Source organism: Lathamus discolor, chromosome 1 (genome assembly GCF_037157495.1).
Source record: "Lathamus discolor isolate bLatDis1 chromosome 1, bLatDis1.hap1, whole genome shotgun sequence".
Classification (NCBI taxonomy): Eukaryota; Metazoa; Chordata; class Aves; order Psittaciformes; family Psittacidae; genus Lathamus; species Lathamus discolor.
The window spans coordinates 114,317,590-114,389,678 of NC_088884.1; the positions used below are offsets into that span (position 1 = coordinate 114,317,590).

Consider the following 72,089-nt stretch of genomic DNA (forward strand, 5'->3'; position numbering starts at 1 on the left):
TCTACACCCCCCACTCCCCTTTTGGTTTCTTGCTTCTTTATAGCAAGTTACCAGTCACAACACAGGCAAGAGTTTATGTTGTTTCTTAAATCTCTGTGGAACAAAGATCTCAGTCCAGATATCAAATAAGTATAGTGAATATAGAGGTAATTTTGACCGCTTTTTCTATAGAAATTTGATTTTCAGTTCTTTGCTTTCTTCACTGCTAATTCAAAAATAGATAATTAAGAAACATGGCAGTTCACAATTGCGCAGCAGTAAGCTGAGTAGCTCTTGGCATTGCAATTAGAATACTTTTAGTGGAAGAAGTCCCAAGAACAAACTGAAATAAAAGAAAAATCTCATTTTAACTAAAACCAAATAAACAAATAAAGCCATATTTCTAATTTGAGGACTGACATTAGTTTGCTTATTTAGGGGCTTTATCTCTAGTTCGGAAAAAGGCCAATATAGTTTATTAAATTTGATGCTGTCATAAAGCTATAAAAAGGTTCTCATAACATTCAATGAAAATGACTACAGAAATAATTTATTTGCTCCTCCAAAGCATTTCCCAAGTACCAGTTTAAAAACACACAGCAAATATTACACTACAAACTTCACACCAATACTGTTACCACACTGCATATCACTAGCTCTTGCAACTGCTAGGAAAAGTGCCTGAGGCAGAGAGATGTGACAACTTGGGGAACAGGATTCATCAGTACTTCGAAAGACTAAGCAGTATTGCATCTTCATTTTAAGAAGTGCAGAAAACCTGTTAATAAGTGGATACGACTTATTTGGTCTTAGATGTCAAGAACAGTGTTCAGAGTAAATAATCCTTCAGATCTTAATTGTGAGAGCACAAGGGGAGACTTGCACGCTGATGCATTAATACATCTCATTCCACTTCATTCACAACATAACACTTTATCCCGGAAATTCAATCCTGTTCTGCTTCCAGCTGCAGGTACAACCACTGAAAAGAATGGGATCATTCATCCACATCAGAAACAGAGCAGAACTTGCTTCACAATAATTAAAGGAATTCTTTTATTCCAGCCTATCACCACATGCTTCACTTGCAGCATACGGACAATTTAATGGTACCAGCTCTTCCCACATTCACCGGCAGAAATCCACTCATCTCAGGGGGACTGCAACTTGAAGGACTGACCTCTATTATCTGAAATGTCAAACTGTCATACATTTGCCTGCTTGATTCCCTCCCTCCATAGCTGCGGCAGCTCCTAACCCAGTCTAGTTCTCAGGCACTTCCAATGATTTCTACAAAACACAGTCCTGTACACAGATCACTGGGAGATGGGGATGAATATGTGGAAATGTGAACAATCTGTAGGGGCCAGAATAAGACTCATTTCCAGATTAAGAAGTTGAAAATTACATTTCATATTTTGCCTCTTAGCTGGTAAGAAATAACTGACCAAAATTTTTTCTGGTCTATTATTGGCAATAAGACAATGAATTTCAGTCAAAATACAAAGTATATCTTTCTCTCTCTCATACTCAGGTGTGGGCACACACACGTGCATGCTATTGTCTGAGAAGAAGAGGCAGAGGCTGCAGAACAGCCTGGGAGCTCTGTTTCATGGCAACAGCCAAGCACAGCAGGCTATTTTTTTTTTTACAAGTACCACATGCCCAGTTATCCTCTGTTAAGTGACTTTAACCGCTAATGAAATTTTATGTTACTGACTATGGAAATGACATCATAACTTGCAAAAAATGCTATGTCAGTTCAAATCTTTCAAAATAAAAGTGTTTTGACAAACGCTCACAAAAATGAGGAAGCCGATACACGGCAAGTAAATGTTTACTAAAGTAAATCCAGGAACACATTTGCATTACCACAAGAAACCAACCTAGCTTACTTCAGTAAATGACCTGAGTATGTCACAAACTTATCAGTATGAACAAGGTTAATACCTTCATTTTGTATACCCACGTCTTTACAGCCTCAGAGGACTTTTTTGCCAAATACCCATTCTTTCATCAGAAATGGCAAATGTCGGTCCCTTCTCCTAAGACTGAGAAGATCCACTGTGCCTGAAAAGCTGCAATGATATAATACTTTATATTTCAGTAACAGCAACAAGTCCCAGGAAATGAGTATGCAGCATGCAATATGTATGCAGAAAAAAAATACAGTCAGTGCTTGGAAGATACAGAATAAAATACCCCAGGGGGGCAGCCCCAAAGTAACACATTACACATAGGCTACACAAGCCCAGAAGACAAGAGCTCACCTTTCAAGAAGGAATAAATTTTAGCCCAAATGAGTGGCTCTCATAAAATAGGATTTCTGCCACTCTACTGGCCTGAGGGTGGTCTTGTTAACTCTGAGAAAGGGGATACTTTTGGTAAGGAAATACTTTCTGCAGGTAGGACTGCAGTTGTCTGAGAGCAGCAAACCACAGTGCATTACAGAGCTTGCAGAATAGATACATCAGAGATTTGTATAAGTCAGGCTTGCTTCGATTGATCAGGATATTGCTGAGACTGGACAGATAAAAGCTGCAGAACTCTGAATCTAGGTTGAAATTATATCTCTAAGGACAAAATTATACTGAAACAGGCATTCTGCATATAAGCTTTATGTTAAATTCCACAAACTGTACTGTCAAGATGATGATTCAGAGTCAGATATGTTTTCAGGAAAACTTCAGGAAGGTTATATTTCATGTAGATTCTCTCGAGATGTAATCCATGAGGTGTTAAGAAGAAAGGCATTTTACATTACCTACAGGCTTTGCTCCTTTCCAATTAAAGAAGAAGAGATCAGCTGATGAAGTAAAACTCCAGCAAAAGCCCCAGTGGGACAGCATTACATAGAACCAGATTCAAAGAGAAAGCTTGGAAAGAAAGGGAATGGTATTTGTGATTTTATATACAGCTTCTCTCCCAGTCCTAGAATGAATATTATGCAAGTTTCCCATGAACTGGATGGTGGTAGCTTCTGCAGTTTTGCTTTTGACTTGGTAGTGTTAACTTCCTAATTCCTAATCATGTAGTACATCATTCTCATTAATCATAAGAGATATCCTAGGTAATTAGTTTGCTTAGTTTTGGAGTAATATCAAACTTTTACCTTTAGTCATTATCCCTTCTTTTCCACATAAATATCTTTCATTGCCTGTTTTAATTTCCTCCACAAGTTAGTCCTAGAGCAGGTCCTATTAGATCTGCGCCCTTCCAAGCCACAAAGCCGCACGCTTTTTGTAAGATCTCTGCTTTCATGTAACATTTCTACAGGTTGTCATGAGCCTCTTTATTTGCAACAGACTTTCCTGACTTTAGGAAGTGTCAGGCCTTTTCAAAGTCACACTAAGCTCAGTTGATTTGTCTTTGTAACCTACATCATTTATGTCTCCAAAACTGTTAGAATTTACTTCCCTCATGCCTTCATCTCCTTCCTGCTGCTAGTGATTTTGACCCAGATGGGTGGTATTGCTAACAATCTTTTCCTATCTTAATGTACACTGTGATCTCTACCTTTATTTTTCTCTTTCCTTAGTAAATTGTATCCCCCAGTACCTGTACTGTGACTCAATGTTTCTGCAAACACTTGATACTCAATTTCACATCTGCCACCAGCAATCTGTTTCTTCCACCTTCTTGTCCATGCCTCTTGCACCACTACAAAAAACATTTCAGCTGTTTCTGAAACCCAGTGTCCTGGGTTCAGCAGGAGCAGTCATTTTTCTCCTTCTTAGTAGCTGGTGCAGTGCTGTGGTTTTGACTTTCAGCCTGGGAACAGCGCTGGTAACACCGATGATTTTAGTTGTTGCTCAGTAATGTTTACTCTGACCAAGGACTTTCTGAGTCTCATGCTCTGCCAGGGAGGAGGGGAAGCTGGGAGGAAGCAGAGACAGGGCACCTGACCCAAACTAGTCAAAGAGGTATTCCATACCACAGCCCAGTATATAAACTGGGAGCAGTTACACGGAAGGGCTAGATAACTGCTCAGTCGGCGGGTGGTGAGCGGTTATATTCTCTTCTCTTGTTATTTCCCTTATAATTATTATTATTGGTGGTAGCAGTAGTGGTTTGTTTTATACCTTAGTTGCTGGATTGTTCTTATCTCACCCTGTGGGAGTTACATTCTTTTGATACTCCTCCCCATCCCTCTGGGAGCTGGGGGGGGTGGTGGGGAGGAAGGGCAGGGGAGTGAGAGAGAGACTGCGGAGCTGACTGAGTTTAAATCATGACACCCAGCAAGGAAACTTCTCTTCAAAATTACTTCACTGTGTCTGTCTCATCGTGACTCACAAAAACTACAATTTTTTCCCTGCTGTTCAACCTTCTACTCTCCAGTACACTTTTGCCCTTTGTTATATCCATATTTTGCCACCTCCATATATTTAAGAAACATTTTTATCACCTACACTCATCTCCAGCCCAGAAGGCTACTAGCCCAGCTACTTCAGAGGAACTCTTGTTCCATGAATGCTTCCTTATGATCACACATCCTCAGACTTTCCTCACAGCATTTATCCTTGAAACATCTGTTCATCTTTATTGTCTTGCTATGCCTTTGCTCTCCTTCTCTGGGGACTGGAAGACTTCCTTTGAATGCTACCCAGATGAAAATACCATTGCCAGCTGACAGGAAGAAAATGGTTTCCATGTTGTGGATTTTACACCATTTTAAAATGAAACCATGCTTATACTGAAGAATATAGGCTTTCTACAGCCAAACCTTTATTCCTCCAGTAGCTACTGGGCCAGATAAATGGGGCCACTTCATTCTCTTTCCCAGCTGCTTTTGTGCAGTCCTACTAGAGAGCAAAGTGGAAAAACAAAAATGAGATAGATGCTGGCAGCAACACTACTGGTGGTGAGAAGGGCAGATATAGAACAAGATGCACATTTTCTATAGTTATTTACAGGCAGCATGCATTTGGTATTGAAAATACATACACTTTACAGCTACTGAGACCTTGTTGGGAGGCATAGTGATGTTCTATAGCAGATCTTTTAAATGGGAATATGCTATAAGTTAATAAATATCCTCAGATAAATCCCATCCAAAGTCAAGTTAGTGGAATTCTCTAATTTAAACACAGCTGAAATTTCACATACATTATTTAAGTGTACTACCTTTACAACCATAAAGAAGGAAACCACCATTAGAGTCAGAGAAGCTGCCTGGAATAGTTTCCTGTTAGACTCAACAGTCCTGGCTGAAGTGCCTAAGCATAAGGACTTTTATCTCACTGCTTTTAAACCACCTTCACACAGGAAACTCTCCCAGCATTCTGCCCTTATAACTTACCCGATGAAGGATAACCTCAGCCTACAGCAACAAAGGCTACTGAAGGCAGCCAAAAATGTGAGAGCAGTTCTGTGCACACCGCACCCAGTCATGAGAACCCACCCCAAACCTGAAGGCTGCATGATGATATTAGCAAGGCTCAGCAGCCTAGCTAGCCCTAACTCAGCACACTGGCTGCAGGGCTTTTGCTCACCTTGGAGACTAGGAGGAGTACAGACAAGTGTACCGTGCAGGTACCCCTGCCTTACTTAATTTGCGTATTTTATGTCTTTATTCAGAAAAGGCACAATAAAGACCATGCAGATGATCATAGCTATTCATCCACCTCCATCTGAAATAAGTCAAAGCAGTCTAAAACATTTTAATCAGGATGACTATTAAGATAGAAGTATGCAGATTTGTAAATGATAGTTGGAGAAGGTCTTTTGCTTGTTCATAATGCTACAAGTGGAGGTCATTCAAATAAATTCAAAGCAACTTTTTCTCATACAGTCCATAATTAAACTGTTGACTCCACTGTCACAAAATATTTTGATAGCCAAAAAGCCATGAGAAAAAATCAAGATGGCAAATTAATTAGTAGTTATGAAACATAGATTAGTGGCTTTTAAACATGTTCTTCCAAATGTAACCTCTACTTCAGGAGCTCAGTAAATCTTCCTTTGTTAAAATACCCAACAAGGGAAGCTCCATTACCTCCTTGCGTTATTAGATTGTTTCTCTAAGCATTTAATTCTGACATTTTCAGATACAAGATGGTGGCCTAAACCAGTGTGGCAGCTCTTAAACTCTATGTTTTCATATCCTCTTTTTCATGCTTTGATATGGAAATTATACCAGTTTAGACTTCTTTGCACACTGCTATTTTGCATGTAAGTATGACACAAAAGTGTAACAGAATAAAGGCCTGCACTTGTAAGAGGGTCACATTAACACTGTTTTGCACACTACCTTTAAAGCTAACAGTATTTAAAGAGAATTCCATTTTATTTCTTAAAAAGCAGATTCCTATATAAGAACTGCTGGTGGAAAATACAGTCACAAACAAATACAAAGAAATCCCAGCATCTTGCTCTGAACTTCATTTGTGGTAATGTGTGATGCAACTGACAAAAAGCATCTTCTCTCCCACTTACTGGGAAGACGATGTTTTCTTTTATCCTATCATTTCTGTAACTGCTTGAAAGGGTGAGGCAGGCCCTATGCATCTGTTCGTGCTTACAGCATCTGAATTCCTTCCCCCGAAAGGAAGGCAGAAAAAAGGAAGCTGGTCAAACAGCAGTGCTCCAAGTCACTTGCTTGGCGTTGAAGCTGCGTATGGTTTTTAAGCCACATGTTAAGTATCACTAAAAAAACTACTGTATGTTTGTTTCTAGTGACTTTGGTGCAATCTGACATTGGCACAGTCTGACATTGGCTACGCTTCACTCCTGCAGAACTGGGAAGTAATTAATGACACCCATAAATGTAAACAGAGATCTTCTAAATACCTCAAAAAATAATTAGAGAATCTCATCAATAAAGCTTGTCTTCATCTTTCTTTACATGCTAGAGCCAATGAGTTGGCATGGTCAGGGTGGGATATTTTTTTATGAGTTTTACAGTGACAATATCAAGTACTGTAGATTTCACTATGAAAATACGTATTTTGTGAGGAAAACAAATAATCAACCAAAAAACAAACAAACAAAAAAGAACACACACACACAAAAACCAACAAAAAACACAAACCAAAACAACCCACATAAAAACCCACCACAAATAAACTAACCAACATTTCAGGCATGCAAAGAATGCAAAAAACACCCGTCTCCAAACCTCAAATGCTTGAAGTGGTATTATATTAATCTTTTTAATGGATTTTACAAGGACATAAATTAACATTTCTGTTTCTTAATAGATGGTTTTTCTCACCTACTGAAAGTGGCAGTGCCATACAGATGATCGGTTTTCTATTTAGCGGAGCCATTTGTCTCTAAAAATGGGGTGCACAAAAACACAGCCTGATAATTTTCTTATTTGAACCCCTCTCCATTTTACTTTTCAATAAACAGTAGCCATTTAGCATTAAGTCTACATGGTGCTTAACAGCCAACTACTGAATACCAAATAATTCAGGTGCAAGAGCCACATCTGTGACACAGCTGAAGTGCAGCTCTATCACAGCCCTACGGAAAGCTGAGCAACTTGACAACAGCGAGCCATCATTAAGAAGCCGGACGGGGCTTAATAGCAAAGAGCTGTTCTCTGACTCTAATAAATGAACTGCAGTTTTATATGCTGCATAGCCACATTTGTTTCAGTGCTAGAAGATGCAAACAGCGTTTACACCTATAGCACTATGTCAGCTTCACCACGTAAATAAGTGAGACCCTGAAGAGTTGCTCACTTTTATAAGTTCTTGAAGAGCATGTAGCAAGAAAATATGAGCTACCCCAGCCTGGAAAAAAATAAAGACTTTGCTTTAGCTAGTATTTCAAAAGGCAAAGCATTTTCTTTGTATTTACTTCTATCCCCACAGCTATAATGAATTATTCAAGCAATCTCGATACAGTACAGGATTTTTGCCTTTATTTTATTTATTTGTCTATTTTATCACAGGCTACTTACAAGGGCAAGCATGCTGAGTCAATGCAGGTGTAAATCACCACACTTTTATGTTAATCAGTGGAACTAGGCAGGCTCACACCCATCACTTCTGACCCAATATATTTACTGCAGAAGAGGTTTTGATTGCGGTATTAATAATGGACTTGTTTATTGCTAGTTCTCAAACAATAAGGTTGGCAAGGTGTGTCTCGGTTTTTTTGCTTGTTCCCCCCGCCCCTCCAGTTTTCTTTAATAGCAATAGAAAACCAGGAAATGTTTAGTGCACCTAACTAATCCCTGGTTTCACGCATAGGCGCATTCCTTCAGGAAGGACTCTCCAGGTACGCCTAGCACGTTGAAATGTTCTGCAGTGTAGAAATCTGTGAGCTAGTTCTGAATGACCTGATACAGCCACTTGGCAGAGAACTTCACTACACAGAAGTGTCAGCTTGGTTTCTAAAAGCAGCAGAGTTACATCAGTGCTGCCTTCTGTCAGGACTAACTGGGTCAGCAAAGCACCCCACAAAGATGTCCAGGTGGTTTATAGTTCTAAAGGTCGTTGTTTCAGAGCTAGGTCATACCTCTGCACAGTTCTTACTCTCCCACTTTAAGGTCTAGACCTTCAGCTGATGACTCTGTTCCTAGTCAAGATATCCACGTTTGTTAAGTCTCACAAGTGAACTCCATTTGCTGCAGTCTGTATTTGACTTCAGAGCATTTCTAAACACTAATTTTCACTGGATAATATGAAGCTTCAGCAAGTTCAATGCTGTGAAATTCCATGATAGAAATGTCATCATTTTTGAAACAACCTTCACCAGAGAAAATAAAAATAAAAATGTAAGACCACACTGACTTGGCAAACCTGCACTGCACTGGAAGCAAAGCAAAGGAAAGGCTAACAAGACCCTGTAAGTGGCTTGTTTCCAAGATCGAAGGTAATCTGTGAATGACAGTGCTGGCTCCTATCAATACCTTCTTGGCATTAGGAGGTAAAATATGTGGACAGGAGACAGGGCATAAGTCCAAAGAGTCACTGTGTTCCAGGTAATGCTAGCTGGCATGAAAACCCTTTTAAAACACAACTGGCTATTATTGTTTATAGCAGCACTAATAGAGAAGCCACAGACATACAAATCAGAGCTGACAGTCTGGACCCTTACATTGTTTTGTATTGTTTATAGAAATATATTAAGCACTCTTTGTACAAGTCACACATTTATACAAATTAAAATGTAAAATGCAATAATACTCTGTTCTGTTAAAGCCCTTACTTGAATGAATGACTGAAGGATCTGAGCCTAGATCAGTGTAATATAAAATATATAGACCTCCAGGTATTGGTACTGAATGAGATCAAGTTGTGTGACATTAGTTTATTGTATTGCCATAGCTACCCTTCACATCCTTCGTGTAACACACGCAGGGGGTCAATAGCCTGGCTTTGGTCATTGCACATGAAATGAATTGTAACTATCTCACTGATATTTCCAGGTCTGTTGAGACATCTTTCCTTATGTTATGAGTTTGCAGGGGTGGGAACCATGCTGTCATTATTATTGTCTGAGGTCACAGAATCACAGAATCCCAAGGGTTGGAAGGGACCTAAAAAGATCATCTAGTCCAACCCCCCTGCAAGAGCAGGGTAACCTACAGTACATCACACAGGAACTTGTCCAGGCGGGCCTTGAATATCTCCAGTGTAGGAGACTCCACAACCCCCCTGGGCAGCCTGTTCCAGTGCTCTGTCACTCTTACAGTAAAGAAGTTCTTCCTGATGTTAATGTGGAACTTCCTATGTTCCAGTTTACACCCATTGCCCCTTGTCCTATCACTGGATATCACTGAAAAAAGCCTAGCTCCAACATCCTGACACCTACCCTTCACATATTTGTAAACATTGATGAGGTCACCCCTCAGTCTCCTCTTTTGCAAGCTAAAGAGACCCAGCTCCCTCAGCCTCTCCTCATAAGGGAGATGTTCCACTCCCTTAATCATCTTTGTGGCTCTGCGCTGGACTCCTTCAAGCAATTCCCTGTCCTTCTTGAACAGAGGGGCCCAGAACTGGACGCAATATTCCAGATGCGGCCTCACCAAGGCTGAGTAGAGGGGGAGGAGAACCTCTCTTGACCTACTAACCACTCCCTTTCTAATGCACCCTAAGATGCCATTTGCCTTCTTGGCCACAAGAGCACATTGCTGGCTCATGGTCATCCTCCTATCCACCAGGACCCCCAGGTCCCTTTCCCCTTCACTACTTTCCAGCAGGTCAACCCCCAACCTGTACTGGTACATGGGGTTGTTCTTCCCCAGATGCAAGACTCTACACTTGCCCTTGTTAAATTTCATCAAGTTTCTCCCCGCCCAACTCTCCAGCCTGTCCAGGTCTCGCTGAATGGCAGCACAGTCCTCTGGTGTGTCAGCCACTCCTCCCAGTTTTGTGTCATCAGCAAACTTGCTGAGGGTGCACTCAGTTCCCTCATCCAGGTCATTGATGAAAATATTAAACAGCACCGGTCCCAGCACCGACCCCTGAGGAACTCCACTAGTCACAGACCTCCAGCTAGATTCTGCGCCATTGACCACAACTCTCTGCCTTCTTCCTTTCAACCAGTTCTCGATCCACCTCACTACTTGATCGTCAAGCCCACACTTCCTCAGCTTATCTATGAGGATGCTGTGGGAGACAGTATCAAATGCCTTACTGAAATCAAGAAAAACCACATCTACTGCTCTACCATCATCCCTCCACCTAGTCACTTCCTCATAGAAGGCTATAAGGTTGGTCATACATGACTTCCCCCTCATAAAACCATGTTGGCTGTTCTTAATGACCCCCTCATCCTTGATATGCCTAGTGATGGAGTCAAGAATAAGTTGTTCCATCATCTTTCCAGGGATGGAGGTAAGGCTGACCGGTCTATAATTACCCGGGTCCTCCTTCTTGCCCTTCTTATAGATTGGTGTGACCTTTGCCATCCGCCAATCCTCAGGCACCTCGCCCATTTCCCACGACTTACCAAAGAAGATGACCAGTGCTTTCTGCCTATGTCCTGCAGTATTTATCTTAAAACAAATCATGAACATGAATTCCAGTGTCCTTTAAGGTATGAATTTGTAAGGTATCTGCCTGTCTATGCACACTTCTCCAATAATAATGTGAAACCCAAAATGATTAATGCAGGACTGCTAACAGATCCAGGTTTGTTGGCCAGTAATATCAGCAACTTACTGTAACTTCACGGGAGGTTTTAGCTTTGAGATGAAGAAGCAGGCAGTCAGAAATGGAACTCTGCATATATCAGGCTAATAATTCTGAACTAGCCTGGCTTAGGTGGGATCCAGGACAATGCAACTCATTTGAAAAAACCCTGCAGATTTCAATTTAACATGTTTTAAGGAAAGTTCAGGATAGCTTCCTAGTTAGTGTATTAGTGAAGTGTCTTTAACTGTAACAAGCAAAAACTGTAACAAGCAAGAGAAAAAAAGTAAGTGAAAGGGCAGGAAAACCAGGGTGCCTATTAACTCCACGATCTCTGTTTGATGATATTTTGTAAAATGTGGAACAAAGCTTAATTTCCAGTTATTTGGGACTCTAAGATCAAGAGAAGCTTTTGGCACCTGAAGAGCAGGTTCAGGTCATGTTCGGTGTAAGATGTAAAGACAGAAAAGCAACCAATGACTTTCCAAATATTAGGAAGCTAAATGTAGTAGCAGGGTTTATGCAACTGATATTAAGCCTATATTATGTAGGCTCCAAGTTCATACGTAGATATGCAGGCATCTACAAATTTCATGATGATTTGACCGAGTACTGTGTACTGCCGAATACTTCAAACTAACATTCAGATGAATTCAAGTTCAGCTATTCTGCAGCTCTTAGAGCATTAGATTAAAACAAGATTTAAAGCAAGATCCCAGGGGCTACAAGAGCCTTGTAATTGCTGCCACTAAGACTAATACAGTCATAGCTTATTAATGTAGACAGTAACACATAATGAAACGTCATTAATTCTCACATGTAATATTGGTTTCTAATTTGAGGGATTGTGTCCAATTATCTGTAGTTTAATTATTCAGATTTATAACTTGGCAACTCAGAACAAGGAAGTGCTGAATTCTTCTCCGTTAACTGAGAATTCAAAAAAATAAAATACATGTTCCTTGTAAGGGCAGCCTGTATATTTCACAAGTCTTTTTGCTGTTCTGGATTTACGATTCAGTTCTCCCGAATCATAAATTCGGGTATGATTTGGTAACTTTCACTGCATGTTTTATTCCAGATCTTGTTTCTTTATAATAATGCTTTTATCCATAAAAAGGCATTTTATTTCAGTGCCACTCCAAGGGGCTACTGTTTCAGTACTCAGAGGCACATTCCAGAAAAATCTGTCAGGCTTTCTACCAGTTATGAAGATCACCAAGTTTGTGTTTAGTATCTCAGATCACGCCTTTCTATTCGAGTAACTAATGATGTATCAACACAATAACATAAGACAGAGCACACCACCACCCCACACAGCTAACGTCAGTAGTGAACACTACTCCTGCTTTATTTTTTTTAAGCTTTTGAACCAGAAACTGATGTGACTTTTTTTGCTATATTAAAGAATGGTTTCAGAGAGAAAAGATGCCTGTTTCCCCAATACAATATATAACTGATTTGGAAAGAAGATGACAGATAATACATGTTTCCAGTCCCTAGATATTGTACTTATACCCCCACAGCAGCCTTCCAATATCTGAAGAGGGCCTACAAGGACGCTGGAGAAGGACTCTTCATCAGGGTCTGTAGTGATAGGACAAGGGGTAATGGGTACAAACTTAAACAAGGGAAGTTTAGGTTAGGTATAAGGAAGAAGTTCTTTACTGTGAGGGTGGTGAGGCACTGGAATGGGTTGCCCAAGGATGTGGTAAATGCTCCATCCCTGGCGGTGCTCAAGGCCAGGCTGAACAGAGCCTTGGGTGACACGGTTTAGTGTGAGGCGTCAATGCCCATGGTAGGGGGGTTGGAACTTGATGATCTCGAGATCCTTTCCAACCCTAATTATTCTATGATAATGTCAGCCAAGAAGCTAGTACTTGTTATTGCCAAGGGTAATTTTTTAAATAAGCCCATTAGCATTTCATGTATTTTTCTCCCTACCTGAGTCTGCGGACACTCTGAAGCTCCTCACTGAAATGGCTTCAGAAGTGGGCCCTAAAAAAAAGAAAAAACAAGAGAAAAAAAAAAAATTCTAAGTCATTCTCCACAGAAAGCACTGCTGATCTCAGCTGCAAGGCTTCCTCAGCCTGCTCAGCAGGGAAGCATGAAGATGTCAGGTAAACATAATCATGCTATTTGTGGAAAGTGTAAGATGAGAAAGAGGGAGGGTAATGAAGCATAGACAGAGCAATTCAGTTTCCCAGCCTATTTAGGTAGATTGTCTTTCTCTAATTGTTTTTCTCCCTGGAGGTACAAACACAGCAAATTTCGATACCATAAAGTTAAGCTTTATTATTGCAGCTTTCAGTTCTTTCACAAAGAAATATGTACTGTATTATAGCAGCACCGAGAAGCAATGCTATAGTTAAGGATGTGTCAGCAGTTGTGCTACAGACCTCTATTTTTCCATGAGATGTAAAAACTAGTTTTAGGCTAAAATCAGGCTTCTAAGGTAAGGGTCCAGATTCACGTGAGCTAATGGAAAAACAAAAGTTCCTAAGCATGTTCTTTGGTAATTCTGGACAATAACAGTCCTTCCAAAAAAAAGAAAAAAAATCTCTTCCTCCTCCTCTCCCCCCAAAATACCCTGATATCATCTATATTACAAAAGGTTGGATAGATACAAGTTGAATGTATCATTTTGCAAGGGTTTAAGTATAGCCCCCGGTGACTTTAGTCATTATCTTCAGTATGAAATGAATTTCATCCCAGTATAGCAAAAGATCTAATTTTTAATAGGCTTTGTCCAGCAGAAACTAATCCAACAAAGCACATATTTACCTCATTAACACTTAAACAGGTGAACAGTTCATTTGAAACCATCAGGACAAGATTGTTCATCACCTTGCAGGACAGAGTTCGCAAAAACACTAACGCAGGCATATTTTCAAATTCAAGACGACACTGAAAAACGTAGTATTTCTGTATTCCCTTGCTCTATTTCACAGTGAAAATTAGCAACTTTAATAACTAGAGTTTTTAAAATTTCCTTAGGCAGGCAACAAATAATAGAAGAAAGTTTATTCCAAAAAGTAAGGTCAGTGAGCACGTATTTAAATTCAGATACTGGGTATGCACTGACATCCAAAGTTAGAGCCACACAAATGCAAGACACCAGTAAAGCAACTAACTTCTAAGTAGCAGAGAACAAAGTGAGCCCCCAAGTTAGATGTAACAGCTGATAGGAAAGCAAATTAATGATGTAGTAGTAAGACCTAACTCTTAAATCATCTACTTATGACTAGATCTTAGAGTGCTTTCAAAGCAATTTGATAGCATTACCCAGATTTCACACAGAGAGAAAGCAAAGCTATACAGATTAAGAGATTTATCCAAAGTCATCCACCAAGCCAATGACAAGAGTTAGGAGCAATAGCCCAGCAGACTGGCACCAGTTCAGGCACTGCTCATATGGTGCTTTTTCCTGCAGCAGATGACCAGTACAGTTCAGCATGCCTCCTGCCCCCTGCAGACTTGGCTGTTTGAGCCACTGATTGTGCAGTGCAGCCTGAACAGGCTACCACTAGAAATTAACTAAGTCCTGGGTCCTCAGACGCATCTTGTCAACCATCTGATCACTTGCTCCTACCAACATTAAGTGTCAAAGTGACACGCACTAGCTACCTAGTACTTACCACAAAGTGCAGAAGCCTGCACTGGGGTGGTTACAACAGTGTTGCACAGCAACTTTCCCTCCTAAGTTGTTCTAAGTTGTGCGCTCCTCTCACTAATGCAAGTGCCCCCAGGCTGGCACCACCCCAACTGAGCTGTTGTTCGCTGGGCACCTGGGTTAGAGCCAGGGCTTTCACACCTGCCTGCTGACATGGGGTGGAAGAGGAGGGAAGCGGAGCTGGGAGCGTGCAGTAGAAGCAAAATGGGTGTTTGATGGTCAGGTTCCTAGGGTGACACATGTGAGAACCAAGTAAAAGATTAAAGCATTGCACTAGGTGCTGCAAAATGAAACCTCAAAGGCAAAAGCTTCTGGAGACATTAGTATGGGCTGAGATAATGTGCAGAAGGCAGAGAGGTTGGAGGATGTGTGATAGCACGGAATGTCACAGTGTCTGGAGACAGGTACAAGGAAATAGCAGTAGGGAGCCCCTAGGGTCAGATCAAAATGCTAATAGATGCCATTATTTAGAGGACTGTGCTACAGGATGTAGAGTACTACAAAACCTGGGCTCTTGAGTGTGCATCAGAGATAATCCCCTGAGTGAGCTGACCCTAGATCTCATGAAAAGAGAGTAACAAGACTGTTTCATTAGCTGCAGGTCTTTAATGGCCTAACTATGCATTTAGATTGCATAATGCTAGATCAGAGAGTAATTTTTACTCTCTCTCCAAAGCCATTTGCTTAGGATGGAGAAGTACTATTTGTTTTCTGAAAACACTCCAGCAAAAAGGTTTGAGAAACACAGAAAAAGGCTACAGTAGATGTACACTGGAAAGAGAGTAGGTCAAAAGAAATCATTTCACTGTCTGAGGGTTCCTATCACAAAGACTACACTGTTTCCCAGTCCTGAGGTCCCCACTACAGCAAAGTGCCAAAGACTAAGTAGTTAATGAAGGGTGCCTGGCATTCTACTCCGCTGGAAGAGAATACCGTGCATTACTTACACATACTTCCAACCAACATTTTGCCACTGCTGCATTGGTCTAGCAAATGCACCATGTGACATCTTAATACAACAACCGCTTTCAGCTCTTATAAGTGTGAAGCACCTGGAAGCATAAGCATAACCCATAAACAGATAAGAAAAGTGTGTGTGTGGGGGGAAATAAATTTGTTATTTTTTTTGCCACTAATTTTTCTTAGTGATTATCTAGTGACCAATGAAGCACACCAAGTATTTTTCAGTAGCGTAATTATGTTCAAGGGTATTGGCAGACTGCTAATAATGCAGTCAAGATTTCCACTGTTTCTGATGTTTTATTTTAGCTTCTGCCTTTCACATTCCCTTTTGCTTACAGCATCTTATCCACAGCCACGAAAAAAAAAGGCATTCAGAACTGCATTCACATTGTCAAAGAGAAAAGAAACCTTCTTGGTCAACTACTTCTGTGGGTATTCTGTGGCTAAAAATATGCAGGCTGCTATGCTGCAAATAATATCATCCAAAAAGAAAATTGTTTGATTTATGGTTTGCTTTCAACAACAAACGTTGGACCCCTGCAACAGTGATGGGTATATTTCAGTTGCTTAGGTATTAGATATGCATGTATATGTAAATACATGTATACACATCCTATTACATATCTGAGAGGAAAAAAACCCCAAGTTAAAAATCTCCAGTTCCCCATCCCCTCCCAGCTATCCAGGTAAAACAATAAGCAGTTCAGCAGGTGACATTATGTGTATGGGGTGAAACACAAATTTCTGCCAAGAAACAATATGTGGTAACTTTTTACTTACAGGGCACAGAGGGAATACTCAGTTTACACAGCTAATTGTCAATACTTGTCTGAGTATTTTGATTGCTTTACTTCATTCTATACTACATGCAACACAGTGTGCACCAGTGCTGTTGTGTGGTTCACATAACATCTTTTCTAACACTATGAAATACAACCTTTTCCCTTGTATTTGTACTATTTCGTGCACTTCTACAGAGGCAGCAGCAGTTTAGTGCAAAGTATTTTGTATGACACTAGAGCACCCCTGTAGTTACTGTAAACTAACACCATTCTTTCATGGCAACAAAAGCACACCTGTGTATATACTAGCTGAAGACCACACATCATCTATGCCTTCCTTAATAACATGGTAAGAATTACTTCACAGATAACAGAAATCACTGGAGAATTTAATAGGAAATAACCTTACCAGGTTGCAATTTTTTAGAATATAATTGAGTGTTCAGAGCACTCAATTAGAACATTAAAATGTTATCTCAGTTTTTTATTAATTCGATAAATTTTGGGAAAAAATACCACCTCCAAACCAATCTATTTTAAAAAGATGAGATGCCATACTCAATGAAACATATTTCCAGTGACGTCATGGGATGCATACACTAAAAAATTAATGAGCATGTCATGAGTTAACAGGGAGTAATTTGACACTATGATATGGGTTTACACTGCCATGCATTTAAAGAAAGAATATACGCTTGTTTTCTAACCCAGTTAACAGGACATAGACTTAAAAAAAAACATTAAAGTGTCACTCTGCTCTGACTCCACTGAATCCTGAACTCATGTTAATATAATGGCAAGCAAGCAATGAATAGTTTATGGAAATAACATGCCAGCACACAGAAGAAAGATTCTGTTCTCTACCTGGTAGACAGTGCTTATTGTAATCAGGAAGAATAATTGCAAGAGGACACCTTCTCTCTTAAGTGTACAGTCATTTGCAAATCCTAAAACGCAACTCGTGTCAAGCTGCACAGTGCCCATCTTGTGTATGCTTTTGGCAGCAAGGCATTTAGACTCATGATTAAGAATGTACAGTTCACTACAAGAAATCAGTCATTTGAATCCAGCAGTGATAAGTATTGATTTTCAACCAATGTGATTTCTTTCTGTATTAAAAAAAAAAAAAAAAAAGAGAGAGAGAGTGAGAGAGAGAAAAGAAAGAAAAAGTAAAAAAGCAGCCAAAAAGCAGCCTCTATTGGGCTTTTTCCTTCATTATATCCACAGGAACTGAAAGAATAATTACAAAAAGGAGGTGCTAAAGCTTACAAAGTTCAGGTTTTGGCTTCCTTAATTTTCTGCGCCTTTTTTCTATTTGTGATTTTTTGGAAAAGCTTATTTTGGCCATTGAAAATCCATTGGTGTGGTACTTTTCACATGCAGAAAAGAACTACAGTGCAGTAAAATAACTACAACTGGATCTGTCCTTTATAGAATCATAAAATACTTAGGGTTGGAAAGGACCCCAAGATCATCCAGTTCAAATCCCCTTGCCATGGGGGGGGGATGCCTCACACACTACACCATGTCACCCAAGGCTCTGTCCTACTTGGCCTTGAACACTGCCAGGGATGTGTAAAGAACATTAGTATAAATTAAAAGGTGTGATTAGATTTTTACTTCGTTAACAGTGACTTAAAACTGGTAGTGATTAATCACACTAGCATAGATAATAAAGGAGTGCTTGATACCAAATTAGTTACCTGGCTATTGTAGCATATTTTTTGTTACTATGTTTGCTAGCTAGCATCCATTTTCAGTTACTATTGACATATACTTCCCCTCATTCTGGTTAGAGGCTTTAGATACGCATGTCTTCTAAATTTCAGTAATTGTTTCACTTAAAATTACAGTACCATTTGTGCTGAAAAGTAACTCCTATATAATACTGGCAACAAGTTTCGTAAACAAAATTACAAGTACAAGCAGGTGGAAAGTCTGCAGGGATCCTATTTTTTGTGGAGCTGTTTTCAAACTATTCCTGCTATTAAATTATTGAAGGTGAGAGCTTGCATTTGCAGAGATTTTATCTGCCACTGGCTTTGTTTCTCTAATAAGACAACAGAAAGTTCCAGTCTTCTATACTTGCTGTTATTAGAAACCAAATTTATTATGATGATGCACAAAAGCCAGAGGCAAGCTGGTTCCATTTCTGAACCTAGGGATGTCAGGAAGGGTCACAAAAGCCTCAATGGTGCCTGTCTTTAATAATTCAGGATTTTTCATCCCAAGCCCATATATTAAAAAAAATGCTGATTCATCTTATTTTCATGATTTAAAAAACAAAGCAAAACAAAACAGCACAAACTCTTCACCTTAATCTAACAGATGAAAATACTGTAATATTCCCTACCTACTTAAAATTCACTGAACATCCTGGAAGAAGAGTACAGTTTCATATAGAATGCAATATAGAATACTGGAGACATATTAATGCAAACATTACAAAGTTGAAACACATAAAATATTTAGGAAACTCAGAAACAAGAAGGAATAATGCCAGCTAATCTGACCCCTTATGCAGTATTAGTTACTGTTTAGTGCTACTGTTACTGCTGAGCTGCTTACACATTTAGCGCTCCAGGAAATTACTGAAATTGATGAAAAATAAAGAACTGATGTATTAAATGCTTTTAAAAATACATCATTGATTGATACAACCGTAATGCTATAAAAGCTATATGCCAGGATCTGAATACCAGTATAGAAAGGCTGAGATGTAATCTAAGACTTGTACTTCGTTTCAGAAATGAACAATAAACATTTTAAAAATTAATGTAGTGAAACTGGTTTTATAGTAATTTATCCTGCAGAGCAGTTCATATTACCATGAACTCAGTAGGTAGTGTATAAAGAAAGAAAAAGCCTTTTCTTCCCCCCTTAAGACTGGTTCAGAAATGGCACATCCTGTCTGCACTATGACTCAGTATATCACCGGCATGACCACATTTTAACTCATATTTTATTCCTACAACTTGAAATTGCTGTTTGGCTTCTCTTACCACACAATGGTGTCTGGTTGATGCCCATTATGAAAACTCAATCTGCAGACTGCCAATTTATTACAAAACTATCAATATTGACAGCAAACAGTGTCCAAAGCAATAATACACATTTAGTTACTGAAATTTCTGGTTTTCCTTAAATAACAGTCTGTATTCATATATGATATAGCATGAAATAGAAATAGATGTTGTCACCACAGTTTAGGCCATTGAAAGTACTTGCAGAAATTGTAAAAAACATAAATCAGGCTGGCACAGCTTAGAACTTGTGTACAGAAGAGAAACATTTCCAGAAGAGAGAAAGTTGCTACAAATATATATATAGCCCTGGACAGTGGCATTTAGTTTTTTTATTGACTCAGTAGGATTTAAGATTTCAAACTGAGTCATGATGTTACAGAACAGAGTGGGTATTGTGAAAGGCATGAGACACTTCAGCATCCATCTCCGGGTACTTTAGTTGGGCACCTAAAATCATGAGTTCCAATTTCGGAATTTAAAGGCAAGCTGTATAAATTCACAAGACCTTTCCTAGAAGCAGGCTACCTTTACTGGTGCCAATGTAGATTAAATCCTGTTTTATAATTAACTAGTTTATTTTCACATCCTTATTCTGTATGTGAGCAGCAGTAGCTTTTGAAACATTTTAAATAGTGACAAGCAGAGTAAGTGATACTACTTGACAACATTAGGAGTATAACACTGCACATTTCTCAGGTGAGATACTATGCTTCCTTGCAAAGGTCTCATTTTTTCTTATATCTATTTTAAAAGTACAGGTGGTTAGCTCATTACATGGAGATCCTGCAGTTGGATAGAAGCTCCTTAATAAAATTACTTTATTAATATATTTCTATTTGTTTTAACCTTTAATCCCTGGGGTCAATTTACATTTCTTCATTTCCAATAAACCTTTGTAAAAATGGTCACAATGACTTCTAGACAAACCGTGCACATCACCACAGACAGCCTCAGGCACAGGAAAGTTATTCCATCTGAAATTTTATATGAGACTTAGATCATTTTTCCACCACCATTTTAGGACTGCTATACAACTGCCCATCAGATACTGAATGGCAATGAAAACACAACAGCGCAGATGACTACAGCTCTGCTATATGGGGTGTTACACTAAGGTCAGTGCTAAATAAAGCAATATAGTGCTAGCAATGTTTCTTATTTCACGTGTGCTGTATTTCAAAAGGAGAGTGGAAATCTATATTTGAAATACAGATACAGATCAGCAATATACTGCTTTAGTGATTTGTTGGGTTTTTTTTCCCCTATGGTGTGCTGCATATGCTTTGCCAACAGAGGGACTAGTTTAAGGTACCATAACACAACCACATAAAAAAATATTCTGGTTTGTGTGGTTTCAAATTAAAAACATGGAATTCGGTAACTTTAATGCAAGGTTTGGCTTAGGTCCCTCATTAACCAAGGTATCAAAAAAAATAAAAAATCATTTCACCTGTTACACAGGCACAAAAGTTCAGTAATAAACAAGCTCTGTATTTTGGGTGACACCTGAACCTGAATGTCACTGAACCAGGCTCTTAACTGATATGAGTTCCTTTGGACCAAAGAGTGCTTCAAAAATACTGGTAAAAAGTATTTGTGTGGTAAGTGTGCCAAGTTTATTTGTTCTATTAATTTACCAAACAGTATCTTTTCCCCTGAGGATGGCATATTGAGAACAACATTTTTTCTTAAATTGAGGAATTCATGCCAGTTCACTGATTTTCAAGATAGGCTTGTGTATTTCTGCTGTCTCATAGCATCATCTGCATCACAGCAATAAAAGTCCACAGACAGCACTGTGTTGCCCATCTGCAGGCGATCAACTTGGAGAGCTGCACTTGTAAGCTTGCAGTTCTCAATGATCATCATCTGCTAGAAGCAGGGTTTTCTTCTGGTACAGTTTGTTGCACATTCTTCATATAAGGGTAACAACCTGTTCTTCTGAAGTTACTACCATGTCTAGCAAATCTGCATGAGTTTATGACTTTTTCCCCCAACTTACTGTGCCTACATCTGCATGAATACATGTCAGGTTGGTCTCACTTCCCTTTCAGTGTATTTCATTGCTACCAGTCTCTTAAGTATGATGATTCCTGACCATATCTGTATCTCAGTCAACAGCACTCCTACTTGTACTGCTTCAAGTACCATGCTTCCCTTTTGCTTTCTCTAAATGCAAGGTGAATATCCAGTTACTCCTTAAGGGCATTAAAAATTACACAGAAAACTTCCAGAGTCTGAAGAAAGAGCTGAGGGTAAATAATGGCAGACAGTGCAGTCTCATTGATGCAGTCCTTTTTTTTTTCTACTGGTGAACATAGTGAAGATTTTTATGATTTTACTTATTGCATATTTTTAACTGTTAATAGTTGCTGTGAATAATTCTAGCACTGTATTGCAGTATAGCCATCTATCAAGCTATTAACCTTTTGATTTCTGTTCCTTGTATCTTTAAGTTTCAAACTCTCAGAAAAATTCAAAACCACTCTGTGCTGTAGTAAGAAGGAATAGCTCAAAGTCAACCTAACAAAAGTAAAATCCATGAGTTTTCTATTTTCACTGAAACATTAAGAAAGAAGAATTTAATACACTTTGAGTGAAACGGCCATTTAGCTTTCCTGCGCATGATACAAGTTCCTGTTTGTCCATATATTCGCTTTGCTATTTATTTGATTGTTTTGTAAAGCATTTTGGTACTCCATGGGTAGGAAAATATATCATACAAGACTGAAATTAAATTGTCTGTTCTGTTGAAGATGAAACATTCTCCTAAGGGTTTATCCTACTACAGACTTAGAGCTGTATAGAGATAAGCGGGTGTTTTATAATTCAAGCTCAGTAGCTTGACTACTACTGTCAGTTTTATATGTTTAATAATATATCAAATATTTTGATCCACGGGGTGCCATATACATACAGAGAAATGAAACACAGATCTCATTAACTAGTGTTTTGTTCTTTACAGGGTCTTGCTACAAGCAAATACTGAAACTTGCCTGAAAAGTTCACATGTTACTTTGTCGGAAAAATCAGCATCTGCAAATATGTCCACTCTGCATTAAGCTTTGTTTTTGAAAATCATTATATCTATAATCACCTCTATAAATGCTATTGGAGATTCAGAAGTTGAGAATAAATAATGAAATCTCAGCTGCCTACAGAATTGGAAAAAAGCTATTAAATATATGCTTTAGTATCAGTTTCTTTGTTCTTTCCATTAGTGATGACACTACTTCTCGAGTCAGTGGCTCTTGCAAATGACCTTTATGTGGCAGCAGCAGGAAAATAATGTCCTTTGCCTACCTCAACGGACGGTTGTAGAAATACCAATTAGAACTTCAGCAACCTCCTTTGCAATTATTGCCATCTATTAATTTAGAGATGCGGATGGCATATGAAACTTTCTTCAGACTTGCACAGCCATAATTTAATTCCCAGTATTCTTTGTTTCTTCCCTGTATCATGAAAGAGATGTAGAACGCACGTGCAGGGAGAAGGCTCATGGACCTGCTTTTTCTATGCTCTGATGGCAGACTGACAAGTAAGTGAATTAACAATAAGAATTGAACTACATGAATTATGAATTCAAGAGCAGAAAGACCTTACCTCTCCAAATTCAGGTTTACAGGATAATCCATAAGATTCATTCTGCTTAATATGCCCGCAGCATACAGACCAATTAAGAGGCAGGGAGAAAAGACACAAATGGAGAAAGCATTATAAGAAAATTATAATTTAGATCCTTTCCATAGAAAAAAAGCTAATAGCTAAATAGCTAATTTTTTCTTGAAAAATGGTGTATTCCAGCCAGTGTTAGCCAATGCGTCTGTATGTATGTATGTACATTTTTCACGGGTTTAACTTATTGCCAAGAGCCCTTACACCAGTGAAGAGATTAAACTCCTGCAGAACCGCCACATTAAGCTCCCTCCTGGATTTAGTTTTCCCCCCATATTTGCAGCATACAAAACTTTTCACTCCAAACTTTCAACCTTCTCAATGTTTCAAGCACAGTTTGACGCCCAATTCAGCAGTTTGTCAGAAACTTGAATGGATGGCCATACCCTTCTGACATCCTCATGAGAAAGAAAAGGAAATGCCATAATACGTCACTGACATGGCCAAAATAAAAAGTGTCAGAACTGAAGATAAAGATGGATAGTGGCAGGTCAATCATTAATTCAAACAATTAGAAGAGGAAAGATGTAATATTTGTCTCCTACTTACCTTTATCCAAACCCCAGTATTTTGTGAAATGATTCTTAAAAAAGGCAAACCAGAAATGCATAACCATGGTGGGGTTCAGAGGAAGTAAAAGAAAGGCAATCTCCAATGAGAGAAATGAATAAATCTCATGTTTTGTTTTTGCTATCAGGAAGGAGGAGCACAACATGAACTGAGTAACATCTTCAAGTTACAGTGCTACACAACTCTGATGCTGATGGAAAATTAGTTCAGAAATCATGGTTAATGACTGAGCTAAGAAAAAGGGAGGCAATAACTGACACCGGAAATGAGTATAAGACTCCTGGAAAAAAATAAAATAAAATAAAATAAATCCCCAAATCCAACAATGTAAGCAGCAAAGACAATATTCTCCGAAGGCAAGAGTAAAGCGCCACACTTAATGCCTTTTACAAGCACCGAGCCTGCTCACAGAAACCCACAAGTCACAGAGAGGTCTAGTATAAATACATTTTTCTCAACTCAGAGGTGTCAGAAAAAGCATCCTGGGATCACACAGCCAAATGAACAAGGAGAGCAAAGATGGAATGATAACTTGCTTAGCTCTTTCTCCAGAAATATTTTCCTAAGCAGACTCAAATGATTAAGATGCATAATACTGCTGCCAAATTCCAAGCAAATCTGAGGCAGTTGAAAACAGACTTTCTGAAGAGCCCTTGATGGCAGCACCAGCTTTAAGTGAGGCAGACCTGAGCTGGCATTCACTGACCCAGGGGAGCATAAATGTTATCACTTCACTTCCACAATAGTTACTGCAGCAAGAACAAGATTTTTGGTTGATAAGGTTGGTTCGAGTCACCGAGGGCAAATCACAGGTATAAGAGAAGTGACCATAAAATAGCTTATTGAAAAACTATTGAAATGAATAAAGCAACCCCTTTGTCTTCAAAGGCCTGTGGCCAGCGCACCAAGGAAATCTGGACAGTCTTTTGTGAATAAAGTTTCAAAATACACATTGTCCAAGATCAGACACTTATTCTGTGTAGATGGGTTACATCTATCATACAGATTACAGTCTCACAGCAAAACAGAATGAAGCTTTCCAATTATTCAGTGGAGTACCTTGCATAGCCAAGCCCTGACTTCCTTCACCACAGTGAGAAAAAACTCCCGCTTCCAGAAGGCATGATTTTTTTCACACACACCCCATCATGGAAGTTTTGTTTAGCAACATGACTTCAAATTCAAGTGTACTATATTCAATGTATTCAACTGATGGGATAATATATATATCACAACTGAAAATCAAGACAGTCTGAGCCTATCCCTTGTTTAAGCTGATTTGCTGTCAGCCAGCCAGCAAAGCCCTCAAACTCTGCGTGCCCCAGTTTACCTACCTATAAACAGGGTTTTAATAACACTATTCTACTGCACAGTAAGACCTTGCGCATTAGCATGTGTAACATAGAGGGAAATAAATGATAAATCATTACCTAAAGACTAAGCGCTATTATTCTGAATGTGTACAGTGATAATAATTTGCTTTTATAGACTAGTAAAATCATGAGATCATAGGAATAAATTCAGATTAGCATGTGTCAGAGGGGCATGGAAGACCATATGAGGTGACATTCTGATTTAATCTTTTACAATGCATTTTTGCATAGCAAAATTTGTTTTAGAAGTGCTTTATTAAAAAAATGAATGTATTTATTTCCAGATTATGGGAAGTCTTGGTTAAAAAAAAAAAAATACACTTTACCTGAAAAATTGTAATAATTTCAAATATCAATTATTCATATTTTTCAATATAGCTCAGAAAACTCAATAAACCTTTAAGTGCAGAATTAAATACTTGCAACAAGGCTATGAAAAGGGGAATGTTTTCTTTGTTTAAATTATGTAGAGAATTGGTTAATGTATCTGTCTTTAGCTTACTAGCATTTTTTTTTATAAGAATATAAATTCAAAGATCTTTCCTCAATAGTGCAAGGCATGCTTTTCTTCAAAAACTGCATTGTCATGGTGCAACACAGCCACATGATGACAAGTAGGATTCTGGCGTAAATTCTTCCAGGTATAAAAAGGATGATGTGGTTTGGAAAGAAATGAAGTAACCTTATAAGGAGAGAAAGTACCATTCAGTGAGGCAGCATTTTGGCCAGACATTCTTGTGCAAAACAGCTGCAGATCCAGTGCTAAGCCCACATACTGGATTAAAGAAATTACTGTGATTTCAGCAAAGGACCACAGCCCTGTGAAAAAGGCTGCAATAATGGTCTAAGACTCAAAGAAAGTGACGTTGAAGATGCCTTGTCTCTCAGTTAAGAAGGGGAAGATCAAGAAGATGCCCTTCTCCTACTCCTTTGGGAGGTGGATGTGGATCAGTAACTAGCCCACTACAGCAATACCAAAGCACATATTGCTAGCTAGGGGACTAAAAAGTCGTGTTTAATTCTGAGTGTTCATCTGTCGCAGCAATAAAGCACTGCTCCAGTGTATGTATATGCATATTTATATCCTCACTTACACACCTGTAAGGCTGTCCACACTTGCAATTACATTCAGGGCAGGAGTTTAACATTCCTCAGATCTCTGGAGTTAAATTATAAACTGGGTAGTCAGAATGAGATAACTTTGCCCAAAGTAGCTATTGCTGTTCTCTGTTCTTCCCAGTTCCAGACATTTTTGAACATTTTGCTCATGCATCCAAATATTCAGGGGAGGTATTGCAGTAGCAAGCTAGGCTCTTTGGTCATGATGCAGTTGAACTATGAAAAGTTCCAAAGATGAACAAAACAGCCTTTTTCCCTGAAGACTTGTCATTCAATTAAATGTATGCTTCTCATTAGGGTTCTGCTTGATATTTTGATTTTCTTTTCTAGTTAAGCAACAAATCTTTTCTTGGCCATGTTTAATTACCAAGAAACCAAGTTATCTTCTTAAAACACTACTTTTATTGAATAAGGCACTGTATACCTCTTCTGATATTGACATTTTCCCCCATCTAATAGATTTATAAAACTTCCATTCTACAAACAAGATGGAAATGAAGAATGTATTGATGATAGCATATACTCCCACACAAAAATGTTTAACAGCAAATAACTACTAACTTTTTCCACAACAGAGGAAGTAGTATTATTTCAGGTATATCAGACACATATGAACTCCTGTTTTAAACCCCAAGATGCAGAAGCAATATTGTGAAGTTCAGCTCCAATCTATCAAGATGTCTTGCTCTGACCTGAACCTAGAATTTGTGTTGCCACTGTTCTTTCGTGTACATTAGAGTGATTTATTAGGGTAGGGAGAAGAGTTTTAGTTGTAGTCCTTGTTGTGGAGTAAATTTGACTATATCACAAAAAAAAGTTATACCATAACATATAGTAGTGTAATACAGGGCTTTTTTAATTTTTTTTTTTTTTTTGTTAAGAAATAGGATAAGAAGTGTCTATGAGGAAGATGGAATATATGAGCTGAAAGAACCCCAAAACCAATATGTAGTAGAGAACAAATAGAAGTAATACTACATAAAGCAGATGAGAGACAGCAAAAAAGAGACACATAATTCCAAGGCAAATACAAATGCCCCACATAAAAAGGTTATAAAAAAAAATAGGAAAGAAAGAACAAGAAACAAAAGGAGACGGTGAAAATAACCACGTTATTGTGAGACTGGAATAATCAAGAAACAAAAGAAAGCTGGCACCAATTTACAATACAGCAACATCATTTAGTTTTTGCCTTTGAGATACACATTTTTTCATCTATAGGACTATAAGCTGTCAGAAGAAATGTACAGGAATCAAGAATACACTAATTGTATATTGGTTTGATATAAAAATGTTATCAGCAAATGAATGGCTTTTCTAAACAGTAGCTTGTTGACAAGTGTTTAAATTTAAAATAATGCTTGCCAAGTTCTGTGGGAGGGTTTGGGGAAGCTAACAACTTCTAATATTCATTTTGATAATTTTCCAGCAAGATGTGAAATATATCAAACTGCAACTGAAATAGCACTGATCTGAATATACCGAAAGAATGGGTCGTTACCCTGCATAGAAACCAAAAGACAGAAAACTGCCAAACTCTCTTATTTTGTTTCATCCTCTTCCCCAATTCTATTCTACAGAAAGGACAAAATAAAGAAGAACTAAATCAATCATGTGGACATTTGATCACTGATATAAGAAAGCATTTTGTTTTTTCAAGCATCTGATGGGTTCTGTAAGAATACAAGCAAAATAAACCAACAACCCCCCTCCAAGTTAGGAAAAAACCCCTATTTCTCAAGGAGGAGATGACACTGAACTAGCATTTATAGTTGATAAAACTGTGTTCCATCAGAATTGTATCGTAGTTCGTAATAGGCACACAACAGTACCTGCAAAAGGTATTTACAGAACAGAATTACACCATTTAAAATAGGTTGCTGAAAACCACCTTAGACATGTTACTGATACAATCAGTAACGGCTGCAGTGGATCTCTCCTGCCATATACATAGCGAAGGATTGTCTTTGTTTAAAGAACAAGATAATCTATATGTTGCAATAACTAACACATTAAAACAAATCAGATTTTTTTTTCCAGAGAACATTCTTCCCCAGTTAGAAGAAAACAGGAAAAGCGAAGTAAAAATATATCTGCTATTAATCAGTGCTTGCCAAATAAGGCAATTATCAAATACTTTATGACTCTTACCAGAGATTGCTTGAGAAACAAAGATAGAATTTTTTTTGCTGTTGCTTGAAATTCAGCAATTGTACAAGCAATTTAAGTCAAACTACAGAAGTTTTTATAACAGCCAAGTGTAGTGTTTCTTATGTTATGTATCAGTAAAGAAAATAGAAAATTTACGGCAACTATGAATGATGCTTGGACCAGGCAGTTAGTTTACTGGCTTGCAAATAACAGGCTTATAAAATGCAATTCACCTATATATTCTCCATAAAGTAACAGTGACCTAATCGAGTTTTCAGAAAGAGCTTTAAAATTTGTCTCTGAAATAATTAATAGTAGCTAAATTATTTCAGGTATTAAAAATTGTCATGTATAATGGTGTGCTCCAATGCCACTTGCTTTCAACAGACACTCACTATTACTTCATCATAAAGCAGATTAGGTCATTCTAGTATCTAGTTATGAAAGCATTCATTTCTAATCTTCCACCCAGAATGCTACCAAAGATGGCAAAACATACTGTAGCTCAAAAGGCATAGATCTTTGCAGAAATATTTACTGATCCAGTGGTGTAGAAATAATAAACATTAAAAACATGTTTCAATAATTTATAATTTTCCAAGAAATATCTCAAGAGAACCTGATATTCATAATAGAAATTACAGTATCTTGCAAACCTGGAGGGCAAAATCACCACCAAAAGCAGAGTAACAGTAGACATTTAAATCTCAAGTTAGAGATTTAAATAATTTAAATCTCAAAGGTCTATCTCCAGATGGACCATTTCTTGTGTTATGCTATATTTCATCAGACATGAAGGATCAGCTTTCTAACTAAGGTACATTTGTTTTGATCTAAACCTGTCCATGGAACTTTGGACTTCAAAAGAAAGAAGCATTCTTTCATAGGAAAAATATGCCGAAATTTGAGATTTTAAGTGAAATGGGAAAACAGTTGATGCATATTGCTAAGATGAACAGATCATATAATCATAGAATAGTTAAAAGTCACCTAGTCAAGTCTCCCTGCAATAAGCAGGGATGTCTTCAAGTTGGCCAGGTTGCTCAGAACCTTGTCCAATCTGTTTTTTTACAGGGATGGACTAACCTGTTCCATTGTATCACCACCCTCACTGTAAAAAATTTCGTCCTCATATCTAGTACAAATCACCACTCTTCATTTAAAACCATACCCCTTGTCCTGTTGCAATAGGCCCTGCTAAAAAGTTTGTCCTCATCTTTCTTACACCCCCCTTTCAAGTACTGAAGGGCTACAGTAAGGTCTTTCTGGACCCTTCTCTTCTACAGGCTCAACAAGCTCAATTCTCTGAGCTTTTCCATATAGGAAAGATGCTCCAGCACTCTGACCATTTTTGCGGCCCTCCTCTGGACCACTCCAACTGGCCTGTATCTTTTCTGTGCTGAAAACTCCAGAGCTGGAAGCAGTACTTCTGGTGGTGTCTCACCAGAGCAGAGGGGAAGAATCAACTCTATTGACCTGCTGGCCATGATTCTTTGGGTGGCCAGGACATGGCTGGTTTTCTGGGGTGTGAATGCACATTGCCAGCTCATGTCCAGCTTTTCATCCCCCAGTATCCACAAGTCCTTCTCCTCAGGGATACTCTCAATCCCTTCATTTCCCAGTCTGTACTGATAACAGGGGCTGCCCCAACCCAGGTGGAGGACCTTGCACTTGGCTTTGTTGAACCTTGTGAGGCTCACATGAGCCCACTTCTTGAGCCCTTAAGGCATTAAGGTCCCTCTTAATGGCATTCTGTCCCTCAGGCACGTCAAGGCACGCAGCTTGGAATCGTCTACAAACTTGATGGTAATGCACTTGATCTCACTTTCTTATGTCATTGATGAAGTTATTAAACAGTACAGGTCTGATAATGGACCACTGAGTGACACCACTTGCCACTGATCTCCATCTGGACATTGAGCCACTGACCACTAATCTCAAGATGCGACCATGAAACCAATTCCTCATCCACCAAGCAGTCCACCCATCCAATCCATATGTCTTCAATTTACAGAGAAGGATGTTTTGGGGGACCGTGCCAAAGGCATTACAGAAGTCCAGATATACAGTATACAACTTTTAGACAGACATTAACTTTTACCAAATAATTATTAAAACCCATTGTAATAGATATATTCACAGATAATAAAAAACCTCTTATATATTGATGCAAAACCATATTACTGCATGTTTGCTAAACACCAACAGCCCCATATAAAAAAAAAAAGACAAGAAAAATTGTAAAAAAATATTAATATGTAAATCTGCAAGAACTGCACTGAACATTCCCAGAAACAGAAGACATGAAGCAGTATGCACTTCTCTTTTGTTAAACCTTTAAAAGACACATCATTACCTACAGGAAGTTATCTTTCAGAGTTCTCCATTATCATTCTCATTTTTCTGATTTATTAGATTATTTCTCCCAGCTGATTTCATTCATAGCTGTTTTCAGCCTTCTAAAACTAGCTACTCTAAAGCATATATTTACATTTAAAGTGGTGTGGTTAGTCTCTGGGTTTAGCTTCATAATGTTTTCATGCTATTACCTAACTGGCGCTCAGTGTATCCGTAAAGTCACTATGTATGTATAACTATATATACTTGTATAATTGTACTACATGATGTTGATATACCATTCCTACTGCTGCAATACCACTGGAGTCACAGACTGCAAGAATAACTGAAGTTGGAAGGTACCTGCAGAGGTCAACAAGAAACTAGCAGAAAACATGTGCACACAGACACCCCTCAAGAAGGCAGAAAACCCCAAAGAACCGATCATACTGGTGATGCCCATGAATCTGAACTAGCATGAGCCTCCTTAAAACATCCCAAAAGTGCAAATTCTTCATTGTTTAGAAATACAGCAAAGATGAAAGATTTTCAGTAGTAGCCAGCAATGATGAAAGCTTAAGAGTGTTCATTAACAGCCACTTCCAAAAAAGTAAACTTGTATTTCTGGTCCTCAGAGAAGTTCACTAAAAAATTGCAAGGATAAATGTGGATGCCAATGTACACACTCACAGAAAACCAGCAACCAGGAGGGAGAAAATCCTGATCCAAATATGAATACCTACCGAATATTTTGACTGTGAGAGGGAGAGTGCGCCATGAACTCCACAAATGGAGAAATACTGTACTGAAATAGTTCGCATGCATGTAAAACTGTGCCAATTAAAATGAGCACCTCTGTGCACTGTAACAAAAATTAAAAAGAGGGGGCAGATCAATACTTTCAACAAAAAAGAAATCACAAAAATTTAATGATTCAGAAAGAAAATGAAGATTTTCATTTTCTTTTAATCATGTCAGTGCATTAGATGGAAATAATCTCACCAATTCTCTTGTTTGAAAAAGGCTGAAAACTCTCACTGACAACCAAATGTTTCCAGAAGTTGACGGGGGAGGACAAGAGGGAGAAGGAAAGCATGAGCACACCTTCAATCCTCATCTCCTGCTACACAGGGATAGAGATATAAATTTAGGCCATCACAGTGACGCAGTGGGAAACATTAGAGTTTTTAAAAGATGCTAAAGGTCAATCCATTCAAAAAATTTATGGAAAATTTGATAATACTGAACTGGCCCAAGCAATCCCTCACATTGGGGTCAAATTTCAATTATTGAGGGACCTTTATGTCAGGGGAGAATAATTCCCAGCATTGGTAGCATATGCCCTGTCAACATAAATCACAAAAACTGGATACAGATGCATCCATCTGCACTTCTCAGATCTGCAGTTGGAAATCTTTGCATTTACCTTACTCTACTAACACAGCTTAAGGAATGTCCTTGATCCTCATGCCTGACCACATTAGCTTTACTTGCTCTCTGGACATTTGACCAAAGATTGTACTATCCTGTTCTTCAGCAGAATCCCTTATTTCTCTCTCATAGAATCATGAAAGCCTTTCTGCAGGTCTGTAGTGGACTATTTTCCAGACAATACTGATCCTCTCTTACAATAAAATGTTTTATTGCAAGATGTTTTATATTTCTTATGACAAGAAACTTTCTTGTTTTCTCTTCCCATTTGCCTGGGCAGTCTTAATGAATGAATGAATGGGAAAATATGGATACAGAAATGCATGCAGAGGTTTGGGTATAACACTTAAAAAAACATGCAATGAAATCCAGTGTTTAAAAGAATCGTGACAGATAGAGACAGCTTTTTTTTTTTTTTTTTGGTGATTTATGCTTAGCCTTCAATGTGCTTTAGCCGAAAGTATTAGAAACACACCTCAGGAAACACAGTATCAGCTTGCGACAACACCTTGATTATGACACCTTGCTAAAGAGCACAACCTGCACACTGAAGCGATTGTAAAGAGAGACAAATTCATTTTCTGCTTAAAGGAAAGCAGCCTGGAGGTTGCATCATAAGCCGAAAAAAAGCCTACCTAGGCAGAGCAGCCACAAGGCTGCTATGCCACTTTTCTTCGAGTCACTCCTTACACCACAGAGATGAGAAGTCCCATCCCTCCTCTCTTAGAGGATCAGTGGTGAAGTGGAGGTCTCCTGGATGCGGAACTCGCTTCACTCTGTCAGCTTGTGATGGAATGTGAAGCAGCAGCAACAGAGGAGAACGAGAGCTGTAGTCTATGTGACTGACCTTTCGGGTAAGTGTTTAACAAGAGCCATCACATTACTTATGGGAAATACTGGTGGTGTTCTGGTATAAAAATGTACAAAGAGCTTCCACTACAAATATCAATTGGAAAGTCACATCTGTCACATCTGTGTTCAGTTTTACTCCCATTTATAGATAAATTTAATGACTAGCATCAAAGAAAGGAAATATACTCATCACAAATTTTGCAGCAGAGAAAGGCTGCATTGGAGAAAAAAAGCACATTCCCACTAGAATCATAATTGCAATAAAGGAAATATTCAGGACATCACCTATTAAAATCTGAACAACCCTGACGCATGGCAAATGGCAATTGATCACCACCATATGCTGCTTCGCAGCACTGTTTGGAATTTCTGCCTAACATTCATGAAAATTCCAACAATGACGCCCTGCAACGTGATGCTGTAAGATTTCCTATTAAAGTTATTAGCTGAAATAATAGATGCAAAATATCCAAAGAAAATTCGCAGAGGTGCAAAGACCTCTGCAGTGTAACACCAAACAACAGAGGAAGCAGAAACTTACAGGTAGCACACTCAACTGCTGCAGACATTACTTATCATCTTTGCAAAATTACCTTGTAACATTAACTAGTTTGGATGATTTAAATCTAAAAATCCAGTGCCACTGCATACTACAGATTAATTCTGGCAGCATAAACAAAAAGACACTGAGCAGTCTGAATAAGTGAGGCTTGCACACTATGGTGCACGAATAGTTCTTTAAATATGTTAAAATGGAGATGCAGCTAAATTTTCTACCGGCTAAGAACTTCAGACATCATAGTTTGTTGGTGAAAGCTTATCTTTGATGGGATTTTTCTACTTCATTAAATAGTCTTATTTATGTATGGGATTTTCCTACTTAGTTGTCTCTTTTTTTTTGCTTAACAAATTCCTACGAACAAATCCAGCCTTGAAGAACAGTGCTGGAGCTGTCAGTCCTGTTCAGCAGTGAGCAATAAAATCTCCAGGAGAGTAAAGTTCCAGGATAGTTCAAGTCCGTCTGCATTTCCACAGACTGAAGCCTGAAGGCTTCAGAAGTTTCTTCCCTGCATCCCAGTTGATAGTCAAAGGTAGATGCCAGTGGTGGGGATGTCTGAAGCATTACATTTCTTTATCATGATAAGAAATCACACTCTTGATCTTTGTTTGTCCAATTTATTTTCTAGTTGGAAAATTAAAACTTTATATATAACATTGATTAAAAGTTCTAAACTGGCCTTTCAAGGTATGAACTTTGTACTTTACATGGGGATACCGGTTAGCCTTTCATTACTACTATGTGAAAAAGCATGGAATATTCATAAGGAGTACTTTATCTAGGTGAAGAAAAATAAAATTCTATTTCAGCTTGACATGGAGAGAGAATTGCATAGGAACTGTTTTTCCGCTGGAGTGAGCTGCTGTAGGAGTTAGCCATATGCTTTAAATGTGATTGACATGTCTCTGAATTTAATGTGTCACCTGCTGAGTTCAAGATCTGCTGTCTATCTCTCAATGTGTAAAAAATGAATTGCTTCAAAATGATTTATTGCCAGCAAAATAGAATGTGAAAACAACAATAGAAACAGTGCTGTAAAGGCATCTTACATTTAATAGCACTGCTTGATGAGTAAATTATTTCACAAATATAATCAAACATTCTTATTGTGAAGCTCTCAGCCTCAATAAAGCTATTGTACAGTCTAGTATCTGGCCCCCTGATTCATTAAGAGCTAATGCCATTAATAACATGGAGAAATGCAGCATTAACTCCCTGGGTTCCATTACAGCTTGTAACTGCGCGCAGAAAATACAGGGTTATAATTTCACTACCAATCTCTGGAATTAATCTTTTCACTTTTATCTTCTGTGCTTTTCCTCCTTTCCTGTGAATTATCTACAGAAGCACCTTTAATTAAGGACTTCCATTTTCTATTTCTTTCTACAAATGGGTCACTTCCTTGACAAATCTCATCTGTGTACATGCTAGCAAAGGTTTGATATGTAGAACAATTCTCTAAATATCATAGGTTACCCTTCAAAAATGTTTAAAACGCAATAGAATGACATTAATGTTAAATATTTTAAAATATTTTAATCTTAGAAAGATTAAAATTAACATTAAAAATTAGGGGTAAATACTGGAGAGAAAAGCTCCAACTCATCAAGAAGTTCAAGCACAAATATAATTCAGTCAGATAATAGCTTAAATACATAAACAGGTCTAATATGCTTAGAAGCAGGCTTAAAAGAAAATATATGACACTGCATATGGAATCACTCAGCTTCTAAAAGCAGCAGTCCAGTAAACTTCCATAAATTACTTTATATGTCCTTTAAAAACAAAGCATCCATTCCTACCTTCCCTTCCAGGCTGCATCCGTGACATCCACACCAATGTTACTTTCCAGAGCCATACCTAGAGCACAAACAGAAGATATTCAAAACTACTGGCATTGTTTCTCATCAAGCATCTCACAAAAAACACTGTCAGTAATGAAAACAAGTGCTACAGATTATTAGGCGTTCTCAGCTGTCAAGATAAACTGGTTTGGTTACTTTCCTTTTCATCATTAGGTTGTAAATGAGTATAGCCAGCATTGCCACTGGACCCCCACACACCTTTCTTGGCCTGGGGTTTGGTTTTGTTTGTTTGTTTTGAGGGGTTTTTGTTTGACTGTTTTTTTCCTTTTTTCCCTTCTTCCAGTAATTACCAATGATTATTTTTTATTTCCTTCTAGTAATTACCAATGATAGGGGGACACAAGCACTTCCTTCACCTAAGGCTGATTTTGCCTGAAATAGTTTGTTGCTGTTTGGTTTTACAAGAAACTGAAGCAGTGACTATGAATTGACAGCAGTAGCTTGGTAAGTCATGGGAGGTTATCTTAAATATTGACAAGATCCAGCTTCTTGCCAGCATTTAAATTTATCCACTGCCTTCCAACATATATTTTTCCCTGTTTTGTGAACATTACCACGCTATATTACCTACAGAGGAACTCTAACATTTTAATGACTATTAGTCGCAGAAGTAAGACTGGGAAGGGAAGTGGTGAGGGAGAGGTAAGGATCTACTTTCTGCAGTATTGCTCTCTTTTTCCAAGTATTTGCAGAAGACAGGAGGAAGCCACCTGAGAGCTTTTTGTTTTGTTTGTGGTATTCATGAAACTAATAACTCCTGTGGATAAACAGACAGCAGTTATGCCCCCTGTACTAGGGCTTCGATGAAGAATTGGAATCGCTTTGCAATGCACGACACATAGCAACTGTCAAAGTCTACTCTAGAAGACTTCCAATACAGACAAATCTTAGGGAGAAAAAGACAGACCCAGAACAACAGACCAGTGAAGTCACTGGCCAATCGTTCTGCATAATTGCAGACTAACAATGCAGTGCTAGACTGAAAGTTCACAGGTTTTGCTAGACCTTAGGTACTACGCAGAGCAGTCTGCCAGTCACAGAGTACTCGTAACCACAAGAGATACCTTCCTGAGCAGAAGTATGTGCTTAAAGATACAGCTGATTTACAGCCAGGTTTCTACATGACAAAAAAAGGAAGTGCTCAGCATAAACAAGAGGAGGTATTGGAAAACACGTGTCCAATTTGCATTCAGCTCTGAAGTTAACTTTGGGAACAAGCTGTTCCGAGCTATGCTGGTGGGGATTTTCCTTTCACCTTTATACCTTGAAAGAGAAAGGCTTTTCCCAGTCCCTACTTGAGATTGCAGAGGAATCCCTTAGCAGAATGACAACATGACATTTGCATGCTGAATGTATTATCTTAAATGTACAAAGAAGTCCATTGTCATGTTTGATAAAACATGAAACAAACTCATTGGATTTCAGAATATTACTATTTTCTTTTTATTATGAATAGGTCACTATGCTGCACTGAGAATAAAGAGCATGGGTCACTGCAATCTGGATTGGATGTGTGACTTGTCATTGCTCAATCCCTTTTCCCCTTCTACTTTGAGAGCTACAAAGAAGCATGTTTACAATTCAGGAACCAAGTTTTCTGTTTCTTGCACTCAGCTTCAGCTGCTGGCAGCGTACACACGATGCTCAGTATAAAATCCTAAGCTTAATAATCAAAGGTAAGTAAATTTCCACAATCTCTCATCAAAAAGGGACTGTAAAAATTACAGAAGATTTATTTCCAAACACTGACTATAATACACACAGAATTATACCTCTATCAGCAACAGCAACAAAAGTGGCTTTATCTCCAGTGACCACGCAGCATTGCATGTACACAGCAGTAGTGGTTATCCCATGTGTATCACTAGCTCCATTGCTCTAGAGATATGGCAAAATGACAGACAGTAGGATCCATGTCACACTGGTTAGTGGCAATGTCTGCATGCATCATTGCTAAGTGACATAAAGTATACATAGACAGCTATCGATGGAACTATTATACTACAAAAATGGTTTTATAGTGAGCTGTTTCCTCAAATACAGGAATTACTGATTAAATACAAGATTTAAAATCAGGTTTTCAGAGTGAAAAGTATGTAGTTGTTCCCTTTCTAGCTTCTGCTGTATGGGTAAGACTCCACAGCCCATGATTATACTGAAGTTCTCCACACTCACTGTAGCTTTCCCATTTCCCTTCTTTGGTGCTTTACAGCTGGCTCTGAAGTCGAAACCTTTCATTTTGCTCTACTGTTTCTTAACCACTTCAGTAAAAAGGAAATTAAAAACTTTAAATTAGAACAGTATTGCCCTCAGAGGAGACTCTGATGGTCTGCAAAGATCAGGCAATTGCTTACCACTGGGAGGGGACAACATGCTATATCATGGTACAACATGCTTTATCATGGGTATCAAAGACTTAGAGGTCTGAAATATCATGTGTGTTGGCTTTAACTTCCATCACTAACCAGGTTGTATTAATGCAACACCTACAGCTCATGGAAATATTGAAAATACATTGAATGTCACAGAAAATTGTGAGGAATAGATTTTCATGGGGTTTAACAAGTATCGATAAAGTCCCAAATAAATATATTATTATATGTATGTTTAGCAGCTTTAATCTCAGAAGGGACTGTAATGTCTAAGTCCGATGCAATTTCTTCACAACTCCTCTAATACAAAATGATTTTAAACAATAAATTTACTTTATACAGTTACTTAAGCTTTGTTAGATGTAAAAATACAAAGATAGAGAAATAGGTAGATGGGTAGAGATCCATCCACCAATAAATGGTTAAAGAGACAGGTAGATGTACTCCCTACAAAAACGACATTTTCCAGAACTGAACAGTCATTCTGGTATTTCAATCAAATACATGATGAGGTAAAGAAAATCTTGTCTCCTAATATTCAAAAACGAGTACTACAGCTAGAATGATTACAGTTGTGTATTTTCAATGCATACAAGTAAATAAAAGGGGTCACCAGCTTTGCTTTGTGGAAAGGCTGCTACCTTAACTATTGAAGCAGTTTTGAGAAAGGGAAGAGAAAAAGCACATAAAATTACCTCCTGCGTTTCCCTGACAGCGTGCTCATCACCAGCGCCCAACTGACTTTTTTTCCGAGGGAAGCTGTCCCAGTGAGCAGCCAGAGCAGCCCGTCACCCTAAGGAGAAGCGAGCCTGGGCAAAGGGCACTCCACATCCAGCAGGGCACAGGCTGCTTTAGCCACATAATGTGCCACACAATACCTAAGCAAGGCAAACAGCGCAGCCCTGGGGATGGTGGCCAGGTCCAACTGAGAGCCCAGTTTATAAGGCAGTATCACAGGGATAAAGCAAATCTACAGTCAAGACAGAAAGCCAGCTTCCAGGATGAGCTCTGGCTCAAGAAGTGAACCAGCACTAATAGAGCACAGACCAGAAAAAAACTAGCAGCCTCAGGCTGAGCTTAAGGAAATCTTTGGGGCTGTGGGTGTGAGGAGACCCAGGTGATATTGGTCAGGGCCATTAAGGCTCATTAGTGCACTCAGGGACTCAACTGTGGTCTTTGCTGGGTAGAAAAGCTGTATGCATTTAAAGCACTGGCCTCGCCAGAGTTACACAGATACGAAGCATGAGTTAATACGATTTGACATGCTATATCATTGTGGGGGAAGCCCTACATAAACTATAGAAAATGTTAACTTTTTTAGAAAGGATTTCTCTGTCTGCAGAAAGGAAATGACAAGAACTGTAGACACTCAATTTTGCCATGGTGGCTGCAGATAACTTGTGGGTGGTATTTTGGCAAAGGAAAACATGTTCTGTTAGAGACACAAAATATGGCACTCTATTACATCTACCCATCCAGCAATGGAGGCTAGATATGGAAAAATGTATTACCTCTTTTGTTCCATATTTGGATATGAAATCATGGAGATAGTAAGCTATGAGGTTCTATGTTAATGTATTTCATATAGTCCCATATGGTGATTTTGTATATTTTCTAGAAAAGAGCTGGAGGAAGATACTGTTTTTAGACCAGTGAATAAGGAAATATCAAAGCAGAAATTGCTAGAGAAATCCTCACATGAATTAAAAAAAAAACCCAAACTCTTTTAGTTTTAGCAGTATTAGCTATTCACACTAACCCAGGTATTTTCAACTCTTTTTTTCAAGGAGGAACAAGAAATCCCCTGTGTTTCTTCACAGGCATAAACCTCATTAATGCTGTATCACTTAAATACTCTCGCAAATTAATATGAGATTAAACATATGAAAGCGACAAATTAAAAAACTTGTGAGATCTTTATCAATAAATGGAAAGAACGGTAATGCTTCAAGATGACATGCTTTTATATGTAGTTTAATCGGCATAAGATTTTTAATAAATATTATGAAGTCTTATCATTATACCCATGCCAGATGCTGGATTGTACAGGCGAAGGTTGGTTTGAATGTGCTGTCATGTTAGACATACTTGCCAATATTAAACAGACTGTGACTACTATCAGTACATTTGTCTCTCTCTAGGGCATTTTTAAGAATTTTTTAATTAGCTTTTGTTTCCAAGCAGTGCTTTCATTTTTCTTGATAAAGCTTTTGTTTTTCCTGGTTTTATTGACTTCAGATTAGGTTCCACATTTCCTATAGTCATTATAATAAGAATATGAAGCTTTTAATAATGTATGAAAACTAGCAATGACAAGTATCTTACAGTGTTTTCAAATCCAGTTAAGAATGAGATAGTTTAATGGTTACTTTCTTTTATAGTTTTAATTTTGGCAGTATCTTGTAGAAACAGTGTTTCTCATTAGAGAATTCAAATAATAAAAGTCTATTAAAAATCAATGAGAGCTTGAACCAACATGACAGAAAGCATACTCCGTAACATAGGTGCTAATCTTAGCCCAGTTACTCTACTTTTCATGGTCAAGGTAGAAGGCACTTGTCCAAGAGTTGCGTTTGCTTATCCTTTTCTGTATTTGTCTCTATTTGGGGATAAATATAGGTATGCTAGGTTAAGATAAGAGTGAGCATGTTCTATGTGCTGCCAAGAGGATGTAAATCAAAGTAGAGCCTGAATATAGTTTAGTATGATTTCTATCTTATCTGCACCCTGAGAGCCTATTGTGATTCTCTGAGCCTACTGTGTAAGATTTACAGTCTAGATACCCTTAAGACTCAATCTGGCAGTCTGTACCTATTTTCTTTATTTTTTATAGTCAATTTTTCCAATTGACTCTTAATTAGGGCAACAAATTCAGTGACATAGGTTTTAACCTATTGTTTCGTACCAGCAGTCGGATTTAAGTCAGTGGTTACAAACCTACATGATTCTCAACAAACTAAAGTAACCACGCAATAGTCATTTACCTTTACAGATATTAATAGTGAGTTTACCAAGCAACAATATTCACTCTTACCTTGTAAAAAATGATGTTTATTAATGGTGTCTCATCGCCTTTCACAGCAGGGTTCCTCATCCTATTTCGCCATAACGATTGAGCCAGCATCAGATTTTAAGAACGAATGTTATCATTATTCACTACAGTGCTCCACCAAAGCTTCACTAGAAAGCGATAAAGAATGAAATGTATATTTTAAAGACCCTCATTTTCTCCTAAATGCTTGAATTAAGTTGCAGACTGTGGTGTTTTGAGAATTGAGTTATGTCCTAAAGCAATGCTTGTGAAGAAGTGCATCATGCCTGGAAATTTGACTCTGATTAGCCTGTGAGTTTTCTAACACAGGCTTTCTGATTTTCCTCAACTGTAGCTGCCACTGGATTTTGCATTCTGGCATGTGGATTCTTTCTGTCGCCTGAGAGAATGATGAATAGCTGTCTGAGTAGCTCCAAGCACATACTTATTTCCTCTCCAATAAGAACAACAGTCAATATCATTTAGGCACAGGAAAGCATCGCTACAATGAAAACCCAAGGACTGCTTTTGTTTTTACTGCTGATTCTAGGTACTAAATCGTAGCTCTTTCACAAGCTTATTTGCATTGCTTCTGCGCTCCAACAAACAGGTACTGGTAAAAAAGATGGGCCTTCAAATGTCCTAACATAATAAAGTATGAATTCAAAAAGGACACGGTACATAAAGCACCTGTGAAACTGCAGCAGTCCTAAAACTTATGATTCTTCCACTCTTATTTGAATCTCATTTTAATGCCGGCAACCCGAAAAGTCATACCAAGAAACATTAGGAGAGTTGGTAAAAAGCTGTTTAAGGTTTTTGTACTGAAAAAAAGGTCTATTTATTGGAACTGAGAAGTTTGCAGATCCTGTATCTTTTGATGAATTTCATGACATTAAACTTCTGTTTGTTTGGAGAAAGAAGCTGAAACTGGTAAACCATCCTGGTCTTACACTTTCAAGATGAAAACTTGGAAGGATAATTAATTGGGCCACGAGGATGATCAGGGGACTGGGGCACCTCCCGTATGAAGATAGGCTGAGAAAGTTGGGGCTGTTCAGGCTGGAGAAGAGAAGGCTGCGTGGGGACCTCATAGCAGCCTTCCAGTATCTGAAGGGGGCCTACAGGGATGCTGGGGAGGGACTCTTTGTCAGGGACTGTAGTGACAGGACAAGGAGTAACGGGTTAAAACTTAAACAGGGGAAGTTTAGATTGGATATAAGGAGGAAGTTCTTTTCTTTTAGGGTGGTGAGGCACTGGAATCAGTTGCCCAGGGGGGTTGTGAGTGCTCCATCCCTGGCAGTGTTCAAGGCCAGGTTGGATGAAGCCTTGGGTGGGATGGTTTAGTGTGAGGTGTCCCTGCCCATGGCAGGGGAGTTGGAACTAGATGATCTTGAGGTCCTTTCCAACCCTAACTATTCTATGATTCTATGATTCTATGATTCTATGAATTGGACATGAACATTCTTGCGAGAGAATGAAATGTGAAGGAAAAAGCTAGGAATTGAAATACTTTGCAGTGGTCTAACTGAGACATTTTTATTTTCAGCTTACAGACTTCTGTGAGATGTTTAATGACTTCTTTTGTTGGAACCCCATAGTGTGCTACAGGAAAAAGAAAACAGCTTTAGATTTCTTGAAGACTCTGTATCACTAAATGGATGCTACTTACAAATGCACTTACAGACTGGCATCATGTTGGCAAGGTTCACTGTGTTGTTTAATCACAACGCATTAGTAAAGCTTTCTTGCTAGTCACTTATGTCCTGGTTCTGATCACTGAAATGTAGGAAAGATCTTACAGCTGAAGGGATTAATGAAGCTCAGAATACTGTATCAAGTATTCTGGAGCCTGAAGTTATGGTTTGTGTAATACAGCAGTAAGCATGTGTCTGCTCTTAAATTGCCTATTGTGCTAACCAGACATATTTTCTAAATATCATCACAGTTACACTACAAGTAAACTCAACACTGCAAGCATCAAGAAATAATAAAACTCAACGACCAGCTTCAAACTTTGTATTTTTCTGACCATTCCAGCATGGGAGTCATTAGCCAGTGTCTCACAGGATATAACGGTTCATAATCAGGCATCCTGTTGATAAATTATTAAAAAATTGCAATTTCCACCACTTCAGCCAATAAAGTGTAAGGTATGGCATAGAGTGCAATTGCCCTCCATGTAGCCACAGCCTATGAAAGCTCTGCACTGCTCAGTATCTCTTTGCACGGTGCATAAGCATTTCGTAACCTTTGCCCACCTAGAGTGGAGGTGAGAATCTACAGCTTTCATCTAGTGCAATACTCGTATTTGCAAAAAAGTAAATGCTTTAAAATGATGTCACATCCCAGTTAGTACCACAGAATGAAATGGTGCTCAGAATGGAAATCAGACACAAAAAACCTGCGCATAGGAGACCCCTCAGCCCACACAAGAGTAATACCTGCTCCTAGCATCTGAAGTCTCGTTATTCAAGCCTTATCCCAGATTGGGATTGCCTTAGACCTAGTTTTCTCTGCCTGTAACCCACTTCCTGATTTTTAGGGCAGCTCTACCTGAGCCTACATGGCACAGCAGCCTATTAGCAGCATCCTTTTCTGTACTCTAGCAATAGACAGATAAACATGCAAAAAGACCAAGAGAATTACATACCTGCCAAAACCTACTTCCAGGGCCCTGCCTTCTGTGCAGAACTGGGTAATAACTAGGGCCAAGAGAATAATGTATACATTTACTGTTGATATTGATCTGAATTTTTAAATGAACCCTCTCTGGATGTTGTTGTCCACCTATGTAGCTGTTGCTGGAGCTGGTGCACTCTCAGTCAAAAGGTAAAACCAAAAAGAGTAACTGTATAGTTCACCATCCATTGAGATGAGACAGCCTGGAAACTAAGTTGTTTTTCACAGCAACTCCATGTCCCTTGTGCACTAAAAATTCCCTATGTTTTTCCTGGTCACTGATATTGCATTATCAGAACATTGTTATACCACTGTTGTTTCCATCCCAGCATTTAGCAGTTTAACGGTATTAGCTACTGAATATCTAAATGGGCAACTTAACATATATTCTCAGGCAGATACTTTTCTAAACAACAAAAAAAGGCAAAAAAGAAATGAAAGCATCACGTTTGACTTACAGCCTCATTTTTTAAAGGTTTATTGGTAAGATAATGAGCATGAGTTCCAATTTGAGAGTCAGCTTCCCTACAATTTGGGATCTAGGGAAAGATGGCATTCTGTAGCTATAAGTCAGTACAGAGCAGCTGAGAAGCAGAGCAATTCAGCAGGAATGCGGGAAGTGGCTTCTGAGCATCTGGGAACCTACAGGCTGCACACTGCCAAAACAACAGTACTTTGTCAGGACACATTCATCTTCTCTTTCCCCATTCCCCTGCACAGCCAAGCAGTTTGCTGGATGCCATACCAAGAGCTGTAAGCAGCAGAGCCGAAGTACTGCCTCCTGCATATTCCTTGTTTTATCTCCCAGAAGGCCAGCAGAGCCCTGCCTACAGTGAGAGGGTGATGAATCGGAGCCCCAGCTCTCCCAGGTGTCAGGCACTGCTGCTCCCTCTCACACAAGTGATAGCCAGACCCCATTTCTTCACAAGAGCACTGGACTGCTGGCTAAAGGCCAGGCAGATCTTAGCAGCGAAGGTGTTTCTTTTTTAGGTCAAATCTTTTCAGGCTTTTTTGTTTTCTGTTGGAAAGCTCTCCTGAACGCATATCTAGTGCAGCATTTCAAAAGCAGTCTGATAGAAGAAAATATGCTTTTGACAGGAATAAAACTTTACGGTATCCTTTGATATGTCAAATTATATCAGTGAGTATCAAAAATATTCTCCAAAACACAGCTTGTTTTTAATGCTTAAAGTTCCTGGCAGAAGTGTGCCAAAGTTGCTACAAACAACTTGCTAAAAAATAAAATAATTAAAAGAAGGAGATTTGCGGATGTTTTTCCAGGTCTGTCAAGTTTCCCTGCAAATGATCTGTGCATGTAAATTGTTAGGTTACTGAAAGAAAAACGTACTCAGCAAACCTAAATCAGTAAGTCACATGAAAGACAAAAACAATTATTTTCTTTTAGGACAGAAGAAAATAAAAGTCTTATTTAATTACTCCTCCCAGTGGTAGCAGGGTTGGTTGGGAAGATGAGCTGGTACAGACACACTGAATTATCTCAACGTTTTGAGCCTAGGTAGACTGCCATGACTTGGTAAGTTACTCTTAGAGAGCTTATCTGTAAAAAATGATGCCATGGTATTCTGTGCCAGCATTTGTATTGATTCACCCCTGATGCTGGACAAAGTACTCACAAGTAGGAAGTTCCTCCTGATGACTTTCTCAAGGGCTTATTACTTTTTGCTTGACTGGCTGCCACCAAATGATCCCTCATTTGATCATCCTATTTATTATGAAATAACTGACAAGTCAGAAAGCAGAAAAATGGCACCCTGGTTCACCTATCTCCTCTTCAACCATAACAGTCAGTATCACCTATAAAAAGGCAGTGTTGGCAGTGACAAGTCAATCGAGCTATTTCAAAACTTTGAGACAACACCTACTTAGTTTAAGATGAAAGGGAATCCATGCTCCTCAGATTTCCTACGATTTTTTTTTCTTACTAATGAATACATTTGCACTGGAAAGATTAATGGGTTATGTTTTGACACAATGAAAAGAATTCTCACAGTACAAAAGTATGGAGCTCATCAAGCAACAGTAAGATTTAATTAGTACCTGAGATGTCTGCAATGTAGAATCTCAGCACCTAGCAAGCCCTTACAAATGTGCATATGACTTAGCTGATTTTCAATGCAGTGAATTAGAACACTGTTTCAAACTCATATGTTGAGCTGCTTCACAGATGAGGTTCATTAACTACAGACCATGATAGTTGGAAAAAACTAAGTGTATCTCCTCCAGACAAGTCTCCGTGCAACAGAGCTGAAGTCCATCCTCCCATATGATACAGACCATGTTAGTTGGAAAAAACTAAGTGTATCTCCTCCAGACAAGTCTCCGTGAAACAGAGCTGAAGTCCATCCTCCCATATGATACAGACCTGATGATAACCTGCCTTTCTGTCTTTCTACACATACAAAGAGGATGTAAATCACTAAGAAACCCAAAGAACAGATACTTTTTTTATGCACTCTACAACAGTTTATATGGATAGATAGTATGCAAAACAGCACTGTGGGAATATGCTAAGCTGAAATACAACACATTGCTGAAGCTCAGCTGAGAACACAGGGACAATACTCATTTACTCCACTGGTGAATTTGATCTACACAACATATTAAGCTGGGGCTTTTTCAAACCTCTGTTCAAAAGTTTAAGCTCAGCTTGAAGTTTTCATTGTGTACTATATTACACAGAAATCTTGCTACCCTTTTGTGAACTCAGGGTTGTTGGTTTCTTTCCTATTACTACTTTTATTTGTTATCATACTTCCTTATTTATTTAATCAAGAACTGGGAGCTCAAAAAGACCTCAAGATAGGCCATTGCATCAACAGTTCTGCCCTAAATAGAATTAGGAAGTGATAGGATCTTGCCACAGATTCAATTTCAGCTCTCTCCAGTTGCCAGCTCAGCACTGAGGATCTCCCAGTTTCGTTGTGTTTCCCTGCATGCCACAGGGGAAAGCAAAGAGGCCCAACAGAGAGAGTTTTCCAGCAGGGGACAATAAAAATCATATCTGCACACTATGCTGGCTTTCTTCCAGAGACCCCAAGACTGAAACAAATGAATCCGGGACTGAATCTAAGAAGCCAAAGGTTTCCTGCTCTGTATCTAATTCTTCACTTAAGATTTTGTCTGTGTTTTGCTGCTTTCTTGACACTTATGTCTGGCAGTTAAATAGACAGCTCTGCGAAATGGGTTTGGAAGTACATTCGTAAAAAGACTGCAACGTAGCAGAATAGAAAATTTCTAGTTAGAACCAGTAATAACATTTCCACCACCGTAAGCCCTGCTATTGTCCCTTACTTGTTATGAGACCTATGTCCAAGCTAAACAGAGCTTTACAGGCTTTAAACAATGCTGAAATCGTACATTATCCTTTCTCATACCGATCCACACTTCCATGGCTGGATATTTCTAATAATTGCACTTCTACAAGTTGCTAAGAATAACACCATACCCAGTTAACATTTGCAGAACGTGTATTTGCATGTCTGTTACAGTGACTCATTGGAGCTGGAATCTCTCTGTGATGGTGCTTGTTAGAACACTTTTTGGATCTGTTTCAGAAAGCGGTATGCTAGTGGTTTGACAGGTAGTTAAATGAACACTTTTGTTCCACCTCTAGGTCGATTCCTAAAATAAGTAAGTTACCATCAACCTTTCTCTTCTAGGGAGCAGTACACCTACTCGCATCTCCCACTTCTGACAAAAGTGAAGACTGATGCTTCCTATTAGTTTTCTGTAATTAGCTTCTTGTACTAATGGTACAGAATAAATAGAATAAACTTGTTTCAGATCTTTCTCCCTATGTGTCAAGAACACATACAGAAACACTTTGATGTCCAGAGACTTCTTAGACATCTGTGTGACATACAACTTCAGTTTAAAGAAATACCTTGCTTAAAACACTCTTAAAATCTACCTCTGCTGTGTTTGTAAGGTACTGAGCTGGCTTTGGGCTGGGTTTTCTTGTACAACAGTCTATTTTTTTCAAACATAAAACAGACACAGGGGAATAAAGTGCTTATAGAAGCGTTTGCAGGGAACTACAGTGTTTGAATTGACATGCATTAATAGTTCAAGTTATAGATGATAAAATATTCTGTGGTTATTATTTAACGCATGGAAAGGTCAAAAATCCTTTTCATGTGAAACCTGTTGTAGCCTACATCAAAACTTAGTGAGAAAGATCAAGGGTCTGATAAAAGCCTGAAAAGCTGTTAGCAGAGGCTTTAATAAAGACCTGTCTCCTGATCTTATTGTCTTGTAAATAGCGTTCATCACAGCGTGGCCTTTTACTTGGCAGGATAAGCAATGATCTTCAACATTACTTGCAAGGGTTTTTTATTTATAGACATCTCTGACTATTAAAATCTAAACCTGTCATGCGCTGCGTCATATTCTTCCACATAATGCACGTATAAAACAAACAGGTCCGCTGTTCAGAGAAAAGCCAGTGTGTGGTAACTGCACAAGGGTTTGCAAAAATAAGTGGCATTACTAAAATGAATTAAATATGCAATTACTGTCTCTATAGACATATTTGGCAATGTCTGTACAAATGGAGAAAAACTGTAACAAGCCATGAAAGCCCTAAGTACAAAGAAGAGACAAAGTGGGAGACTGGTTGCTGTATAATAGGCAAAAGAAAAACCCAAGGGATGATTTATTTTAACAGCTGTGTTTTGTAAGTGCTATGGAGGAAGCAGTACTTACTGCAGATAGCCCTGAAGGAGCTTACAACTTTCTATGGAGACCTGTTATTTCTTGTCTGGCTTCTCCTATTTTTTATTGGAGAGGATGGTCTTCATTTTAAAACTTAGGCCCGGATTGTTCAGTTCTCCCAAATATCAGGTACCAACTGCACCACTAGATAAAAACAGCAACAAAACAGCAACAATAAATACAGACAAGTAGCAAGCTGATGACAGTATTACACAAAGGAACAAAATATGTCAATAATAAATGCAATTGGCAGAAAGGTCTGTAGCTGTACTGACTGAACTCTTACTATTCTCCGCAAATGAAGTGCGCATACTCAGAGTTTAAGAATCAGATTTGTCCATGCAAGTTCACACATGACACCCAGAGTAACAAATACACAAGTGTCTCACAGAATGCCAAACAGAGCAAACCCAGTGGGTAGTCAGTCAACTAGTTCAGATGTTTCTCAGCTTCAACGTCGTACACCCCAGACTGCACCAGCATGTGACCCTCTCTGTTTGCAACTGCGGATGATAGTCCCCAGCACAAATTTAGCCAGCTCTAATTAGCACTTCCTTGCGGAGGTCCCGAGCCCTGACTGGCAGTTATTCTTGTTCCAGGGGACCATCACGGCAGGAAGTTTGCACGAAGCCACTCAGTACTGCAGGCTAGGACAGTTTGCTGAACCTAACTACTGGCCCCCCAGTTGGCTTCAGCGCCAAGAAACATTCTCATTCATGTAAGTTTACTTTAACATGTAGTCCAATGGATTGGTTTGTGGCACCATGAAATTTCCATACAGGCAAGCATGCTAAAAAAATTAACCACAAAAAAATTGGCCTTATTTATTTGGTTGCAAATGAAAATCACCATGGTGACACTGCAGTAGGACGATGAAGTCTGTTGTTGTGCCGCATTCTAAATTCTGATCACTTTCTAAATGGTGCCTGTGTCTTTGCTATACACTGAAGCAACAAGGGGAAGCAGCACAAGGAGCTTTTCACCCATATGAAAGTCTGAATAGGACATCAGTAACTCTTCCACAAATTAAAAACTAAAAGTGCACTTCTCCATGCCGGCTTCAGCACAGATAATGAGAGCATTCCTATTGCAGCTCACCAGTAGGCACAACATTATGTCAGATCCCTTAAAACAGGAAAGAGCTGCTGGAAGTTTTGATAAATAAGACTTTGTTTCGACATCCCAAAATTTCTTAACTGTAGTTTCTAGCCTATATGTGAAACTTCTTATAGATTGAACTTCTTATAGATTGTATTATCATCCTGTGGTGCCTACCTGAAGCATAGCCACTTCAGAAATCAAACATTTTGCACATTACCCAGCCTCTCTATTCTGTACAGTAGCCAGAGCATTAAAAAGCTGACTGAGGCAGTGCTTGACTTCAGCCCAGAACAGGCAAACACACACTGCACATGAAGGGTGTTCTCATTACTAAAGAGCTATAGGTCATGTCATTGTCATCACCCTATTTTAACACTGCTCATTTAGGCAGAGATGTGTTCACTCTCCTTGCTTCCTTTCATCTCTTCTTTCTGATGCATAGGAGACCGCCTGATGTTAGACTTTTTTCCTTCATTTTCTTTTCTTTTAGGATAACTTCAAAACACCTGCCAGGGAGGCTCCTACTCCTCGATTAATTCATGGTGAGTTGATAACTGCATTGGAGTTCAGGTAGTCTTGGAAATACTGCTTAGTCATGCATATACTTTGTTTCTGATCTCTCCTTAGGACTGAAGCCTTGTTCTTCTGAAGACACACACAGATTTAGACCAATGATTTTAAAAGGTCTGTGTCAGGCCCCAGATCAATGCAAATGGTAGTGAACTGAATAAAGGGGGAAGTGGGGAAATACACTGCTATAGATGGCATAAGAGTGGCACATAAACTCAAACAATGTAAAAACAAAGTCAGAGAAGCTGAACTCACAAGAATAAATGATCCACATGTGGTATTAATGACTTGTGGAGTAAGAAAGGGGAACATTCTCCTCCACTTAAACAATTCTCACTAGTAGTTAAAACTACCCCAATGGCATCATAAAGCGTTAACTGATTTGTGATGTAAACTCATCTCCCAGTGCCCAAACCACCACTTGTTTCTTCATGTCTTCCAATCCTCAGATCCCACAGCTCAGCTCACAATTGCTTTGTTCTGTGAAACAGAGTACAGTGGTACTTCATTTTGAGAAAGCACACAGACTGGCTCATCAGTTCGCTGTCTACTCAAACTACAGTCACTAGTTGGTGACTGCTCAAGGTACACTGCAGTGGTGAAGGCTGAAATAAATGCAACAATAAAGAAGAAGAAAAAAAAGACATGAAAGTGTCTTCAAATCATTGAAATTGGCATTTCTGCCAATGCCTACCTATTCATCTGGTTATTGCCAAGGTGGGGAAAATTCTGGGCAAAAGAAAAAGCTTTTTCATAGGAATGGAATAAGTAATATGTGTTAATTTCGGCATTAATTAAGTGGAATGAAATGGTTAAAACCAGATGAAGATCACAGGACAACCGATAAATTTCAGTGTCACTTCCCACTTCCGTCAGTTTACTTACTGAAATTTACACAGCATCACTGAATTCTGTATAGTGATCCACAAGCAGATCTCAATGAACCTGTAGCAAAAGCACTGACACCCAAACCTGTTAGCAGTATAGCACAATACTCGTTAACCTCTCATCTATGAAATCCATTCCTTGTTCCAACAGATAAAGGTTTTGGATAATTTTATTTTGAAGGAAAGCAACTTATCAGTGGATAAATCCTTCATCCTGCTTTTATTGGTTTCAGTCACAGCTGCTATCACATCTGACCCCTGGAACCCTTTCTGTACCTACAGCAGAACACTATCTTAAATTGAATAGCAAGAGATTACGGAATTATAACTTTTGTAAATCAAGTTTAAATTGCTTTTGTGTTGTGGCTTTGGTTTGGGTTTTTTTTTTTTCCAGAGCTAAGCAGATCTAAGGCAAAAAAATATACACAAACTCACAACGTTCAGAAACAACAGCCCTGAAAACAGCAGGAGTTACTGTGTTTAAGCAGTGCTATAGTTCTTGCTTCCTGTAACTTTAGACCTGAGATGACGGCAAGATATTTTACTTATAGCAAACAGTGATATTATATTACTAGATTCCAAAGAATTTGGCAAGTATGAGGAAGACCATTCAGGGAAATGCTAACAACTTCTGCCAAAGCTTACAAGCAGCCCAGGAAGTGTCCCTAGGGCTAAAGAAGGTGGAAAAGGCTTTTGATGATTTCCCAGGTCTTTGATGTTAAGCCACACAGAGCTGGATGTGTGTGTTCTTCTCTTTCATGTTACCCAGAAGTGTTTTTCCTACTAACTTTCAGGGCAGTTCCTGAGACCATCTTGTGTGGCATTTTCCCGAATAAAAATTATAATTAAAGTATGACAATATCAGTAATAGAGAGCACTGAAGACAAAATCCAGACATCTGTACACATGCTGGGGAACATGCTGTTCAGAGAGAGATGTTCTTTCATTGGAAAAAGAAAATCCATGTAAGCCTTTTGTCAAGTGAGGAACAACCACAGTGCAGACCAAACGGGAGATGTCACTGTGTTAGCTGGTCAGTCCTGCCCAGGGCAGACACAAGAGAGAGTGTATAAAATCATGGTGACATAGTGATGAGCCAGACTGAAACACATTTAGACTGTCTCCTGCCCAATACAAAAAATCAGACAAGGACTGCAGTTTAAGCCCGGAACTTCTCAGCTACCATCTCTTCTCTCTCCATACCATCCTACCTTGTTACCCCTGTTTACAGATTCAGCAGAATTATGGCATCATACTCATTGAGTGCCTGTGCATGTTCATGCCTGTCTGTGTTTGCATGTGCGTGTTTATAACTTACAGACCAATTTCAGCTCAGTAGGACAAGACATGAAAAGTCTCAAGGATAAATGAAGTGACATAGGTTTAAAGGACCTAGGCAGCTGTGTGGGGACAGATGGTCAATGCCCTAACGGGGGAAGAACAACAGCCTGACCTCAAAATCACTGGCCATTAAGGATACCAATATAGGAGAAAAACTTGGTACGTGCCTAAGCACCTTATTACACTAGGTTTCCTTAGTTACCAACCTTACCCACAAAGTAAACCAGGCTTTGCTGGTTCCAGTCTCCTCAAAGCATCCTGTTCATGCTGTGTCCTTCTACTCCATTGAGTAATCCTAAAGAAGGCCTGATGTCTACTACTGCTTAGTATGAAGGACTTTATCCCAGGCTCAAAAGTGCAAATCATAAACACTTACAAGAACAAGGTTTTGGGCTCTGGGGAACTATTAAAGATTGATAAATCTCCGCCGAGGTAAGGAAGGAGCTGAATAATTTGGTCATCATTTAATTTCTTTTGTACATAATTTTTGCCTTCATACATTTGCCTCAAAGCAAAACCAATTTGGCTTTCATTAAGGATTAAGAAATCCTAGCAAAATTTCCTGTGACTGGAATTTTATCCAATGAATCTGAAGGACACTACATGCAAAAAATATTTCCATTTACTTACAAATATTAGTACTCTTCTTTCATAAGTTAATAATATAAGGTTGTAGGAAAACCAAACCAAAACAAATACACACACACAAAAAACCCTGATTAAAGTTTTTAATTCTGAACTGGATTATTTGATGTCAAAGACAAATTATGGCTCTTCAGGTCTATCTAGATGACAACTATAATGCAGCTGGCTAATAAAAGCTAGCTTCAAAACAGTCAGTGTGATAAGGAGATGATCTAGCAAAACCCACCTCACTCTTCAGATCAACTTTTTCTCCTGATGAAAGGTTATTGTAGACTTACACGCTATACTTAGAAAGTACGACTTTGTTTTCAAAGAGACGGAGTATGTTCTAGACCTACCTATAACACCGGGGGTTATGGTTCACACTTGGCAGGGCCAAAACCCCAGTTTTGATACAAAGTAAAACAGTAAATGAGTCAGAACCTAAGCAATCTATGCTTTTGGAGGGTGTCGTGGTTTAAACAAGATTAACACAGTAGACCATTTTTAGTCTCAGAATCTGTGATGCTAAGTCACTTACTGCACTGTACCAGATTTTCTTGCTCACCTATTGCCTAAGCGTTTGAGTTCTTGCTGCAGTTCAGCCAGGGAAGCTCCTAATGGCAGTGTGCAAGATGATATAACAACTACCATGATCTAACTGAGGATTAATTTAGGATGTAACCTCTTCTCTAGATTACACACTAGTCTGCTGGCCACATTTCAAGGTGATATGCAAAGGCACACAGGATATGGCAAAAGCAGTTACAGGGCTATATATTAAAATGAGTTAGACAGTGTATCCCCATGATAGACTGAAAAGATACCAAGTGACAGCTCTCCCAAACTGTACTCACCTGAAGCGCAGTGTTACCCTAAATAAATATACCCAAATTCACAGACAAGGAGGTCTACGATGAAATCTTCCAGGACTTTTCAAAGCTAGCCATACTGTATCATCAAGTATGATCATCAAGTATGTTCTTACTCACTCTCTCAGGCCACTGTAACTATTGCAGTGAACAATAAAGACAGGTTATGATGCTTTTCACTGGAACTGTACCACTGGTAAAGATATTTGATTTCCAAAACTACGCAAGAATTCTTGATATCAAGTGGTTGGAATGACTAAGCCAGGTGCCAGACTGGGATCTTTGGAGACATGTCTTTTCCTTACAAGAACTTATGCAGCCGTTCCCTTGCAATCACCCACTCATTTGACTCACCAGTTGTGGCCAAAAGGCTTCTTCCAAAAGGGAGAACACAGTTCATTCATACTCAATTTGCAGTTGAGAGTGGCACTCTCAGATGTTCTGATGAAAAAGAGCTCTTGTTGTGAAGGTGGCTCTTGATTAAAGCAATTCAGCCATAAGAACAAAGCTGACAGCTCTAATTTGTTTCACACAAGCCAGCCCAAAGCCAGATTTAACTGGAAACAAACCAATAAATGTCTACACTTTAAAAAGTCTAAGCCACCCAAATATATATTGAAGAACACATATTTATTTTATATTTATGTCTGTCCTTACTTACATTTAAAAAATGGAAACTACAGATTCTGAAATGCTGTTCTTCCTCCCCTAGATCTGTTTTCTAATCTCTGACAGCACACCATCTCTAAAGCAGCTCAGAGAGGAAAAGAATAAAGTAAATGGCTTAGGCATTACTTTTTTTTTTTTTAATTTTTAAATCTTGACATCATGTCAGGAGTTCTAATAATCATATGCCAGATCCAAAATAATTAGGCCGACACCTGTTTGTAAGCTGGGGGATAATTGAAGTGATGACAACCAAAAGCTCGTCAATTATAAGAAAAAGGTGGACATGCCAAGTCAGGGAGGGCTGGATCTATTGCTAGACTGAATATTATTCTGGAATATTCATTTGACCTAAGGAATCAGCTATCAGCAGAGGATCTACATGGTTAGAAGAGGTTTAGTCAGAAAAACTAATAATTCCTGTATATGTACTGGGTAAAAGATGCCACAAAGGAACTCGAGAACCCAAGCAAAGCAATTATCAGGGAAAAGGAGAAAAAAAAAAGGTAATCTTTACTCTACTATAAACCTCCAAATGACACAATTGGTACTTGTGGAATTAATCAAGGTCTCCTATAATGTTTGTTTTCATTCTCAAGCTTGGACATGTATTGCCTGCAAAAGTGACAGAAGTTTCAAGAAAATTAACTCATTTTGTTTCGTTCGTGAAAACTGTTTTCCCTAAGGGTCTACAGAATCCTTCCACTATCGTTTCTCCCTGCTCCCTCAGCTAAGTAGCCAGTAGTTCCTTGGCTTATTCTCTTTTGTGAGCATGAGATCCACTGCCCTTACTCCAAAACTAATCACAAACAAGAAGTTACTCCTAACAATCTCCCAGTCCATTAAGGTCATTCCTGATGTCATTAAGATAGTGCTTCTTTATTACTGCCCTCAAAGCATCAGTGCTGATAAAGATGGAGCCAAAGGAGGCAGAAAGTGATTCCTCCCATTCAGGTTAGTAGCAGTTATTGGCAAGGGAACAGAATGAGACTCGGGGCACAGCTGCCTGGCCTGGAACGATGCAAATAGGATAAAAGGCTTTTTTCCCTCCTAGACCCAGCACTGCCTGAACCTCAATGGTGTAATTAATAAGTTAAAAAAACCCGACCAATAAGCCAAATGCTGAAAATGTTCCTCTTCAAACCAAAGACAATTAACAGGAAACATTAGGAACTTTATCTGTGCAAAGAAAATAAGTCTGATCACTCAATTAAAAATAAATCAGATAACACACTCCAAACTGATTCCAGTGAATTAGTACTCAGGAGTTTCCGATTAATTGCTGCCAGACAGCCAGAAAACATTGTCTTCTGTAGTGTTAATTTTTGTTCAAAAAGAAAATTACACTTCCAAGGAAAACGTTTCTTGTGTCTTTAGCACTGTTATCGGAAGTGTCTTATTACACAAGGTTAAAACAACTGGCATTTTGCACTGCAGAGACAGATCAGATGAGTAACAAGAGTTGTGGAAGAAGAGAGAAGTGAAAAAGCTGTCTCCTTATCTTGGTATTAAACCATAAAAAGCAACTGAAACTTTAATCAAGTCATCTTTCAGAAAAAACACTGTGTGGGGAGGATCTTTGAGAGGTGCAAATGAATTTTTCTCATGATAGAGGTTACATTAAATGCTTAATGGATATAAAAACAACACAGAATTTCACCAGATTCAAAACATAGCTATAATCCACTAACAAGGTTACATTTGTCTATGGCATCGTTTGCTCAATACAATGACATTTGCATTACCCCTTTGCAGAAGAAATGGGAACGCTGGGTAACATGGCCATAGAGGAGACACACAGTCTATAGGTGTACAGCTGGATCAAAGATGTAGCCAGAATGAGCACACAGCACAGCTGACTTCCCAGTGTGCATCACACATGGCTGCCTCATTGCTGAAGTTCATTTAAAAAAGTCAGCAAGGACCCTTCCTAGGCCTGATCAAAAGTGGAGGCATAAACCAGGGAGGAAAATTCTTAATCATTCTGGGATAGTTGTGAAACCAGCTACTGAAAACAGTCCACCTTTATGGCAACACACTTTTAAGTACTTAGATCCTCCTTTGTACTGACTGTCCTGGTAAGAGAAGAATTCCTATGACAGAGCTAAATGAAAGAGTTTCTCTTCTCTCTTTAATGATAACAATACATTCCACTATTATGGCGCTTTCTTCTGTCTATAAAATGATTTCCAATATTAGCTAATTCAAAAGCTTGTCCATTTCACACTGCCAGCTCCTAAAGCAATGTGGCTGGATTGTGCTAAAGACATAATTTCTTACCAGTGCCAGTACTTGTATCCCCAAGTATATCCTTACTGTATCATCAAAATGTGCAGTACAATCACCATATAAAATATCTATTTACGGAGGCACACTATAAAATGTATATCATAGAATAGTTAACTGTTTCATAATCACTATACTTCACACCTGGCCCAGTGACAAACACATGCCTTTTACATTCTTTATATACAGATTCAGAATAGGTGAGTTTTACCAGACACCCTTCTTACCTTGCAAACGTATACATTCCATACAAAGAGGTACTGTGATATTTGTGTGCAACTACAAACCATCCTGCACTGCACCTGTGTTCAAACATTTTCATCAAGTATCTATCTGCTCAAATGAAGCCCCGTGGAAAGGGTTCATGCATGGCACATTTGCGATTTAAGCTCAACCTATACCCCAAGTCTCTAAGCACAGGCAAATACCCCCAGGGTGAACAAAAGAGTATCTGAACACAGTAACTACAAAATGATTCTGGAACTTGATGGAAAGTGAATGGACAGTCATAGCCCTCCCTGTTTCTCAAGTTAGGAGATAGGAAATGAAAACATGAGAGGGAAGGAAAAAAACCCATCCTCTATGAAAGTTTTATTGATAGTTCTGATTGATCACAGTCTCTTTTGCTGTTAGGAGAAAAAATTGTTAAAAATAACACAGAAGTAGGCCTTTCTCTCTCTTTCTCACCCTTCCCTCCCTTCTCTGCTCTTCCCCCTAATTATAATTTTTAGGTGGGAGAAAAACAATTTTGGGTTAAAATTGTCATAGCTCTTCCTGGTCAGAATGAAGGAAGAAGGATGTAGAACACCTGTGTTAGTAAGGGATGCTGAACTTCTGACCTCAGTTCTGTCACACTGGCAGACAAGCTTTGCTTCAACATAGCTGCTGATTTACACTGGGGTAAGAGACAAGAAGTCAGCTCAAATGACGAACACAGAGAAAAAGGGCAAGTTTGTTCCTCTTTCAACTCTGTACCACAACTGCTACTCCAAAGCGTATATTCCAGTCTCTAGAGTCGTTCAAAGCCACCAGTCTGGACACAAGAAGGGTTCCAGATTTCCCCTTCTCCTTAAAACCTCAGCTATCAACTCAGGTCAGTCATTCTTTTCAAAGACAGAGATTTTCCATTTGAACAGTAACATTTCAACACATCTAGGACCCACACATGTTAACCCTTTACCAAGTAAGTCAGTCCAAAGGAGGGCCACAAAGATGATCAGGGGGCTAGGGCATCTCTCCTATGAAGGCAGGCTGGAAGAGTTGGGCTTGTTCAGCCTGGAGAAGAGAAGGCTCAGGGGAGACCTTATAGCAGCTTTCCAGTACCTAAAGGGGGCCTGAAAGAAATCTAGAGAGGGAATTCTTAGAAGAACATGTAAAGACAGGACAAGGAAGAATGGTTCTAAGCTGAAAGAGAGTAGATTTAGATTAGATACTAGGAAAAAAAAATCTTCACTATGAAGGTGGTAAGACACTGCAACACATTGCACAGAGAAGCTGTGAATGCTCCATCCATGGAAGTTCAAGGCCAGGCTGGACGGGACTTTGAACAATTTGGTCTAGTGGAAAGTGTCCCTGCCCATGACAGGAGGGTTGGAAGTTCATGATCTTTAAGGTCCCTTACAATCCAAACTATTCTCTGATGCTAAGATTCTAAGAAAAAAAAATCCCTCTGCATTATCAAGGAATAATTATTTGAAATAAATTGAAATAATTTTAAATTTTGAAAAGATAAGCATTAAAAAAAAATCAGCAAATATTTGAAAAAACATGGTATTGTCAGAAGGCTGCTCTATGTATTTCAGTTGCTTGTTTTATTCACTGAAGCACTCTGGTCAATCAAAAAAAGGCCTAGGAAATCTTACCCATCTCATAAACGATCACAGATGATAAAAAGAGTCAAAGCAGTCAAATCTTTTATTTCATATGTATCACTGTTATATGCAGGTCCAGTTGCAGACAGTGGAATGCAATTCCACAGCTTTTTCTTTACTGTCTTCTGTAGCATTTATTGTTAATTGTGTTGGAAAGGGATGCCCCTATTTTAGTTACAATATTTTGATTTTCAAGAACACATTTGATAGGCATGTTTAATCATGAAGTCACTGTAAACTTGCAAGTTGTTAGCTGAGAATGAAACATTGGAGAAGTGTTCCCTTATACAACTGGACAAGGCTCCTTTCTTAAAGATTTTGAATGTATTTTCTCATTTCTCACATTGAATTCAGGCATACCAGCTTTTACCCTTGTTATCTCTAGGCCTATAGCACTCAAGGCATCATACAACATCCAGTGAAAAATGTTAGCTTTGGCCAGACTATTATGTCTATATGCATACTTCACAAGAGACTAAAGTGGATCTTATCGGTTAGTAAAGCGAGAAGCCAGGAGGCTCAGTATTACTGAGAAGGTACTTGCAATTTAAGGATGCAGGGCTCAAAGTGGGATCCCTAAGAATTGAAGACAGATGTTCTCCTACATAAGAGCCAACAGAGAGGCCAAATTACTGACAGATGATACACTTGAAAGCCTCAGTAAATAAGTGACAACTGTTCACTAGGAGCCCAGCAAACAGAGGAAACAGGTTAACCAGTTTGCACACCCGTTGGGCTTACAAGCACTATCTATTAATTCTTGTCATTAAATTCAGATACTACTCAGTGCAGTTAACACAACCGAACACTTAATTTCTACACTGAAAATTTCCTGATATGCTCTTGGAAATCTACACATTTGAAAAGGTCACCCTGTAATGCAGAGCAGTGAGCCAACCATGCCTGTGGTTTCGGAAAAGCAGCTGTACAAAGAATTGGTTCTTCACACTCAGCGCTTTCCACAGTATGATTTCTTAAGAAGAAAAGTCAAATGAAACTTTAGTTGGATTTTGCATAAATGTAACACTTCTAGTATTTGTCTTTGTATGAGAAGTGTCTTCTTGCGAGGAAAAGTTCTCCCTTAACTGCTTATTAGTTATGAGGAAAGCTGAAAAGGTCAGAGCCTCAGCCATGATTATTGGTTGTCTGAGCAGGCGCGTTAATGCTGCAGGCTGCATTGCAGTCCCAGATAGAGATAAAGCCAGTTACTGAGCTCATTTGGACATCAAAAAACATCTAGCCAGAGCAACAAAGACCTCAGCATGATCTCATTTACTCGGTCTGCTTTTGTTTCGAATATGTGTTTGATGTTTTTTGCAGCATTCAAAGGAGCACCACAATAATGAGAAAATAATATCCCATAGCCCTTTTTCTCCTTATGCTGACATTTTTAAAGAACACACTGATAATGTGACATTATAATTACGGAACCACTAGGCCCAGTTCTGAAGTTCTTACTTGGTTCCTGGTCAGGAAAACAGAACAGTTTCTGATGTTTGAGGCATAGTGCGCTCAATTCAGCACTTTTTAAAATTTATTTGTTAAATAAAATATGCTGAACAAAAAACAAGAACAACAAAGGCTGCGTTGCAAAAGGCTGGCACAAAACTTGATTCCCCTCTTCAGGAATATACATTAAAACACGCAAAAGCACATGCAAGTCACTCAGTTATTCAGGAATCTTTGCCGTTTATTTGACCCATCTGGAAACAATAACATGAGGGGAAACTTGGTAGAAAACAATGCTTTCTTCCTGCTTGTTCTGCCAAAAGAACAGGTGCCGCTGCTCTCCGGTGTGCTGCTGAAAAGCTGGGCTATGCAGAAATAGTGCTTCCCAGAAAGGACCGGCTGAGCCTTGAGTGAGAAAACGGCTATCTTTCAGGAAGACCTCCAAAACCAGGGATAGGAATGTGGATAATTTTAAAGGATAAAAAGGTGAAAACAAATGCTTTTGTAGCCTGTGGTGAAACCTACAGATTTAAATGTATGTTTTAAGTTATAAGAATAATGTAGCTCGGTGTAAGGGCTGTGCCTCTGCGCACACTCAGGCATCAGTAAGGCAGTAACAATTGCTCCCCAGCCCACTTCTGCCCAGGTGATATTCCCAACTGATAGATAAAGGACTCCTGCAAGGCAGTCCTGGACTTGCATAGACAGCAGCACCAGCTGACTGACAGGAACCCCCTATGGAGAACTCTGGTTTCTGCTCTATATTATGCTCAGATATATTTATTACTGGATAGGACACTTTTTTTTTCTAGATACTTAAGATATATTTTCATAACACAGTGCGTTTTCATAAGATACATTTTGTACATAGCTAGAGATAGTCAACAGACCTCAGAGTGGTCACGTAGAAATTACAACAATTCACTGGACAACAGTTCAGGGAGTCTCCCCTGACCTAGGTGAAGAAGCTGTCACAAAGATGTCCATGACGGAAACCCCCATGACCATCTAGACAGTGAATGACCACCCTGTTAATTGCACTCCTTATGTAAGTATTAAGCTCTGCAGATGATACCAATAAATCAGATTCTTTAACTTACAGTCTGCGCATGGGTATCTGTGCAGCACACCAGTAGAGAAAAGAAAAAAACTCAGGCATGATATGACCCAGATAGTATATGATATAGAATAACAGGAGTTTTCCTGGCGGAGAAAGGTTGTTCAGCAGTTTGAGCTTTAGCTCAAGGCTTAGGGGACACATTTAATTTTTAATTCCTTGCTCCAGCTATTTCCTTCCTGTGAGGTTTCTGGATATTTTCAAGATAATAAACCTCTAAGTACCTTTAGTATTGGACCCTTTACAATTTTCCTGTAACTCAAGTCTTCATTTTTACCTTGAGTATTATAGGACTTCCTGATCTCATGGGAGTGTTACAAAACGGCTAATTGCATTGAAGATGGTTAGGTGCTCAGGTGCTGCAATAGTGAGGGCCATGTTAACATCTGGCTCATAGTTTTGTTGATGTGGTGCCTGGCTGTGTGACTAGAACAAACTCCTCCACCTTTTAGTACCTTATTTCTTCTTCAGAATTGGGAGAATATATTTCTACTCCCTTTGCAAAGTACATTAAAGCAGCACTCATTAATACCAAAAGGTGATGAGAAAAATAATGATGAGTGGCTTCTGCAAGCTCATAAATAAACAAAACATACTCTTGTAATCAGGATCTTTGATAGCTTTACTATGAAAAGAGACTGTAGGCAACCAGAGGAAATAAAGCCTGATCTAAACCCCAAAGGAATTAATGGTTTACATTTTTGGTTCCTTGATATCATGCAGATAAATAAATAAGTCACTTTAAGAAAAGGGTAATACTTAAACTGTTCAGTATAAGATTGAGATATTCTCTGCATGTAGAACAGAACTTTAATAACCTGGGGAAATCCTAATATGTTGGGGGGTTTAGACATCTTAAGTATTTTAATCATGAATCTTGGCCCTTCATTTTCTCTTGAATCAAACTTGATGCTCTTCAACAGTTCTGTAGACCTTCAAGCCTCTTTACACTTGGACTTCTATGATCCAAGACTCACAAAAGTATTTCGACATTTAGAAATTGCAGAGAAATGAACACAGCATTTTCAAATGCTTGTAAGATTAGAAGTTCTAAATCTTACTTTCTGCCCTTACGCTCCTTTACATTCTAGTCAGTGCTTGACTTCATAGCTCGATGCCCTAAAAATCAGATCTTCTGCCATTTAGGTGCATTAGAAAATTTTACCCAAATCATATTACTACAATTTTTTTGTGCTTCCCTTATCAGTAACAGATGAGTGACTACTGAGACAATTTCATACAATATGAGTCATCTGGAAGTACTTTGGCATGGGTTTTACTAGAGCTTAAATAATTGAAACTTATTATTTGTGACTTATCATTTATTTGTGTAACAGTGGTAATGTAAGGCTATACATTATCCAAAATGAAATACTTATGTAAAAAGGAAAATGAAAACCCACAGCTTTTTAATATTTCTCTAAGTCACGGTGGTTGATCTACTTTATTAGATAAAACTGTAGAGATGATATCTGCTACATCAGGTATAACTTCCACCAACACATCACATATTCATTGAAAAGTCACCTGACTGCTGTGCCAGAACGTAAAAATCCTTTTAAAAAAGAGTTGTAAAGTGATAGCTATTAGTCTTGATACATCTGATGCATCACTGTGCAAGCCGCTTTCCATTAATAGATGATCTTAAAGAGAGGATATAAAATGTTACATAGATGACAAAAGCTTGGTACATTGTCCAAACGAAATTGCTGATTTGGGAACTTAATTCCCTCCACACTGGAAGGACAGTAGAAAGATCATTGATGCCACTAAATCAAACTCTATGTTAATGATCTGTGTGAGACCAAGGTGAGGGTCAAGCCTATCATTTCTGCAAATTTAAGTTTCCTTTTAACTAGATCCATCTTTACAGAAAGTGGGGCATCCATTCCATTATCAAGCTGCCGTAAGATGCTTACGGTTGATGTGTTTGGCAAGCAAAATGATTTGTAACAGGAAAAAAAAGGGACATGAAACTCAAGAGAATATGTGGTGCTCAGAGATTCATTCACAGATTGTTTTTATGACAGCTTTTTCACATTCATTTCCTACTTAATCAGTGGAAGCATGTATTACTGAACTGCAACTATGTTCAGCATGGCTGGGAGAATCACCTATGAAGTCTTTTGGTGAATGATATTCTAGGTCAAAATAAGGAAACCATGAGATGTCTTCATTATAACTGAAATGTTTCAGTTCAGATATACTTACTGTCAAACTAAAGACCAAGAACAGGAAGAAAAATAAAAATACTTATTATTCGAATGTGCAAATCTATCAGTTAAATGCATAGACAACTGTGTAGCTAGATACAGTTATTTTAGTGTTTTGCAGATATATATGTAAATGAGTTCCTTTTCTTGTGGATGAATCTCTGGGATTCTGCACCTTCAGAAAGAGATCATTACCTGTTTTCTCAGTATTGACTCATAAAAGCCAACAGCTGAGAAGTATCACATTTTCTGTTATATGGTACAGTTTTTCTTTTTTATATAATCCATGCATGGGCCCAAATTGATGTTTTTAACATCATCCCAGAATTGAGAATAAGTTGAAACCAATATATTTTTTCAGAACGTTCCCAAATGTCTAGTTATTAATACGACTTATATGCATTTTGACTTTGTGAAGTGAAATCACATCTTCCGGGAATCAATCCAGGATGTTTGCCAAGGACTGTAAGTACATCAAGGACAGTATGTCTCCCAAGAAGTGCATTTGGTAGCTAAGAGCCCTCAGAAACAATGTTTAGATTATCAATGAATTAAATACTGTCTTAAGACAAAAATCTGCCCACAGACTTAGCCCATCAATCACTGCCATGCAAGTTCAAAAGAGAAGAGGAAAATGTATTTATTTTTTGAATTCATATTGATTTTCATGCAACGTGTGGAATTTTCTGCTATACAAAGCCAAAATGACAAAATTCAGCAACATGTATGTCATAAATCAAGATAAATAATCAGTGATCTCCAAAATGGCCTTGAAATCATCACGGTAGATGGAAGATGATTTTCTAGCCTTGGACAGTGCCATACGTCAGGAATTTCAATTCAGCTAAAAATTGCCCTGTAATATTCAGGTCCTATCTAGGGCAAAGAAATTGATGTATTCTCTCTTTTTATAAGCATAAGCACAGAATCAAAGAAAGAGAAGATGGAAAATGCAAACCAGTTTTTACATTCATGCCTGTATCAGTCATGTTTGATCGTTCCTTGGTGTACTGGGCCAGTGCAGAACTCAAACACCATGTTTTACAGCTGTAATTCTAAGGTCTGCTCTGATATATCCACTTACCACATAATACTCAGGGGACATTTTCTATCTTACAGGAAAATATTCAGTAAGCACAGTACTTAAAACTTCAAGCTTACAGTAGTTGTTTCTAACAAGTATCTCATAATCCAGTATATGAAAAATATTTTGCAACTAAGTTGTACTAATTTGTAGCCTCATGAATCTTCAAAAGTTTTTAATACAAACCAATTGGCCTTGGATAAAAATCTGGCATTAAGTATCTTAAAAGGGTAAGAAAAGGTGACTGGGTTCTCATTGAAAATATTTTATAGGAGACAGTCCACAGCTTTCCACTCCTTTAGAACTTCCATCATTTCAGCTCTTCACCAGATAATTCCACTGGGGAATTTTACTGTCATTCCTCAAAGCCTCTTGAATCCTTTCTTCACATCTCGAATGGTCACTTGCAAAGACTAGTTTGATAGTCAAAGGCCAAATTTTTCAGTTGTTTTCTGCCAGTCCTCCATTTGTGCATTGCTAACGTCACTACAAAGACTGCTAATGTGGACAGGTTTTGTAAAGTAACCAGACACACTGGATTAAATGCATGTATGCAAACCCCATACATACATACATGTATAATAATGCATAATGAGTATTATGAGATATGATGAACAGGCAAGCTGCAAACACAAGCAATGGCACATTGAAGTTGTAATGCAGAGACAGAGACTAACTTTTACTCACTTGCAATAACTTTTTTCTAGGAAGGATGGATTTAGACTGTTTCATTCACACGTAGTTTCTTTGATAATAATAAGATATTGCTGAAATTCTGATCACGTTCTATCCTGAAAAAAAGCAAAATAAAATTTGTGTCTATTATATTAGGATCTTTATTTTCTCTCATTTTTCCTGTTACTTCCTAAGAATAAAACCCCAGGGCCAGTTTTCAGAAAGTCTGAAGACTTACAGCTCCCACCAACTTCAGGTACAATTCTGGTTTGCTAAAAAACAGGCCTGCAGCGCAGTGGTTTTTGCTCCTTACAAAACACACACACAGAGATTTCTAATGTTCACACAAAATCTCTGATTCTACAGTGTCAGCCTAAAGATTAACATATGAAATCTGTTCATTATAGTATTTCCTGTCTCTAAAAGATGAAGCCATGCTGCCCACATTTCAGTGTACCCCTCCAAAGCATTTACGAGGTTCACGTCAGAGGTGGAGACAATTATGCTAGGTTTAGAGATAAAACACTAAATAGAAAAAAATTAATCCTAAGCACTTAACAGCACTGATGCAATTAAAACCTCCCTCCTATTCAGCTGTGATAATATAAGCAATTGCACACAGCTTCTGGAGTTTGGAAGATGCTCATCAGAAATTTTTCCCTTTTGTTCTTTGAAGCATACTCACTCACTTAACCTATTAATTTTCTGCCCATTTCCACAAAGCAGTTAAATATCAGATGTAACTTCAATTGCCTCATTGCAATGCAAGGTAGTATTTATAGGACAGCTGAAGAGGCATCTGAACTAGAAAGTGAGGACACAGATATGCGGGAAAAAAACAGAGAAGATGGAGATGTTCTATGTAAATTGAATCTGTGCGTCTTACAGAAACAATTAAACTAAACAATGTAAAGAAAAATATCTCCAGGGAAAACTTCTCTTCTAGAAAGCCGTTTGAGCATAAACGACTGCTCTTTCCTCCCTTGCTCTTTCCTTCCCCAGACCTATTAAACTAAGACAGCTATAAAATAAAGTGATTATGTTTGAACAGGTTGTGTGTGTTTAAGGCCATGTACTGCAGAATACACACTGTCGTCATGTCCCACTGAATTTGCTGCCTTATGGAAGAGTCCAGCATGTTCTCTTCTGTATTTCGTCAACATTCCAGAGAGAATAACAGCCAAATTCCGACAGTCGAAAAGGCATAATTACACAAAGAAGTAATTAGATTGGGATGATAACCACAAAACCATAGTTTTGAAAGGCAAGACAATTAAAAGTGCAGGGGAAATGATACGAATCAATATAACAGTTCTTAAAATTTAATAAACTGGCACCTCTTTGAAGAGTTGAGCCATTTTATTCATTCATTTTTCCGTTGCTTGCACATCCAGATTACCCAGAAGCCTGCACTGCCTTCATTTTTGGCAGCAATGGTAAACCAATCGGGTATTTGTTACTTTAAGAGGCTTACATTTTGTCTTGGTTACGATTACACTCTATCATGCTGCATCACGTTTGTGGATGTTGCTTCCCTCTTGGCAAGCTAAGGATGCTGCCATTTAGCTACTTCCAAGTAAGTGGTAAACCTCTTAAACCTTTTTATTCCCTGCTTGACAATTTACATGACATTATCATGTAGTAGCTCTGTAACATAGTTTTTAAACCTATTTTAATGCAAATGAGGGCTGTTACCTAACACCTAGACAAGTTCAACTTAGGTAGTAGTATTCAGATTAGAGATTTGATTGTCATGTTTATTATGTACCTTTCACCGCTAGGCTTGCATATATTTTCATTTGACACTTTTTTGTTTCTTTATTTTCTGCACTTAAAGTGAAAATATCACCCTTAATTATGTGAATGGTTTTCATTATCTTTAATAATGTCTTTGCAGTGAGCTACTATTTACTCATGTGAATCTTACTGTGGAAGTGGCACCCTCATTCTTTAACCCACTAGCAAATTTCACCTTCACCTACTAAAACAGATATAGTACATAAAACTTTAAAACTGCAGCACACTGTTTCCTTTGGACATTTCACTCCGGTTGGTCAGTTGCTCCTTTTCATGTGCATTTTCTTCCTCACATTCAGAAGCATGACACTGACCTCACTGAAATTTTCAATGACATTTAGAAAAATGAGAAACATAGTTTTCAGAGGAATAACAAATATCCTGGAAAAATTTTTAACAAAACTGACATGTAGGTCCTTGATGCTGTTTTCTTAACAACTAATCTTTTTGATAAGAGGGTCTCAAAACTGTATAATTACTCCAAAAAATGGATAAATTGTCCCATTAAGAATCAGGATTCCTAGCATGAAAGCCAGATAAATAGAAACATGAAGTCTAGGCTTATTGGTTTTGACACAGAACAATCATTACAATTTCACTGTATAGTCATCTGAAGGGCTCTCCCTTCAACAATCTCTTGTAGCAGATTAGTGAAGGGTTGAATCACATGCTTCCAGAGCGGCAAAAGAGTCAAAAGAGTTGTACAGCTATTGATTCCACATTCAAAACTATTTTTAGGGTCCTAAACACTTCCTCTACTTCAATGAATCTGAGATGGTGTTACCTGAGAAAAGAAGGTCTGCTCAAGGATGATTAGGATGTAAAGACAAGTATCTCTGTGGTTTAATAGTTTTATGTGAGTTTTACAGTGCACTGCAAGTCAAAATTCAGCATGTGATTTTCATCTACAAACCTCTGCTGTTACAGAATCCTGGTTAACTCCTTATAAGATCAAGTGGTAAACAATCCCTTTACTATCCCTTCTGGAACATTTCTGTAAAGGACAACTCATTATATTAAGCCAACTTGGCAGAGGCATAGATACTGTTGAGCATTTATTAAAGTGCCTCATACATTGCTATAGCTGTACAAAATCTAATTAGAATGGAAGCCAATGTATACAGCCTTATAAATAAAATAAAGTCTTGCATTAGAGACCTGCTGTCTTTGCACATAATCAGCGATCATCTCTACAGCAGATGGCTACTTAGCCAGTTGGCTAAGGGTTACATTACATTTACGTTTGTAAAAATGGCTGAGAGTTTGCTAAAATCCTCTCAAATAACTGATTTTCCATTATGTATTTGCCCAATAGCATAACTTTAAAGACAGTTTATTGGCTGATTGAAAAGATCAAAAAGGAAATCAAACTGGCTAATTAGGGGATGTTGTAATAACACCTTTTCATCTGCTTCCATTTAATATTCCTTGATTTTTACTATACTGAAAAAATAAGGACACTTCACTGAATATAAAGCTTAACTGCACTGCTGCTCTGGATAATCTTCCAGACATTTAACAGCTTTTTAGCCATATGGACAATGCATATACAGTTAGAAAACAGCTTTTATCCAGATACATATGAATTTACAGGGAAATGAAAGGGATAGTATCCTGGGAAGTTAAGGACAAGCATCTGGCATTCCCAGAAAATACCTAATTGCTTATTTGCGAACCAGGTATATTGGAAGTTATCTTCAAATAATAACAACAAAAACAAAACCCACAAAACACAGATTAATGCACTTATATTCTCCCTACATAAACACACACAGTGCGCAGGAAGGTTGTGGACAGCTCTATAATTAACTAGTTTCAGTGCTGCAGTTAAGAAGGACTCTATCTTTTGATACGCATGAAAATTACAATGTTTCCTTCCCCAAATTACCACACCGAGTCATTAAGAAATGAATTTGTACATAATGAATCAGAAATATACTCATTCTTTTAGGAATTACAATAAATTAAAATTTATTAATTTAAGATATTAATACTCCATGCCCGACTAATCTTAGTAACAATAACATTGAAGCCTCGGGCTTCTGATATAATTAAAGAAATGCTATAGCATAGGCTATATTACAATTTTTCAGAGTTAAAATAATTTTTACTTCCATTCTTTTTTATTTATTGTAACAAAAAGTTATTTATTCACTACACTCTAAAAGGATAAATAGTCAACTCCAAATCATACTGTGAAGAACAGCCTCTTCTAAAGTGACTGTCGTCTCTTATTCTCCCGTGGTAGGACCAAAACCAAAGCTGAGCTCCACTTCTTGCCACTCTGAGAAAGACACCCTCAGACGACTACTGGGCTCCCTATGTATATTTTGGTGAGGATTTGGTTCACACTGTGCTTTTAGCTCAGCATCACACCTAAGTTAAATCCAAGACAGCACAGGAAAAAGATTACAAGATATAAACAACGTGTCTCCTACTTATCTCTGCTTTTGAACATTGTGGACATACATATAGGTGCAATTCTTTGGCCCAAATGTACACTGTATATGCTGACTTGCTTTGTAGTGCCATATTGTGGCGAATGTGCAGCATACACAATTGTGATTTCTTTCTGGGAAGATCCTGGAGTGTTGGCACAGCGTACTGTGCTGTAGGTAGACGGTCATGTTTGTCAGATGATGGGGTAAGGTGTATGGACGCACAGTGTGTAGAGATTATACGCTACACCATGCTTCAGATTGCTCTTGCCCTGTGCTCCACTGAACAATACAGATTCAGCTTTTGACAACACAAGGCGCCGCTGATGGATCACTCTGAAAGGAGTCCTTTCTCGTGCAAAGAACCATTTTTGAGATGATAACTGCAAAAATGGACTATTCATTTCCAGTCTATGACTTCTGAATAGCTATCCACTGAACCTCATTAGCACATCTGGGGTGGAGGAGGGGCAGAGGACAGTATACATACACGTGCGAGAAAGAATGAAGCAGATGAGAGAAGCAGAAGAGTGTTTACACAGGAAATGCAAATGTGTGTATTTTGGAGATATGATTGCACAGGTACACGTCCAGGTATACAAATTAAAGAAAGCCAGAAGGGCGAAAACCAGGGAGAAAGCACAGGAGAATGAGAAAATCTAGCCTGCCAAAATGCAGGATCTCTCAACACAGTTAAAATGGCCAGTCTGCATTGGCAGCTCTGTGCAGGGATAAAAAAATTAGAATGTATTGTTGAATCACTGATGCTAAAAAGTTGATGAAAGATTGACACTTGTTGTTTCAAATTGCTGTAAATATCAATGGACACACCATGTTTGATTTTCCATGTTATTTTGTGCTAAGGGGCATTGTTTTTCACCTAGGAAGGACCACAGAAACTTTTTCCCCGAAAAAACTGTGCTAAAAAATTAGGTGGGGTGAATGTACATGTCTATGATTTGGATTAAAATATACTACTGAGATGTTGTAAGTGTTCTTAGACATGCATTGTGACCTCCAAAATTACTCTTTAAGACTAAGCTTAGTAGCACTCCAAACAGATCAAGTTGGAAATGTCCTGTAAAGGTTCCGATATGCTATGGTATTATGACAAATTCTTCAAATGAGGAAAACCAAAGAATTTATGATCCTTCACAAATTAATGATTAAATTGTTCATCAGTGGAACTGTATAGAAGCAACATTTGCATATCATTTTTTAACTAAATTGTGTGTTTTCTTACGTAATTTTTCAGCCTTTATATTATTTTTCTTTCAATAGACATATTTACCTGTTCTTGATGCTACCCTTTCTGGTAGCTGAGATAAATGAGAATGAAGAAGAACATCCCACTTACCTGCAGTGGAACAGGACTTTTCATCTTTTCCAAGGCAAATAAAGTTTAAATAAAACTAAAATCTTTTTTCCCTTAAATCCCAGATGATGTTTAATTGAACTTGATCTGCTCTTTTTTCAGTTCTAAATCACTTGAATAACTTCCTTTCTCTGCCTACAAGCCTAAACCAGGCATTTGTTTTAGACTTGAAACTAGGTCAGGAACTGACAAAATAGTGATAGGATTACTTTTTTAGCAGTGTCAGCTCAAATACTTTTTAGCTGCTGGGGATCCTTCTTTGCTGAGGGCTACTGCACAGGCACCCTGTAGTTCAAGTTCCTCTGCGTGGTGGTGCTGGGCACATTACTGCTGTGTAAGCCCCTGCCATCATTTCTTGGTGCAAGGAGAAAACAGCTCAGAGTTTTGTTACAGAGTTGGTGCTCAGTTAGGTTCTGGTGGGGATGAAAAAGCTTCCCTGTGGCAAAGCAGACTCTTCCCTGTAATAATTCTGGCTGGCAGCAAATGAGGAAAATATTGCAAATTCCAAAAGAAAACCTAATCAAGATTCTCCCCTCCCTCAAATCCATCTTTCCATGTATGCCTACCTCAGACCAAACCTGCTTCTAACCACCTTTTCACATTTGCTCCCTCACAATTTATAAGGTAATCCTTGCCTCTGTAAATCTCAGTGGAAATCAAGCTGTGAATCATCACAACTATTCCAGACTGCTTTTTATTTGCCAGCTTTCTTCAACTCTTCACTACTTCTTAAAGAATACCCTTTAGATATTGCTAGAAAAAGAATTGAAGATTCATTACTTGGAGTTCTTTGTCTTAAGTGAGCAGGCTGTGTTATTTTGTTCTATACAATTGTCCATTTTAAAGGATTTTAAATCTAAAAGCCTGTCATAATTCTTGTCATAATTCAGTCGGTGGAATACAATAGTTAATATGCTAGTCACTTCTCATGTTCCACAGATTAGTGATAAAAAACTCGCAGTGTTTCAGATTTTTTTATACTTACATGAGCAAACACCTGAGCATTAGTACCTCCTAGTATCTTAAGAACAATTACTTCCTGTGTGAGACTGGCATTTTATCAATGGCTCTTCCATTAAACCAGCCTTCTGTCTTGATAATGCATGGTCTTTTTTCTAAATCTTGACATCATTACAATATGTCGCTGCAAAAGCAAATCTTTGATGATTTTGAATATCAGAGAAATAAAGACCTATTTCTAGTGGTGACGACAACTTGGAATTCAAAACTTTCTTCTCCTTATAAGAACTCGAGTTCTCCACAAGACACATGCAAATATAACAGACCATGACTCAGTCCAATAACTAATTGGACTAAGTGCAATTATAAAAACTCCAATAATAAAATTGGAATATTTAATCTCCTGCAAAGGTTATTTATTTAGTATTTTGAGATATTACTATCTTCTAAGACAGTATTATAGTATGCATGGTGTACACATACTACATATTTTCCC

At 38.4% G+C, this 72,089-nt stretch overlaps 1 long non-coding RNA gene across 2 annotated transcripts; it reads right to left on the minus strand.

Moving 5' to 3' along the window:
* Window positions 1-7,223: 7,223 nt before the first annotated feature.
* LOC136007319 (uncharacterized) lies at window positions 7,224-38,855 on the minus strand. 2 transcript variants are annotated; one of them, XR_010609618.1, is made up of 5 exons: window positions 38,699-38,855; window positions 38,516-38,613; window positions 35,386-35,443; window positions 13,014-13,067; window positions 7,224-7,253 (listed from the first exon to the last, which is right to left on the minus strand). It is a non-coding gene; the product is annotated as an uncharacterized LOC136007319 (long non-coding RNA). The 2 variants fall into 2 exon arrangements; XR_010609619.1 differs by lacking the exon at window positions 7,224-7,253 and adding an exon at window positions 12,587-12,656.
* Between the last annotated feature and the right edge of the window lie 33,234 nt (window positions 38,856-72,089).